General features: G+C 43.7%; 1 protein-coding gene across 1 annotated transcript; it reads right to left on the bottom strand.

Moving 5' to 3' along the window:
- Positions 1-3331: 3331 nt before the first annotated feature.
- On the bottom strand, positions 3332-20484 carry sox10 (SRY-box transcription factor 10). The gene is made up of 3 exons (XM_059953563.1): positions 20093-20484; positions 8539-8795; positions 3332-4038 (listed from the first exon to the last, which is right to left on the bottom strand). The coding sequence occupies exons 1-3, from the start codon at positions 20482-20484 to the stop codon at positions 3332-3334; spliced, it is 1356 nt and encodes a 451-aa protein (XP_059809546.1).
- Between the last annotated feature and the right edge of the window lie 36979 nt (positions 20485-57463).

The following is a 57463-nucleotide window of genomic DNA, read 5'->3' as shown; positions in this document are numbered from 1 at the left end:
GCAGGGTAAATGCAAGCAGGCGGTTTCCACTGAGGTCAGGTGAGACCAGAACTAGACTTCATGGGTTAAGGATGAAAGGTGAAATGTCTTAAGGGGAGCCTGACAGGGTGCTCTTCTTCACCATCGGGTGGTAAGAGCGTGGAACAAGCTGCCAGCAGAAGTGGTGTATGTGGGTTCAATCTCAACATTTAAGAAACATTTGTGTAAGTATATGGATAGGAGGGGTAAGGAAGGCTATGTTCTGGGTGCAAGTTGATGGGACTAGGGACAATAATAGTTCAGGATGGATTAGATTGGGCAAAGGGCCTGCTCCTGTGCTGTGCTATGACTCCATGCCTTTGATTATGAGAGAATCCAGGGGAAAAATAAAGTTGTTCGCCTCAAAGCAGAGAAGGTTAAGAGGAGATTTGAAAGAGGCACTCAGAATTGAGTTTCTTCCACAGGCAGGAATATCATGAACGAGAGGACACAAGTTCAAGTTGACTGGTAGAATCACTGAAGGTAATTTCCTCTCCCTACTTCCAATTCAACAAGTTTATTTATTTATTATTCATTGAGATACAGTGCAGAATAGACCCTTCGAGCAATTTAACCCTAGCCTAATCATAGAACAACTTACAATGACCAATTAACCTACCAATTGGTAAGTCTTTGGACTGTGGGAGGAAACCCATGTGGTTACAGGGAGAACGTACAAACTCCTTACAGGCAGCGACGGGAAACAAACCTGGATTGCCTGTACTGTAAAGAGTTGTGCTAACCAGTTGTAACCTGAAGCTGTCTGAAAAATCAGTTTCAATCAGGCCTTCCAAAAGTGAATTGATACTTGCAAAAGGAGACACTTGAATGTTCACACTCCAACGTGTGGGACTAATTGAAGGCTTCTTTTAAAGGGCTTTGCACACTGAATAGGCTTCTCCTGTAGTTAGAGGATCTACTGGATATCAGCCTGAGGGACTTGGATGTGTGTCCAATTGAATTCCCCCAACTCAATGCCAGAGCAAAAACTGGGATTAGGAAAGGCTCTGGTCCGGTTAATGGTTATCAATGATAAACCCTAACTTCACAGAGAACTACCCCAGTGAGGGGTAGTTCACAAAATAATCCCTTAGTAGACCTTCAGCAAAACACAATATCTACCTCTGCTACAGGTTCAAAATTGCTGCCAAAGAACAGGGATTGGGGGCAATGAGAATCCTGCCATTAAAATTAGGATTATTAAATATATTCAACAAAACAAGCAACAGTGTTCCTTTAATGTTACACCCTTACTACAACTGGTAAGAATTCCAACCATTGGGCTATAGAAGCAAACAACAGTCCCCATAGCAACGGTGATCTGGTCTCAAACTTGTATACTTATATAGTGGGTGAAGTTTAATCTTATTTCTCCCACTTCTTGAAAGATAGGGCCCCTATTTTGAGGAACTGGTGATGGTTTCTCCTTATGACACTTGGAATAGGGATACAGGGCCAACTCTAATAAGCCTCAAGGGAATTTAAGGAGGAGGACACTTCTGGGAAGGCTAATTGGAAAACTGACCAATGAAATTATAGCCCTAGCAACCTTGAGCGGGGAATTCATTGTATGGGAGGCAGAAACTTCTGCCAAGGCTGATGTTTATTTCCCATCCCAATGATGGCTTTCTCAGAACTACAATTTCATTGATAGTTGGTGTAGAGATGGAGTCATCCATCTTCCAAATCGGGGGAGCCCAGGAGATTTCTTGTCCTAAAAGATACAAGTAATTCTTGGTTCATGGTCACTATTACTGAGACAAACATTGTATTTCTGTTTCCCAAAACTGTCATGGCAGGATTGAACTCTGTCTGGATCATTAATCCAAAATTACCACACTACCTTGTATATCTTTATATACTGTATATAAAAGACTGTTTAATAAATTAAGTACTTTGCTCAACTTTTAATGGTCCTACATACTCCCTGTACTTATCTGTTGAAGGAAATCTGTGATCCAGTGTTTGCAACTGGATGAGGACTCCGAACGTTTTCATTTCCTTCTCCCCAGTCATCACAATGCAAACTGGGTCTAAAAGAGATTCAAGAGACCCAAGCAGTCCAATACCATAGTGTTTGTGGCACATTCCCAGGCCCAACTGGAAAACTCTTCATACTGATCAAACGATTCTTGAATGTCAAAGAGGATTCTTCCTCCATTCCACACCCTTTCTCCAACCACAACTAACAAAACGCCTACGGACAGAAATATCCATATTGCTGTTGAAACATCCCTGTAATGTTTCTCCCAGAACTGCTGAAAGCACCTGGAATCTTTAGTCCCTGGGTTTACCAGGAAGGCTTGCCCAACCCTAGATTACCCTCCTGCAAGTCTAATGTAGCCAACACTCCATCAATGGAGTAAACTCTCAAGGAGGCGAATTAAAATGGCTCCTTGTCAGTCCAGATAAATTGGACAGGGCCAAAACTCTGCCCGCTCCACAACAGATGGGACTTTAAAAAGAAAAGGAGGAATCTTGCCCCCAATGCATTTTACATTGGGGATTTTATTTTTTGCTGCACCTCTGGAAACTCAAAAAAAGAGGGTCGAAAGACTCTTAAAGCCTTTGAAATATGTACAGGTTCTCCACGCTACCGGGTCGCCAAGGCGATCACACACACACACACACACACACACACACACACTTGCACAACGTTAGCAATGGTAAAAAGTCCCCCCTCCCTACCCCCCCCAGGTTAAACCAAACGGCAGCCTGTGAGAGCTAAGCGGGTTAAAACAAACTAAAACGACATTTACTCGCGTGTTGAAGCAAAGCAGGCTGAAGGCTTCCCCTCGGTTCCTCACTCAGGCGGAGGAGTTGAGGGGGTGGTGGGTAACATCTTGAGCAAGTCCACAAGTTTGGTCACACCTCACATACCTGGTCGGTGTGTGGGGGTGGGTGGGGAGGAGGAGGGCTTCCACACTTTCGATCGTAGCCCGAGAGGTTTTTTTTTTGGGTGGGGGAGGAGGGTTTGGAGTTGTTAAAAAAAAGGGAGAGGGGATGACTATTGGAGAGGCGCCATGAGTCAACATCTCCCCTCAACTGACCGCGGTCACACATGGCGCCGGCTTGGCGTCAACCCTCTTGTCCATGGGCGCGAAAACCTGCAGCTCCGTCCGGACACGCGGAGAAAATTGCGAGCCGCTCGTCAGCGGGAGGGGGTCAATCTTCGGAACTGTACGTTTTAAATTGTTTTTTTTTTAAAGCCGTGGTATTTCATGTTTTTATTTCTCCTTCAGTCAGGTGCAAAGAAAACAAAAAAGGCGGGTGGCCATTGGTAGGAGATAAAAGGGGGGTGGTGGGGTGATTATTATGGGCGGGTGAGCGTCGTGTAGACAGGCTGCTCCCAGTGGGTTGGGCTGCGGGACTGGGGCACCGACTGCGGGTCGCTGATGGAGGTGTAGAGCGGGCGCTGCGAGGCGCCCATGTAAGAGAAGGCGGTGTAGAGTCCAGAGGTCTGGGCGGACGGGCTGTAGTAAGGCCCGGTGGCCTGGTGCTCGGGGTAGTCAAACTGGGACCTGGTGATGCTGGGGAAGGCTGTGCCGTAGTGTGGGAGGCTGAGGGAGGTGTAAGTGATCTGCGCTGAGGAGTGCTGCTGTTCCGAGTAGTGGCTCGGGTGGGACTGCTCAGTCTTGATCTGGGTCTTGGACTCGGCCGAGGCGGTGGCTGGGCCTGACGGGGCAGAGCCACTGGCGTGTTGCTTGGAGATCCAGGCGGAATGTCCACCAGCCAGTGTCCCTCCGAGCCCGTAGTTTGCACCGTAGGCCCCGGCGCCCAGGGCTTGCCCGTGGCTGGGATGCCCGTTGGGTGGCAGGTACTGGTCAAATTCATGGACATCGAAGGTCTCCATGTTGGACATAACGTCGTGGCTGAGGTCCCCGATGTCCATGTTGCTGAAATCGATGTGCGGCTTGCCTCCTTCGACCAGTGGGCGTCCTTCCCGTTTCCCCTCCGCTTTTCCAGGCTGCATCTCTGTCTTTGGGGTGGTGGGGGGAGTTGGGGGGCCATGGCTCTGCCCTGTGGAAAAGAAGCAAATGAACAAAAAAAACCTTCAGTCTCTCTCACAGGAGAAACAACGGCACAAAATACAGGCAAAACAAAGTACAGATGGAGAGGTTGAACAAAAAAGCATCGGCAAATCCACAGATGCTTTCGACCTGCCTTCCTTTAGCAGATTGCTTGCTGGTAGGTACACATGACTGGAATCTGGACAGACATGCAGCAACACAATGGGTGAGGCACAATATATATGAGAAATGGACAGTTGATTTTTTGGGTCCAGAACCTTCAAATGCCAAGATGAAGGATATCTGCCCAAAACATCAACCGTCCATTTTCCTCGATAGATGCTACCAGACCTACTGAGCTCCATCATTTTGTGTGTTGAACAGAAAAAACCAAGCTGGGTGTTGAGCGAGATTGGAGGAAATCCTGCTACATCAGTGCAAAGTTCCCATTGTACAAGAAGTCTGTCCTTGGGAAGAATTGGAGGGAGGATACTTGGATCCCAGATGTTAAATTGGAAAGAGAAGCTAGAAATTTTGAATTGTATTATCTGGAATTTGGAAGGTTAATGGATGGTTTGATCAAACTCCTACAGATATTACAGGATACTGATGAAGATTGTAGAATCTGACAGTTAGAGTTGGACATTACAGAAGGAAAAAAAAGTAATAAACAATTTTAATCAAAACAAATTTGGACCTCTTCCATGAAGGGCATTAATTTCCTTATTGAGATACAGCATGGAATAGGCCCTTCTGGAACGTACCCATCCAGCAGTCCCTGATCCTAGTCAACAATTTACAACATCCAATTAACCTACCAACCAGTACGTCTGTGGACAACAATCGTTGAATTAACCCTAGCCTAATCATGGGTCAATTTACAGTGACCAATTAACCTACCAACTGGTACCTCTTTGGACTGTGGAAGGAAACCGGAGGATCTGCAGGAAACCCAGGTGGTGACAAAGAGAATGTACAAACTCCTTACAGGCAGCGACGGGAATTGAACCTGAGCACTGGCGCAGTAAAGTGTTGTGCTAACCACAATGCTACGGTGCCACCTCAAGAGTGTTGGATGAATTGTTAGTTTTAAATGGCACTGTTTTTAACCAAATATATTAAGGAAATAGGGTGAAGGTGGGTCCATGAAGTGCAATCACAGATCTGCCTTGATTTTACTGAATGAGAAAACAAGGTTATGTAGCTCAGTAACTTTTTCATAAGTGTGAAGAATAGGTAAATGTGTCACAAATGTAGTTCACTCCCATCTACATAAGTCACCTTTTATGTGGAACACCAACTGCATATTTAAGGACGTAGGCATTTTTTTAAAACAGCCTAGTCTAATGCATCCTTGGGAAAGACAGTAATAGGTATTTCATATTTCAGAGAGATCTAAGGAGCAAAGTTCTTGCTTTGATAGATACAAGCGTTAAAGCAATATCCAACGCACTAGCAAAAGGTCGCTATTGACAACAGCAGTGTGGTCAACCCATACTGGGTGGTGGGGTGGAGATCTGTCTCTAGCAAAGGAGGTGTAAGGGTCTCTTTCTCTCTGCTAGCCTTCAGGAAACCATTGGGCGAGGTGTAGTACTTGCTTAGCCTCCCTGATCAGGGTCACGTGAAGTCATGGGAGCAGGTGGTGGATATCTCAAGTATTGATTATGCGACTACCGACACCAGGCAGACAATCTCTGAAGAATATTGATAATGGCTGGGGTCACCTGTCTTTATAAAGACACTGCCCAGAGGAAGGCAATGGCAAACCACTTCTGTAGAAAAATTTTGCCAAGAACGATCATAGTTAAAGAAAGACCAATGATCACTCACATCGTACAACACGGCACATAATGATGATGATGATTAACTCATCTAGGAATAACAAAACAGTGTAAAACAAGTACTTTAGATTCACCAAGGATGGAAAGGTTCATTTATTGGGGCCTCAACTATTTCGGTTATATTTCAGTTCAGAGGAAGGGTACCATGTGATAATGGTTCTTGTCAAAATCTTTTCATAAGTTAGAAGGAACACGCAATACTCTCCGCTCACTTGGTTGAATGCAGCTCCAAAAACACTGAAGGAACTTAGTGCCATTCAAGACAATTCACTCTTGATTTTTATCCCACCTACCTCCCTAATCATTCGTACCTTCCACCATGATATAATGTGGGCTACCCACAAAGCGAACTGCAGTTATTCTGGTAGATGCTCCAACAACACCTCCCAAAATACTGACCTTCATTGCCAAGAACCCCGTCTCTCAATATTACTCTCAGTATCTCATGTTTTCAGTATTATTTACCATTATTTCTAGTTGCATAGTTTGCTTTTTTGCACATTGGTTGTTTATCAGTCTTTGTGTAGTTTTTCATTAATTCTATTGTACTTCTTTGTTCTACTGTGAATGCCTGCAAGAAAATGAATCTCAAGGTAGCATATGGTGATATATACATACTTTGATAATAAATTTACTTTGAATTTTGATCCTGACTTGGAACATTATTACTACTGGGTCTAAATCCTGGTATCCCCCTACCCAGCTGCCCTCTGAACTGGAGCAGTGCAAGGCTCACCGATACTTTAAGGGGCAATTAGGAATGGGTAACAAACGATGGCCTTGCCGGCGATACCTACATTCCATAAGTAAATAAAAAATTGCCATCGAGTGGGATTCAAACTGTAAAAATACTTAAACACAAGAGATTCCTCGGATGCTGGAAAATCAAATCAACACACGCAAAATGCTGGAGGAACTCAAACACAAAGTACACTGCAGATGCTGGGGTCAAAGCAACGCGTACAACAAGCTGGAGGAACTCAGCAGGTCGGGCAGCATCTGCGGAAATGAGCAGTCAACGTTTTGGGCAGCGTCCTGACGAAGGGAACTCAGCAGGCCAAGCAACAGCTATGAAGTCGCAATTCTACTTCCCATTCCCATTCCAACATGTCAGCCAATGGACTCCCCTACTGCCATGATGAGGTGACACTAAGCAACACCTCATATTCTGTCTGGGTAGCCTCCAACCTGATGACATGAACTTCAGTTTCTCAAACATCTGATGAAGGTGACCCCCCCCCACCAACAATCATTCCCCATCTTTTGTTTTCTTGTCTTATATTATCTCCTTACCTGCCCATCATCTCTCTCTAATGCTCCTCCCATTCCCTTTCTTCCATGCTCTTCTATCCCCTGCTATCAGATTTCCCCTTCTCTAGCCCTTTATCTCTCACCAATCAACTTCCCAGCTCTTTACTTCACCTCCTCCCCCTCTCCTGGTTTCACCTATCGCCTGCCACCTTGAACTTCTTCCTCCCCTCCTCCTACCTACTTACTCTGACTTCTCAACTTTCTCTCCAATCCTGGTGAAGGGTCTCAGCCCAAGACTTTTCCATAGATGCTGCCCGATCTGCTGAGTTCCTTCAGCATTTTGTGCGTTGTCTATGAAGTAGCAAATAGTTTTTAAGATCTGACTACAAAGTAACAAGGAGAGGAAACTCGAAAATAAAAAAAGGCTGACAGAGATTAATTAATGTTTTAATGCAAAGTGCTGTTGGCAAGTGAGCTTTATCTACACACAAAGTGTCTGCAGCAGAGCTTATCACATTTAAAGAGGGAATTTGATGATTGTCATTGGGTACAGGATTAAGTAGAAAATGGAGATTCAGAAACAGCACCATGAGCTGAATGCTCTACTTGTATGATTGACTAAATTGCAAGTAATTTGGAAAATGTGTAGCTCGGGTAGTTGATGGTTGGGTTGAGTCATTCTCCGATCCTGCCGATTCATTGACAAACATTTCTTCAGCCATGAAGATCGAGAGAGGCACAAATTCGACGAGTCATCAGGGAAAGTCATGGTGCAAGCAAATACGTGGCATTCAAAAGAATTCTTAGAACTGTGGTTTTCCGCAAACAATTCTGCAAACAGATATGTAGACTTCAATCCTTTATGAGCTGATGTGGGCAAAATTCCAGACCACAGTACATAGAGTTTGCCATGCGATGAGATCCCCTCCCTACATCACGATTGAGTTTCTATCATAACGACCAATCAGTTGATTGATAAGAATATAAAGGCCAAGCATTCGGAGGACACACCCCAAATTAACAGCGCACTGATGATGTATCCTTGTACGGTAATGAAACGTTTGCAAATGAATTGCCAAATCAGAGAGCAACACAACCCAAACATTGACTAATTTCATAAAGGAAATAATTTTATTGATGTTAGTCTCTTAACTCTGCTACCAATGAAGTATAGTACCACCTTTCATGATGACATAAATATTAGGAGGTTGGATGGCCTAATAACCTTCATGGTTGGGCAAGCAATGAGAGGAAATTAAATGTTGGATACATATTGTTGAGGGGGATCAGAAACTCCAGGAGGAGAATGATGTTCCTACCCTCAAGACCTTCCCTGCTGTTAATAATTTTGCCCATTCAAGACCACTGCAAGTGTAGAAAGAGTCAGACTGAGATAATGCCGAAAGAAAATGCGTCACCTGTGTGCTCACCATGACCCTCTGCAAGCGGAGAGCTCCCAGTTGTGCGCCCACGATCCTGAGGCACAGCCTTGTAGTGGGGCTGGACAGAGGAGATGTGGCCATCCTCTGGGTGGGCGTCGGCATCACCTTGCCCAGGCTTCATGTTTTTCCGCCGGCGGGGCTGGTACTTGTAGTCAGGGTGGTCCTTCTTGTGCTGCGATCGCAGTCTCTCAGCCTCTTCCACAAAGGGCCTCTTGTCATTCTCGTTGAGTAACCTGTGGCGAACAGGGACGAAAAGCAGTCCTGTAATTCTTCAATTTGAATTCATGCAACTGAAGAAAAATAATTTTATTATTTATCAATTTACACATTTTGGAGAATGCCATTCAACCCATTGTGTACTAGCAACATTGTGTTGGTGCGTGGCCAAGTGATTAAGGCGTTCGTCTAGTGATCTGAAGGTCGCTGGTTCGAGCCTTGGCTGAGGCTGTGTGTGTGTCCTTCAGCAAGACACTTAACCACACATTGCTCTGTGACGACACCGGTGCCAAGCTGCTTGGGTCCTAATGCCCTTCCCTTGGTCAACATCGGTGGCATGGAGAGGGGAGACTTGCAGCAGGGGCAACTGCCGGTCTTCCATAAAAAAAACCCTGCCCAGGCCTACGCCCTGGAAGTTTTCCAAGGTGCAAATCCATGGTCTCAAGACTAACAGAGCAACATGATAGGATTGCCCTATTTCTCCCTCGTGATCCTGTTCTTTTTCATTAGCATTGAGATTGCCTCCTCCAAGAACTTATCAATGTTTAAATCATAGACGGCATGGTAGCATAGCGGTTAGCACAACACTTTGCAGTGCCAGTGACCTGGGTTCAATTCCCACCACTGTCTGTAAGGAGGTTGTATGTTCTCCCTGTAACTGCATGGGTTTCCTCCAAGTGCTCTGGTTTCCTTCCACATTGCAAAGAAATACAGATTAGTAGGTTAATTAGTCACTTAAGTGTATTTAGATGGTATGGGCTCATTGGACTGGGAAGGCCTGTTACCGTGCTGAATCTCTAAATAAAAATACACTTGCTTTTTTAAAAAGATGCTCAAGTCTAAAAATTCAGGGGTTGAGCCCACTCCTGAGACTCAAGCACATAATCTAGGCTGATAGTTCCAGTGCAGTGTTGAGGGAGCATGGTTGGATATTAAAACGGAGTCCTTGCCTACCCTCTCAGATGGCTATTAAAATCCCATGGCTACTTTAAAAGGAACAAGTTTTCCCCAACAAGCTCTTGGACCAATATTTATTCCTAGCCCATGGTTATACTAATGATCAAACTTCATTGGGTGTAAAGTGATTTGAGATATGTTGATCATGATGCAGAAATGCAAATCTTTTGTTCCATTTTCTCCCATTGGCTTTTCAGCTAGTTAGCTTGTAATACCATCGCCTTCTGCTAACACCAAGTTCTCATCTACCTCCATCTCTCACTGGGAGCAGGACAAATTCAGAATCAAATTTAATATCACTGACACGCGTCTTGAAATTTGTTGTTTTTTAGCATCAGTACAAGGCAAATTATAAATTATAAAATAATATAAAATAAAATAAAAAAATATAAAATATAAAATAAAAAATAAATTATAAATTACAATAAGAAATACGTAAAAAATAATTAAGTAATGCAAAGAGAGAGCAAAAATAGTGAGGTGGTGTTCATGGGATGGTTTGTTGTCCATTCGGCTACCTGATGGCAGAGGGGGAGAAAGGTGTGTGTCTTCAGGCTCCTGTACCTCCTCCCTACTGGTGTGGATGGGAGGACATGTCCTAGGTCATGGGGGTCCTTAATGGTGGATGCTGCCCTTTTGAGGCATTGCCTTTTGAAGCCGTCCTCAATGCTGGGGAGGCTAGTGCCAAGATTGAACTGACAGAGTTTACAGCTCTCTGCAGCTCTTTCCCATCCTGATCAGTGGCCTCTCCATACCAAACTGTGATGCAACCAGTTAGAATGCTCTCCCCAATACAGCATAGGACTCCAAGTACTTCCCTTGGGTCAAAATCATGAATGGGATTGATGTGATGAATAAGGAAAAAATGGGGAGCCCTCAACCAGGAGAGCTGAGGGGCTGAATAATCTCCTGTGATCCCACATATAGCATGCCTCAGTTCTCTTTCTACAATCAGTGAGAAAGCTGCCTCAATTAAAAAACAGCCCTGAGACAAGTATTCTCATCAGAAATCAAGAAACAATTTTTCTAGATCCCACTGTTATTATTGAATATGGTCGTAACTAGGATACAAGGCCAGTAGGCCTTTAAGTTGTGGCTCAGTAGGTACTGAGGTTCCCCCCTGCCCCCCAAGGTCAAGGTTGCACGTTTAATCCCCACACCAGAGACGTGAGCACATTACGCCAACAGTATTCTGCTGTGGCATTGAGGGATTGCTGCACTGTCAGAGATGTCCTATGGAGGAGACTCTAAATGAAACCTTAGTTTGGCTTTATGTTAAAAATTCTAGAATGCCCTTTAAACAGCAGGGCAGTTCTCACTATCCTGGCCAGCTTTTATTCTTTGGCCAACAGCACTAAAGGGGATGAAGTGTCTCGGCCCGAAACGTAGACTATTCCTTTGTATAGTTGCTCCCTGACCTGCTGAGTTCCTTCAGAATTTTGTGTTTACTAAAAGGGGTTATCCAGTCATCATGGTATTACTGTTGTGGGATCTTGCTGAGCATCTGATTACAGTTTAAAAACTTGTACTGTTTATAGTCAGAAGTTATTTACTTAAACCTGTACTCAGGCTAGGCCCAGGACCCAAAACCATAGGCCCCAATTCAGACCAGGATCTCGGCCAGTGAGCTGTTCAAAGTGTCCTTTCACACTGGAATCAAGTATTATAAAAGTGATGACGTTACCGAACTTCCTGAAACAGGGTTTGGTCAGGTCAGCCCAGCGTTGCCTGGCAGACAAAATAAACCATTAGCTACACAGAGAGCTCCTGTTATCCAGATGGGTGGATGTGTCAAGGACCATGTTCACTTGGGACATTTCACTAAACTGTTAACAGGAAAGATTCTGTGGATGCTGGAAATCCAGAGTAACGCATACAAAATGCTGGAGGGACCCAGGTCAGGCAGCACCATGGAGAGGGAGAGATTCAGGCCGAGACCCTTCATTAGGACTCACTGAACTATCTCTGTGCACCCAAGAGAAAAGAGACACCTCCACATTCAGTCTCTCAGATCCTCTCCTTGAGGGAGGTGCCAACTTAATTGCTAGAGTTCCTCAATTCCCATTCCTTCAGAGACATACTGATACAGTGAATGGTGTCTCCCACATCTTCCTCAGAAATATGTACGATTGCTCTTGCTCTTTTGGAACTACCATGGTGTCTTTTACTTTCTCGGGGAGATACGCAGACAGTGGTATTTCCCTTTAACCTCTCCCAGAGATCTTTTTATCGACTAGTATCTTATGGAAATAACTGTGCAATCACAGCATCTCTCAGGGAAGTTGCCTCCCTCTACCAGTATGCATCCTTCCCATTTCCCTCTCTGCTTTTCCAGACCGCATCTCCACCTTTGGGTTGGTCAGGGGAAGCTAAACTGTAACCTGGCTGATGTAGCAAATGGACATTGTGTGGGTCACATTATTGCCAATCTGACTGTGCATTCATATCAATATGGCAAGGATACAGAGACGATTCACAAAAGGATACAACTCGGGTGAGCAAAGGCAGGGTTGATGGGTATGACCATGCAGAAACATTGGAAGTTTTGGAAAAGTTTGTGAAGTTCTAAGGAACTGTGGATTAGACAAGGTGCAGAGTGCGTGAGTTGAAGAATCTGTCCATCGAAACAGAGGAGGGTAGCAGGATATGAAAATCAGAAATGTAGCTGCATATATAACAGAAAACTAATTCTGGGGCTTGTTCTTACTGGAGCTTAGAAGAATGAGAGGTGAATCTCATTGAAACCTATTGAATATTGTAAGGACTATAAGTGGGGTGGACATGGAGGGAATGTTTCCAATAGTGGGGGAATCTAGGGCCAGAGAGCACAGCCTCTTAAGAGCAGAGAAGATGAATTTTAGCCAGAGGGTGGTAAATCTGCTAAATTAATTGCCCTTGACAGTTGTGGAGGCCAAGTCATTGGGTATATTAAAGGCAGAGGTTAATAGGTCCTGGGGTTAAGAGGGATAACAAATCTTCTGCAATAGAATGGCAGAGCAGACAATGGGCCAAATAGGCTAATTCTGTTACTGTGCCTTACAGCTTTTTCACTTATAAATGTGCTTAGAATGCTTTGGGAAATAAAGATTACTATAGTACTTTTCAGTCAGGTTGTGCAGTTACATTTCAATGGGATTGAGGCACACAGCAAGACCCCAGAAGCTGCAAATTGACAATCTGTTTCAATGATCATAGCTACATAAATATTGGCCAAGGACACAAGGGAGATTTATTGTAAGAAATATGCTGAGTCAATGGTTTCCTGATTTAACACTGCATCTAACAGTCCCAAACTTTATCAGTAAAGGCTCTGAAAAAATCAGCTTGGGCTATAGACAGGAGTAATTGAAGGATCTCACTAATATCTCTGGATGTGGAGGGGGAGTGGTGGTCACTGAGCAATTATCCCAACTCAGTGCTGGAGATCTCAGAATTTTCATGCTTTGGAGCTAGGGAAAAAGGGACATGCAAGGGAGATAAATCATAGTCATGTGTCAACTAGTATTCCTCATATTAACCCATCGACCGAATGCCCTTTGCTGGATAGGATCAGCAAAAGGTAAATGAAGATATTACATTTGAACATCTGTCATTCTTGTATGATCTTAGGCCTGTGGCTACTCTCCCATTCTACCACGAGAAAGCAGCACCCATCATCAAGGATACCCACTATCCAGACCATGCCCTTTGCTCAGTAATACGATTGGGAAGGAGGTACAGGAGCCTTAGGTTCCAAACCATCAGGTTCAGGAACAGTTATTACCCATCAATCATCAGGATCCTGAACCAGCGTGGATAACATCACTCACCCAACACTGATTCCTCAACCTACAGACTCACTTTCGAGGACTCTACAACTCATGCTCTCAGTATTATTTTGTATTTGCACAGTTTGCCTTCTTTAGCTCATTGGTTATTTGTCAGTCTTTATGTAGAGCTTTTCAGTGATACTATTCTATTTTTGTTCTACCATGAATGCCTGCAAAAAATTGTATCTCAGAGTAGTACAAGGTAACCTATGAACTTTGATAATAAATTTACATTGATCTTTTTTGTCATCTTAAATGGCCTTCATTTACATTAATGCCCAACAGTTCCAAAGAACAGTTCATGGCAACTGCAGAGATTGCCTAGGACTTTTTGCTCCACTTGTTAGGAACATCCTTCACCCTAATAGCTGGCTTACATTATTTCCAACACAGTAAACTGTCCCATAGGTTGTCCCAGAAGTTACAGTTAAAGTTACTCAGTGGGATCATAAGCACAGGTGACAAAAATTTATTTGAGAGCTTGCTTCTGGGATTTCTAAGGGGAAGAGGGACAGCTGGAGAGGTTTTGAGGGGTATTTTAGAAATCAGGGCTCTGCCACCTAAAGGCACAGTCATCAGTGGTCCTGACGAAGGGTCTTGGCCCGAAACGTCAATAGCGCTTCTCCCTATAGATGCTGACTGGCCTGCTGCGTTCCACCAGCATTGTGTGTGTGTTGCTAGTCGTCAGTGGTGGAATGTTTTAAATCAGAGGCTGGATTTAGAGGACTGCAAGGATTTCAAGGTTTTAAATCAAAGAAGCCAGTGTAATCCAACAGGTTGCTGTTAAATTGGGTCATACAAGTTAACAAATCACATGCAAGAAAAACATTTTTTTCCCCTCCAGAGACTTTTCCCTGGCCATTTTACTTTATGCTGTACTCTATTCAAATACTATGTTAAAGAGAAATCCCGCAAGGGAATCACTCTCCATATGGTCTAAGCTAACAGCAATGTAGCAATTAGGGCATGCGATGGAGAGTGAGAGCTCGCGTACGGGGTGTATCCGCAGGTCAGTGAGCAAGACCACGACCGTGCACGGTGTGTATTTTATTACAGGTAGTGCTGCTTCACTTTGCTGGACTCTGCTTTGAACTCACCCCCATTCCACTCACGATGTCGGAGGGAGAAAAGAAAGAGGTTTTATTTGAATGATGTTCTTGCAAGGAGGTCCGTGACCCTGAACTGGCGCCAGAGGCGGCCGAGAATTCCTGTCCCATCACTCCTACACTCCTTTTCTCTGTAAATTAATCTCAGAAAAAGTAGCCAGTTCATGGCATATCCCAAATCTTTGAGAATATGACCAATAAAAACTATGCACTGACCTTTAACCCTTTCCTGCCTTCTGAAAGTCAAAGTTAGGCTACCTCAATATTCCTCTCAGACTCAATTAAATTTGAAAATGTAAGTACTAGAATCAGTAAACTGTGACTCAAATTTTTGCCTTTGATTTACTGGCATCTTGGGGAAGGGAATCAATCATCACTTTTTAGTTTGGGCCTTCATGCGACTCCTGCCCTGCACCTGCTGCTTTCTGAAATGGCCTGAATTTGGGGCGGCACAGTAACCCAGCGGTTAGCCTGCCGATTTTACAGTGGCAGCGACCCAGGCTCAATTCTGCCACTGTTTGCGCCTTCTCCCCATGACCTGTGTGGGTTTCCTCTGGGTGGTCCCATTTCCTCCCACATTCCAAAGACATGCAGGTTAATAGGTTTATTGGCCACATGGGTGTTATTGGGCAGTACAGGCTCGTTGAGCTGGAAGGGCTTGTTACAGTACTGTACATCTAAACTAAAAATAACATTATGCCATTAAAATATAAAATACCATGACCACTTGGCTTCAATTTAGGAACCTGTGGAGACCCATGCAATAGGATTGAAGCAGTTGAAGGGAGCTGATCAGTTTTAAGGGACGGCTAAGACGGGCAATAAATGCTGGTCTTGCCAGAGTAGCTTACACCCCCGAGATAAAGAAAAGTAAATTATAACCCATTAAACTGTGGATTCTTTGAATGTGTGCTTAAGAATGGAGGATTCGTTCAGTGCTCAAGCAGCACTCCTGCGCATACTGTTAGATGCCATTAAAGGCAAAGGTGTTTTTAAAGCTCCGTGTTACATCATACCAACGCCTGCAAATTTATTGTCCTGGAGAGCCACAACTGTCTCACTTCCCACTACCAAATCCACCTGACCAATAGCTCTAACCGGTACCAAACTGAGCCTGCAAAGTTGTCAGATGCTCTTTTGATCTCTGGAAGAAACGGAACCCATATCATGGACACAGCCAGCAGAGGGTCCATGGGGGTTTTTACCGCTGACTGCGGTATTAAAATGTTTCACGTTCACGGGTACATGTGCATCAAACACCCACCAACACCTCAACAATAACAGCATGCATTTACAGTTACATCCTTAGGCAAAATGACACCAAACCACTTAATATCAAGCATGTGAACAAAAGCTTGGTCTTAAGAGAAAAAAAATGAGAGGTGAAGAAAAGCTTCTAAGACCAGAAGACACAAGTACCAATTGAAAAGTTTGGGGCAAATCAAGAATTAAGAACTTGAATAGCTCAAAGATCTTAGAGTTGGATGAGATTAATTTTATGGAGGTTGGAATGTGGGATGACAGCCTGGAGTGTTTGGGAATAGTCACATCTGAAAGTAACAAAGGCCTTCTAATTCACTAGGAACTGAGAGAGAATTTGAGCAGTGAGGGAATAAATATTTTATATTGATGGACAAACTTGGATTGCCTATAGATAACATGAAGAATCCTTGTCAAAATTGACGTTGGAGAGAATTAATCAGCCTTTTCACTTTCACAGTCTGGTACACCATAAGACATAGGAGCAGAATTAGACAATTCGGCCCATCAAGCTCTGCCATTTTAACATGACTAATCTATTATCCCTCTTGACTCCATTTTCCTGCCTTCTCTCTGTAACCTTTAATCAATAACCTATCAACCTCCGCTTTAAATATACCCAATGATTTGACCTCCATAGCCATCCCTGGCAATGAATTCCACAGATTCACCACCCTCTGGCTAAATTTACTCTCACTTGCCCATTCAGTTATGGTCTGTTTGGTTCATCCTCATCTCCAATCCAGTATAAAACTCTGAGAAGAGGATGGGGATGAAATATGACATCTGCATTAGTGCAGCTGGACTCTTTCCTTGCCCCAGCACCCTCCCTCTTCCTGTGTACCTTTCCTGGCCACACCTATCTCGCCACATGTACTTGGCCCTCTCCCGCCAAGGAGCACAAGGCAGCAATTCAATCCCTGACGACATCATCAACCACGAGAGGTTTCAGGAATTGTCAGCACGAGCCAGGGATCGGATTTCTGTCTCCAGCTCACTGCCAGACGCCAGTTACACTTTCCCCGATTATAAATAGATTCAAGTTTATTTTTCAAAAGCTAGGCTTAATTTCACTGGTGAGCAGTTTGGATCCCACCTCAAAATCCCCTAGTTTTATTTTTTACATCCCCCTCCTGTGGTTTTCTCCCTCAAATCAGAAAGCTGGGTGGCCATCCTGCTCTCGGGGCCTCCGTGGAGACCAACTCCCTGCTTAAGCCCGGGAGGTTGATTGGAGAGGGGGGATAGGGAAGAGGGTGGCAGGAGGATCGAAAGCTGGTCAGAGTGGGTCAACTCTAACTGCGTTCCTTTTCTCGGGGATGTAGCTCTGCACTGCTCACACATCACTGCCCCCAACTTGCCATCTCAGAAGAACCATGCCACAGGCAATTCAGTAATAGCAGGATGTGCTAATATGTTGTATTGTTCCACCACACTAGTGTGTCCATGAGACATAGAAGCAGAACTAGGCCATTCGGTCCATCAGGTCTGTTCTACCATTCCATCATGGCTGATTTATCACCCCCCCTCAACTGCACCTTCTCCCCTTAACCTTTGACACCTTAACCATGGACTTATCAGCCTCAGCTTTAAATGTAGCCAATGGCATGGTCTCCACTGCATCTATAGCAATGAATTCCACAGATTCACCACCTTCTGGCTAAAAAAATAAAGTCCTTCTGTCTGTTCTTAAAGGATGCCACTCCATTCTGAGGCAGCGCCCTCTGGTCCTAGACTCCCCACATTTGCAGTGGTACTGAAAGTGGGCACTGGGTGACACAGCCTGCATTTTTATAGCATCTACTGTTGTAATTTATTCCCAGGGACATCAAAGGATAAAAACTAAAGTCACCATCATTAGGAGATAGAGTAAAGGCAAAAGATCGAAAGCCTAATCAAAGAATTAGTTGTTGATGGCTGCAGTCACAAGGGTTTTGGGGAGAGAATGCTAAAGCTTGGCGTGGCCATCAATGAAAGACCGATTATATTTTAAAACGATCAAGAGACTGGAATTCTAGCGGAGATCTCAGAGGACTGAAGGGGGTACAAGACGGTGAAAACAAGGGTAAAAAAAAACTTTACATTGGCTCGGTGCAAGTTAGGGCAAGGGCAGCAATTTTGAGTTTATGGAGGGGGATTTGGGGGGGCCAGGTGGGAGTGCATTGGAACTGTTGACTGGGATAGACACTGAAGATCGCTTATGATCAGAAAAAAAACCCCAAGCTTTAGATCAAGCATGCAGCCAGCTTACTTGACAAGCGTGCCATCTCACTTACGAATTTCGTGACACAAGTTTTCGTAACTCCAAAGAGTTTTACAGCTAACGAAGTTCTTTCTAAGTGTCCGCATTGATGTAATGTTGGAAGCAACGGCAAATTTGTACACGGAAGCCAGCAATGCGCTTTTCGGAAGTCTGCTTGATGGCCAAATATTGACAAGGACAGTATCGATCCCTTTTCTTCTGATTAATACAGTCAGATGCTTTACCTCTACTGAAAGCAACACCTGGACTACTTGTCTGAAAGACAGCACCTCCAACAATGCAGCAGTCCCTCGGTACTACACTGGTAAAGTCAGCCTAGCTGGATCTTGCGGTGTAAGCTTAGTCGAGTCCACCAAGGGAACGAGCTCATAAACCCTGCCTGACATCTTGTAGACAGCAGCGCGTGTGGGGAATCAAGAGGAGTGAACAGTAATTGGTGACTAAAGTTTGGTTCACCTCGCTATTAGAATAGCAAAAACAAAGCAGCAAGCACCAAGGGACATTCCGATTGAAGACCGAGACCCGGTCTCTGCATTGACAGGACTGCCATCTCCTCCGAGGGTCGTCAACGTGCGCCGCTGTGACTTGGGTCGAGAGGGCCAGAGCTAGCAAGCCGAGTTCGTGACTACCAGCCCAAACCCCGTGAAACCAGCCCCCTCACAGGTTCCCAGTGCCTAAGCAACTGCTATCCGCCCCGCGGAGCTGGGATCTTCTCCGTGCGCAGTCATCTGCTTCTGCTGAACAGTATCCGGACGGTTTGGCATTTACACCTCCAAGGTCGCCAGTGAATTTATCAACAATTCACGCAAAGCGATGACCTCGAGGCGTGATTTCCTCCAGGCCTGGCAATGTTCCTGCTATCTCTTTATTCTGCTAGTATGGTGGTTAGGGAGTCTGATTTCCCCTTAATGGTTCTTTCTCTCCATCCAATTCTTACCTCCATCTAACACTCCCATTGCAGCTCATTTGAACATTTTTGACTAATTTGTCCCTGTCTCATTTTTCATTACCCGCTCTCCCTCCCCCCCACCGTCTTGTTCTCGTCTTCTTTCTCGGCGTCAGTGTTGTTAAACTCCTTATTCTCTCACCCATTTCGTCTTCCGTACATTGCCTGCAACCGCTCTGTCCGTTTATTGAACATCCTCTCCCAGTTCTCGCCTCATCTCCTCAACGTCTTGCCCTTTCCCTCGCTTTCTCCCCAATACACAGAAATCCAAGTGTTGAAACCCAGCAATCTCGCCAGATCTTCCCCCCCCCCGACATTCAGCCCCATTTCCCCGCGGTTCTTCCAACGAAAAACGTGGGAGGGGTGGTGCGGAGCGGAGGAGTAGACTCTTCACGGGTTGAAAAAGAGAAAACCTTTCGACCGAACGTCTTACCTGCCAAATACGTTACCACCCGGTGGCTCAAACTAACCTGCAACTATTTTGCCCAACTTATTTATTACGAAGTAACTTTTCGACCAATTAGTCAAAAGTTTTAAAACAGCAGGTCCGCAGCTCTCGAAAAACGAATTAGCACACGCAGATACGCGAGGAAGAACAGGAAATGCTGGAGACGTTTCTTTGTGGTTCAGATTTCCATCATTTGCCACTTGTACATCAACGTACGGGAGTTAGTAGGGACCCAATGAATCTATAGAGAAAGCTAGGAGGAATATTTAACCCTCTACTCTCCTTCAGTCATACTTTACCCCACATACTTTACTCGTCTTAACAACGTCTTTCTGAAAATCTTACACTAGGTTCAGGATTAAGGAGAAGGAAATTTATTTATTCTTATAACAGTGCAATAAGTGCGTAACAGCGCATGGTTTCTAGTTGAGAGTTTGTTAAAGAAGGCGGGTAGGTGTGTTAAATACATTGATATTCTCGGGGGGGGGGGGAACTGAGGGTTTTCTTTATATGCGCTCAAGGACTCACCTCCAGAGTTTGCCTAGTGTTTTGCTGAGCTCTGCATTGTGCAGATGTGGGTACTGGTCTGCCAACTTTCTCCGTGCTGCCTGAGCCCATACCATGAAGGCATTCATGGGTCTCTTCACGTGAGGTTTGCTCTTGGAGGATCCGTTGACTCTGACAGGCATGGGAACCAGAGTCCAGTCGTAGCCTTCCAAGACTTGGCTCACAGCCTCTCTGATGCACAGGGGGAACTTGTCTTCCTCACTCTCTCGCTTCCCACTCCCTTCCTCGTTGCAAGCCTGATACTGTGACTTCTCTTCCCCATCGGCAGCAAAGGATGAGCTGGGAGACAGAACCGAGTCACTCTCAGACCCTCTCGGGCTAGCCACGTCTGACACACTGCGATCATCCGTCATCCTCTTTTCCAATTGTCCCTCTTTCTTTCAAAAACACCCCGGATTTTGTAATTACTAATGGCGAACAAGAAGAAAAAAAATGATTTTTCGCTTTTCCACGTTCACACACACTCAAAAGAAAAAGTCTGCAGGCACGGAGGACGGGGGCGGGGGAAAGAAGTTCTTCTTTCCTGAAGTTGTCAAACTTGTTTTTTGCAAGTTAAGATTTGTCAAAGTTAGATCGTAAAGTATCCACAGAGTCTTCGACAAAAAACTTAGATTATTTAAAAGTTCCCCCCCCTCCCCCCCGCTGATTTACATCGAACCTCTTATTTCAGGTTTTGTTTAATTTAAAAAAAAAGCCGGGCAAATGAGCCTGCAGCAGCAACTCTCCGCACAGTGCAGACCTATGATGCTTGCGCAACCATACAACAAGCGAAGAGAGAAGAAAAAAAAATCTGCTCTGCTCTCCGAAACACACGTGAAATTTGACCAAAAGAAACTTTGGGGCTCTCTGCTCCCTTCCTTTAAATATAATGCTCGACCCCACGGCCCAAACTCTCATTGCCATTGGCTAAACTGGCTGACAGACCTGCACGCCCATTGGCTTCTTTCCCCCCATAGCGGGTGGGGTCTATTTCTGACTCCTCCCATGAAAGGCGGTGACCTGGAGGAATTAGCCAAATTATCAGAGAAAAATTTAAGGAAGCTTTTGAGATTTAGAGAGAAAAAGAGAGACATAGATAAATACCCACAGCATATTATGCATTCCTTGGCGACTTTGATATTTTGAAACTTAGAAAGAATTCTTTCTATAAGTTTTAGAACTATAAAGTCAACAGGTGAGCCTGGCAATTGGACTTGAATTAATGCGATGAAGGGTTTCGCGGAAACATCCACTATTTCCCTTTCCATAGATACGCCCTTACCTGCTGAGTTCCTCCAGCATTTTGCGTGTGTTACCCTGGATTTCCAGCATCTGCAGAATATCTGTATTTATGAATTCATCCATTGGACTAGTGCCCCTGGTCCTTGTGTTTTCTGGGGCTCTTGGATTCTCAAGGCTTGATGCAATCACAGAATGGTCTTCCTTCCTGCTCTCTGAAATGTAAGGTTGTTTGAAGGAAGCTTTAGGAGATCCAACTTAAAGTTTGATATTTGCAGCACACTGTGGATGACAGGACAAGGTTGGTGGGCAAGATGTTAATACAGACTAACTGGTTGCATCACCGTCTGGTCTGGAGGGAACAGGAGAGTTCACAGGATGGGAAAAAAGTTGCAGAGGATTTTAAACTGAATCAGGTCCATCAACAGCACTAGCCTCCCCAGCACTGAGAACATCCTTAAAAGGTGATGTCTCAAAAAGGCAGCATCAATTATTAAAGACTCCCAACACCCAAGACATGTTCTCTTCTTATTACTACCATCGTTTTAGGAACGACTTCTTTCTTATTATTATTTATAGTATTTCTGCGCAAAACAACTAAAATTTCAACATAATGTACGTCTGTGATAATAAACCTGATTCTGGTTCAAACTCATAAAGAAGTCATAAAGAGTTATACAATATAAATACTAATATTTGACCAACTTAGTCTGTGTCTGCCATCAAACATCCATTTAGATGAACAACATTTTTAATCTCATATTCCCACCAACACCCCACAACACTCTACCATTCACTTGGACTCAGTGGCAAATTAACCTACCATCCTGCACCACTGCGGGTTGTGGGAGGAACGTGGATCACCAGGGAAAGCATAACCATGGGGGGAATATGTCAAGTCCACACAAGACAAGATTGAACCTGGGACACAGGAGCTGTCAGCGAACAGCTTTTCTCAAAAAAAAATAAATCTGGGCAGCTTACCAAGAGCCAAAGCCCTGACTCCAGCCAACGTAACTCTCCGGATCATTGAGGCACGCAAGCCCTCAAACCCTACCATTGGGTTATGGTCCTCTTGAAGAAAAAATGTTATCTTTAAAAAGTTATGTAAGGGGTGCGAAAAGAAAGCAGAAATAGTGAGGTGGTGATAATGGGGTGGTTCATTGCCTGTTCAGGAGGGGAAGTAACTGTTCATAAAACTTTGATTATGTGTCCACTGCTCCTGTACATCCTCATCTAAGAGACTACTAAATAGGAATATGGAGAAATTTAAGATGGGGGTTATATGGGAAGCAGGGTTTGAGGGTCAGCACAACATTGTGGGCCGAAGGGCCTGTAATGTGCTGTACTATTCTATGTTCTATGTTCTCTCTGATGGTAGCAATGAGAAGAGAGCAAGACCTGTGTGATGGGGGATCTTAATGATGGAAGCTGCCTTTCTGAGGCATCACCTTTTGAAGATGTCCTCACTGCCGGGAAGGCTAATACCAGCGAAGGAGCTGGCAGAACTTGCAACCACCCAACAGCTTTTGAAAAGTGATAGTGATGTGTTTCTTTGTACTGACTGTGAATGCCCGCAAGAAAACAAATCTCAGGGTGGTATATATTAACATACATGTACCTTGATATTAAATTTACTTTGAACTTTATGGTTTTGCTGCCACACAGCTTCAGCCACCCAGGTTTAAACTTGGACTTCGGTGCTGTCTCTGAGGAGTTTGCATGCTCTCTCTATATCAGTTTGCCAAAGATATGCTCTTTGCCAGGTTAAGTGGCTACTGTAAATCACCTCTCAGGTAGGTGGTGGCAGGAGAGTTAGGAATATGAATGTAAGAGGAATAATTGCCTCTAGTGTAGAAGGGTTCAAAATTCAAGATTCAAATTTATTTGTCATATGTACATGGGCACCTGCACCACCCAGGTCATGCTCTCTTCTCATTACTGCCATCAAGGAGAAGGTACAAAAGCCTCATGACACACACTACCAGATTCAGAAACAGTTATTACCCCTCAACCATCAGGCTCTTGAACCAAAGGGGTAACTTCACCCAGCTTCACTTGCCCCACCATTGGGATGTTCCCACAACCTATAGACTCACTTTCAAGATCTCTTCATCTCATGTTCTCGATATTTATTGCTTATTAATTTATTATCATTATTTCTTCTTTTTACATTTGCACAGTTTGTTGTCTTCTGCACTCTGGTTGAATACCCAAGCTGGGCAGTCTCTCGTTAATTCTGTCATAGCTATTACTCTATAGATTTATTAAGAATGCCCACCAGAAAATGAATCTCAAGGTTGTACATGGTGACATATATGTACTTTGAAAATAATATTCACTTTGAACTTTGAAGCATACAGTAAGATATGACATTTGATGGTTGACATAGATGAAGTGGGTTGAGGCACCTGTTTCTGAGCTCTGCTAATTTGAAGAAAAGCAGGAATGTTCTTAGTGTCGCATCTAATAGCCATTCATTGACCAATATCTCTTTAAAACAGTTACCATGTTCCTGTTTGTGGAAACTTGCTGTGTATAAATCTATTGTCTCATTTGCTACAGCATACTGCACTTCAGAAAGTCAATGTTCGTGAACTGTTTCCTGAGACCGTGACAGTTGCTGCAGGAATGCAAGTTTTCTTTTCTGCTTAGAACTGTCGCAAGCTATATGTGTGCCAGTCCTAATCTGCTTTCCACCATTGTTACAACACAGAAGGAAGCCACCTGCCCCATTGAGTCTGTTTTAAACAACCAATCCCTCTTTTTGCATTATCTCATAAACTATAATTTCAAAATTTATTCAAATCCCTTCTTGAATCTGTTTTCCTCAACTCTTTACTACATAAAAAAAATCTTGCAGTCATCACCTATGTTTTAACCAACGCTTTAAATGTTTGTCTTTTGGTTCTTGAACCATCTTTTAATGGGGGCTTCTTTCTTACCCAGTCATGATTTGTCCAAGTCATGGCATCAGCTCCATGGCTGGGAGGAAGCTGACAGATCATTAAGGGTTCTAATGATAGGTCGTTGATCTGAAATATTTACTGGTTTTCACTTTTCACAGATGCTGCCTGACTTGCTGGTTTTCTTCTTTAGTTATGTTGTTTTTTTTTCATTTTTGTGAAATCTCTCTTTGTATTTTTTTGCTCCAAAGGTTACAATTTGGGCTCTTCCTATGTACCCTCATGCCCTCATCCCATTCTAATCCATTTCTTCTGTACTCATCCTGGAGTTTCCATATCCTTCCTAAACCATGCAGACTAGAATTGGAAGCAGTTCTCCCATTGTAACCTAGTGATTCTTTTTGTACGTCCTTGCATATTATAATAACATTGCTACCATCAAGAAGGAGGTTCAGGAGCCTGAAGGCACACACTCAATGATTCAGGAACAGCTTCTTCCCCTCTGCCATGTGATTTCTGAATGGACATTGAACCCATAAACACTACCTCACAATTTTTTGAACTTTTATTTTTGTGCTAACTTAATTTAGCTATTATATATATCTTACTATAATTCACATTTTTTCTCCATTATTATATATCACATTATATTGCTGCTGCAAAGACAACACATTTCACTTCATATGCCAGTAATACTAAACCTGATTCTGATTCTGAAATCTTGTGTCACATGTTGTTTTCTGACAGGTCTCTTAATATTTCTTTTAAACATTTAGCACAAATACATCCAGATCCCTCTGATTCTGTGCACCCTTCAGAACTGTGTTACTTCATCTCTTTTGTCTCATAATTATTGTCTTATTACTTTTGTCAAAGTTTATTATTTCATACTTCTTTGTATTAAGCTTCATCTGCCACTTGTCTGCTCTGCCAGTTTATCTATACCTTCTTCCAGTCTATTAATATTCTCTTTACTATTTGCCTTATCTCCAAGTTTGAAATCACCAACAGAGTTTGAAACAGAGACGAAGAGGAATTTTTTCAGCTAGGGAGTGGTGAATCTGTGGAACTCCATGCCATATGCAACTGTGGAGACCAAGTCATTGGGTATATTTAAGACAGAGGTTGATAGGTTCTGGATCAGTCAGGGCATGAGCAGATATGGTGAGGAGCAGGAGATTGGGGCTGAGAGGAAACTTGAAATGGCAGTGTAGGCTCGATGGGCCAAATGGCTCCTATATCTTACAGTCTTATATTAGACTCCAAGCCCCTAGTCAAGTCAACTACATCAAAGAAAATCAATAATCTTAGGATCCACCTCTGTGGGACATCAACTCGCTATTTTCAATCCCTAAACAAATGTTTCCTTTCTAATGTATGACCAAGGACAAGACTATTCTGGATGTGGTGTTATGTAATGAACAGGATTTACTAAGCGATCTTGCAGTAAGGGACCCATTAGGAGGTAGTGATCATAGTATGATAAGCTTTTATTTGCAATTTGAGAAGGATAAGGGCAGATCAGAGGTGTCAGTTTTGCAGTTGAACAGGGGTAACTATGGAGCCATGAGGGAGGAGCTGGCCAAAGTTGACTGGAGAGATAGCCTAGCAGAAAAGACAGTGGAACTGCAATAGCAGGTATTCTTGGGAATAATGCACAAGGTGTAAAATCAGTTCATCCCCCAGAGAAGGAAGGATTCAAAGGGGGGAAAGGGGCCACAGTGGTTGACAAAGGTAGTCAGAGATTGCATAGCATTAAAAAAAAGGAAGTATGACAGAGCTAAGGTGAGTGGGAGGACAGATGATTGGGAAGTTTTTAAGGAACAACAGAACTTAACTAAAACACAATATGGGGAGAAAAAATGAGGTACGAATGCAAGCTAGCCAGGAATATAAAGGAAGATAGCAAAAGCTTTTTTAGGTATGTGAAGAGAAAGAAGATAGTTAAGAACAATGTTGGGCCCTTGAAGAATGAATTGGGTGAAATTATTATGGGAAACAGAGAAATGGCAGAAGAATTTAATGAGTACTTTAGATCTGTTTTCACTAAGGAAGACACAAGCAATCTCCCAGATGTATGGATGGGCCAAGGACATAGGATAACAGAGGAAATGAAACAGATTGACATTAGGAAGGAAACGGTGATGAGAAGACTGATGGGACTGAAGGCTGACAAATCCCCAGGTCCACATGGTCTGCATCCTAGGGTACTAAAGGAGGTGGCCCTGGAAATTGCGGATGCATTGGTCTACATTTTCCAATGTTCCTTAGATTCAAGATCAGTTCTTGAGGATTGGAGAATGGCTAATGTTATCCCACTTCTTAAGAAAGGAGGGAGGGAGAAAACAATCGACCTTTCAGCCTGACATCGGTGGTGGGGAAGATGCTAGAGTCCATTATCAAGGATGAAATAGTGGCATATCTAGATAGCAGTGATAGGATTGGGCCAAGCCAGCATGGATTTACCAAGGGTAAATCATGCTTGACTAATCTGTTGGAGCTTTTCAAGGATGTAACCAGGAAGTTAGACGGGGGAGATCCAGTGGATGTAGTGTACCTCGATTTTCAGAAGGCATTTGATAAGGTCCCACATAGGAGATCGGTGGGTAAAATCAAAGCTCAGGGCATCGGGGGGAAGACATTGACATGGATAGAAAACTGGTTGGCAGATAGAAAGCAAAGGGTAGCGGTGAATGGCAGGTAGTGACTAGTGGGGTGCCACAGGGCTCAGTATTGGGACCACAGCTGTTTACAATTTACGTCAACGATTTGGATGAAGACACTGAAAATAACATCAGCAAATTTGCTGATGATACTAAGCTGGGTGGCAGTGTGACATGTGATGAGGATGTTGGGAAAATTCAAGGTGACTTGGATAGGCTGGGTGAGTGGGCAGATACTTGGCAGATGACGTTTAATGTGAATAAGTGTGAAGTTATCCACTTTGGGAGTAAGAACAGGAAGGCAGATTATTATCTGAGCGGTGTAGAGTTAGGTAAGGGAGAAATACAAAGAGATCTAGGAGTCCTTGTTCATCAGTCACTGAAGGTGAATGAGCAAGTGCAGCAGGCAGTGAAGAAGGCTAATGGAATGTTGGCCTTTATTACAAAGGGAATTGAGTACAAGAGCAAGGAAATCCTCTTGCATTTGTACAGAGACCTGGTGAGACCACACCTGAAGTATTGTGTACAGTTTTGGTCTCCAGGGTTAAGGAAGGACATCCTGGCTGTAAAGGAAGTGCAGCATAGATTCACAAGGTTAATTCCTGGGATGTCCGGACTATCTTACGCAGAGAGGTTAGAGAGACTGGACTTGTACACGCTGGAATTAAGGAGATTGAGAGGGGATCTGATTGCAACATATAAGATTATTAAGGGATTGGACAAGATAGAGGCAGGAAATATGTTCCAGATGCTGGGAGAGTCCAGTACCAGAAGACATGGTTTGAGAATAAGGGGTAGGTCATTTAGGACAGAGTTAAGGAAAAACTTCTTCTCCCAGAGAGTTGTGGGGGTCTGGAATGCACTGCCTCAGAAGGTAGTGGAGCCTAATTCTCTGGATGCTTTCAAGAAGGAGCTAGATAGGTATCTTATGGATAGGGGAATCAAGGGATATGGGGACAAGGCAGGAACCGGGTATTAATAGTAGTTGATCGGCCATGATCTCAAAATGGCGGTGCAGGCTCGAAGGGCTGAATGGTCTACTTCTGCACCTATTGTCTATTGTCTGTTGTCTATTGCATCTCTGACCCTTTTCTTTATTTTTTATTTAGCGATACAGTGCTGAATAGACCCTACCAGCTTTTTGAGACGTGTTGCCCCAGCAACCCGAATTTAGTACTGACCTAATTACAGGACAGTTTACAATTAATCTACCCAGAACGTCTTTGGAGTGTGGGAGGAAACTGCAGCACCCATGGAAAACCCATACATTCCAGGGAAGGATGTACAGAGACTCCCTCATCTGAATTCCAATGCCCATTGCTGTAATAGTGCCCAACTAACCGCTACATAACTCTGGCACCTGCTTAACAGCTTCTACGTCAATGACTAGGCAGAAAAAATGGTTCGGCACAGCCAAGAAGGGCCAAAAGGCCTGTTTCTGTGCAGTAATGTTCTATGGACTTCTGAAAATACACATGAATGATATTCGTTGCATTCCCTTCACTGCTGTAGTCTGTTCCCTCATCAAAAGGTTTAAATAAATATGATTTATTTTTAACAAATCAATTATTAACTGAAAATATTCCCAAGGACTTCATAACTTTTCCATCAGTTATTGTCCTGTAAGCTTCTTCACCATTGATGTTAAATTGACAGACCTGCAGTTACCAGGAACGTTTCTGCACCCCTTTTGAACAAGGTTGCCACATTTGACGCTTTCCTGAAACACATTGCTCCACATTGGTTGGGCTGCACTTGGAGCAGGGAGCAGTTTTGGGCCCATTATCTAAGAAAGGATGTGCTGACATTGGAGAGGGTTAAGAGGAGGTTTACTGGAATGATCCCAGAAATGAGAATGGACCTATACTCACTGGAGTTTAGAAGAATGAGGTAGGACCTCATTGGAACCTATTGAATATTGGAAGGCCCAGGTACAGTGGATGTGGAGAGGATGTCTCCTAGTCCAGGACCAGAGGGCACATCCTTAGAAGATGTCCTTTTTAAGCAGAGATGAGGAGGAATTTCTTTAGCCAGAGGGTGGTGTATCAATGGAATTCATTACCACATGGCTGTGGAGGCCAAGTCATTGGGTATATTTAAAGCAGAGGTTGATAAGGTTAGTAAAGGCCTCAAAGGTTGTGGAGAGAAGGCAGGAGAGTGGAGTTGAGAGGGATAATAAATCAGCCACGATGGAATGGCAGAGATGACTCAATGAGCCGAATAGCTGAATGGGACCTATGTTCTTATGGTCACATTCCTCAGATTCCTAACTGAGAATGGAAAACACCAATGCACTCTCAAAATCCACAGCTTTTTTGTTTAGCGGGGCGAGAGTTCTACATGTAATCCACAGATAGGCATAAGAATTAGCTCAGCAATAGGTCACTTGGTCTTTCCAATCTGCCTTGCTTGTTTAGAATCTAGCCACCTCTGCCATAAACACATTCAAACACTTTGTAATTGTCATTGCTGAGGACAATGAGACTGCAGAACTACTCCATTCAGCGCAAAACAGCATATGGGCAACTCAATTACTAGAATGACTGAATGTAAAAATAACTTCTGAGTTATTTAGAATGATATCTAGGATACAACTGGATTAAAAACAAACAATTAAAATTCATTGATTTTAATTAATTGGGGGGACAATATATAAGAGCATTCTAACTGGCTCTGTCACCATCTGGTATGGGGGTTGCAGGGGGCTACCACACAAGATCAAAGTAAGCTGCAGAGAGCTGTAAACGTAGTCAGCTCCATCATGGGCACTACCCTCCGCTGTATCCAGGACACTTCAGGGAGCGATGCCTCAAAAAGGGGGCGCCCATCATTAAGAACCCTCACCACCCAGGTCAAGCCCTCTTCTCATTGCTGTCATCAGGGAGGAGGTACAGGAGCCTGAAGACACACACTCAATGTTTCAGGAACAGCTTCTTCCCCTCTGTCATCCGATTTCTGAATGGACATTGAACCCCTGAACACTGCCTCACTTCTTTTTTTCCTATTTTTGCACTACTTATTTAATTATTTAATATTAAATATATATGTGTGTGTGAGTGTGTGTGTGTGTGCGTGTGCGTGTGCGTGCGTGTGTGTGTGTGTGTGTGCGTGTGCGTGCGTGTGTGTGTGTGCGTGTGTGTGTGTGTGTGTGTGTGTGTGTGTGTGTGTGCGTGTGTGTGCGTGTGCGTGCGTGTGTGTGTGTGCGTGTGTGTGTGTGTGTGTGTGCGAGCGCGCTTATCAGTAAGGTGACAATTCTCAGAGAAGACACTTCATTAGTTGTATAATCAATAAAGGGTTTTCAACAGCTAAAAGGGGAACGTCAATCCACTAATTTGGTTTGTTTGTAAATAATGATTGAGCTTTATTCTTTTTCCCGTCCATGCTGTTGCTACCACAGAATTGTTTAATTGGAGAGTGTAGAGTGAGCATTTCTCTGTGTCTAACCTATGGAGCATCCTCCCTGGGAGTGTTTAGTTAGACAATACAACATAAGTCTCCTCTCAAAGAGTTTGCTGAGATTCTCTTACCAACCTGTGTTATATCTTCCCCTGGAATGTATGGGAGTTAGAACAATGAATTTAACATGGATAGCATTCTGATTTAGTTGCATCGCCATCTGGTAGGGACCCTCCAATGCACAGGATCGAAATAGGCTGAAGAATGGTGGACTTAGACAGCTCCATCATGCGCACAAGCCTCCCCACCACCGAGGACATCTTCAAAAGGACAGCACACCAAGAAGATAGGATCCATCGTTAAGGACCCTCACCATCCAGGACATGCCCTCTTCTTATTACTACCTTCAGGCAGAAGGTACAGGAACCTGAGGACGAATGCTCAATATTTTAGGAACAGCTTCTTTCCCCTCTGCCATCAGACTTCTGAATGGACCATGAACCCATGAACTCTACCTCACTATTTTGCTCTCTTTTTACTATTCTTGTACTATTTATATTTTTATATATATTTCATGTTGTAATTTATAGTAATATTTTAGTAATGCAGATGCTCCATATTTTCTGGCCAAGAAGGATCTCCAACCACGCCCTACTCCTTCAGAGTCACCAAGAGGACATGGCCTCAATCATCACGTTGGAGATGTGTTGGGCACGTGATGAGAAGAGAGGTCAACTCCATCGTCAAAACAGCTCTTCATTGGACCCCTGAAGGCAGGAAATGCAGGAGAACAAAGACAACTTGGTGCTGTACCGTAGAGGCAGAAATGAGGACCCCGAACCCCACCTGGGTTACAATAGAGAAGATGGCCAAGGATAGACAGAGATGGAGGTCCTTCCTTGTTGTCCTAAATGCCAATGGTGTAATGGGCAGTGACTAACTAATTAATTTTAGTATTGCATTGTATTGCAGCCAAAAAGAACAAATTTCATGACATCTGTTGGTGATAATAAACCTAATTCTGATTCTGAATTGGAAGATCAGTAGTGTCAGGCATTAATAGCTGAAACTAGGGAAAGATAACATCTATCTTTGTGGTTAAATTAAGACGGACCAAATGTTGTTCATTGTTAAATAAATCATCATTTTTTTGTCTTCCCTGCTAACTTGAGGTTCACCCCCTCTTGCTCTAGTCACTTCTCCCTCACTCTACAGTATATAGCAATTTAGCAAGAACAGTCACCCATTTAGTGGAGCTAAAAGTTCTTCAGACATGAAGCATTCATGAGCGGGTGGGCTCCAAAATGCTTTGACAATTTTTAAATCAGTCTTGCCCCCAACATTCCTGGACAAAATGGTCCAATCCTAGGAAGGTGAAGTTTCCCTTTAATAAGTAAGGGAAACGTGATAATGCCAGCGGGGGCAGCTTGCTCCCAACACAGTAAAGTCAATTGTGTACCAGGTCCGTGGCACCCTCCCCACCCCCCCTCACCACCACTCGGCGTGTCGATGAAAAGGGGTCATTAGACTGGCTGCCCCTGCAGTGGGAGGATCAGTGGGAAGGATACAATAAAGAGCTACAGTCTAGTTCTTTGTTCACCCCTCATTCCCACAATCAGCAGGGTAATGGCCGAATTATGGCTGGAGCACTCATAGGCCGCAGTCTGTCAGAGATTAAGAGATGAATTGTGTGGCCGCCCCCAATTCCAGCTTCACCCCCCCCCCCCCCCCGTACCTCTAGGCCAAAAACACCCCACAGGTGCCTTATTTTCCTGGGAGCAGCAGAAAACTATTTATTTTCTCTTTTAACCTCTGCGATCAATTGAGAATACTCACAATTTGTCCATATTGGAATGTTACTTTGTAACTGCAGTGTGGAAACTCCATTGAAATTTTACTTTCAATTTGAAAAACGAAGCAAGGTTTTCATAGACTGAAAAGATATATCAAAATAAATCCGGTGTAAAGCTGCCTCTGAGCCTCACTACATTTCAGATACCATTTATTTCAGTGTTCAGGTTTTCTTCTCCAACCAGGGCAGCAAAACCTGCTGACAAATTGCGCACCATTGTCCAAAGTAAATTTATGCTTGTGAATTTATCTTATAACCGTCATAGCTAATAAATACAGACCATTATATCAGTGGCAGGGTACTTGGAGCTGTGAGAGGGCTGAGAGATTTTGGGGTCTGCGACAGAGAGGGCTGAGATGACAAATATGAAGTGATACTGGAATGTTGGGTATTATCTCACGGAGCTGGAATGTAAAGTGCTGGGAATGATCATTTTCTCATTCGATTTTGATATCTGATATCGCTGGTAAGAGCAAATTGTCCTTTAAACATTTGGAAGTCGCCTTCGTGAACTCCTGCACTTTGGTGAAGGTGCTCTTGCAGTTGCCAATTCCAGGATTTAAACTCAGTGGCAATGAAGGACTGGCATTGTATTTCCAAATGTGTAATCTGCAGGTCGTGGCTCTCCCATGCCCCTGATGTCTTTGTCCTTTTTTGGATGGCAAAATTGGTTGGTTCTGGGAGGTGCTGTCAGAAAAGCCAGAGGCAGATTTATCCTGAATTACTTTAGTGTATTTTTTTTCTGTTTGTGAAACATCTTTTAGAGTAGGGATGAACATAAAATTTCAATCAGTGAAGGAGATTCTGCAGTGACTTTACATAATAGCATCCCACTGTACCCAAATTATGAATATTCTTGATCAAAAGACCATAAGGTCATAAGGCATAAGAGCAGAATAGGCCATTTGGCCCATCAAGTCTGCTCCACCATTCTATCATGGCTGATTTATTTTCCTTCTCAACCCCATTCTCCTGCCTTCTCTTTGTACCTTTTGATGCCCTTTCTAATTAAGAATCTATCACCTCCACTTTAAATGTACCTAATGACTTGGTCTCCACACCTTCTGTTGAAATGAATTCCACAGCTTCATCGTCCTCTGGCTAAAGAAATCCCTCCTTTGTTCTGAAGGGATGTCCTTGTATTCTGAATCTGCCCTCTGGTCTTAGACTCCTTCACTGTAGGAAACATCCTCTCCATGTCCACTCTTTCAATATCCGATAGATTTCAATGAGAACCCTCTTCATTCTTCTAAAAATGCATAGCCAGAGACTTTTTCCCAGAGTAGAAATAGCTAAAATGAGGGAGACATAATTTCAAACTGATTGGAGGAAAGGATGGTGGGGTGGGGGGGATATCAGAGGTAAGTTTTTTTACACAGAGAATGGTGGGTGCATGGAACATTCTAGCAGGGCTAGTGGTAGAGGCAGAGATATTAGGAGCATTTAATAACTTAGATGGGTACATGGATGATAGAAAAATGAACAATTATGTAGGAGGGAAGGGTTAGATTGATTTTAGAGTAGGCTAAAAGGTTGGCACACCATTATGGGCTGAAACGCCTGTAATGTGCTGAAATGTACTATATTTAATTAGAGACTAAAATTAGAAAAGAAGTCTGATTTTGTAAAAAAAAGGCATCTGTAAAGTTTACTTGGCCCACTGATGCATGGTGTATTAAACAGAAAAAGATCTGCACTGACTTCCTATGAGTAATGGTGGTACCATAATTAAACCCTCCGGACAAAGTGACCTATACTAGTAATCCAAAGTTGTGAGATCCTATCTCACCATGGTGATTTTTAAAATTCAGTTAATCTGGGACTGAAAAGTAAATCAGCTGGTATTGGTAATAATATTCACCAAGACGGCAGATTATAAAGTACTATCTCATTCACTAATGCTCTTCAGGGTGAGAAATCTGTGGTTCTTGCCTACCATGGACCTGTAGGACAGATGCACGTGTTGCTGAAGAATTGGTGGATGAGGGCAGTGTTTCAGATTTGTTGATCATAGATAGGTATATGGATGATAGAAAATGGAGGGCTATGTGGGAGGGAAGTGTTGGATGAGTAGGTTAAAAGGGCAGTACAATATTGAGGGCCGAAGGGCCTCTATTGTGCTGTGCTGTTTTATATTCTATATGCGACTGTAAATTGGCATCAATGCGGTTGACTCTTGACTGTCTCTGAAATGGCCTAATGTGTACTCAGTTCAGGAATGCCACATTCTTTGCTTGTTGTTCATAATTGCTCGTTGATAGGGATAAGCACATTGCTGCATTTCTTGGCCTCCTTTCAGAACAAGATGACGATGCGCGTCCGCTATGCCTCGGGGGTAGGGTTTTGTGGGCAGCAGGCACCGTTGGCTGAACTTTGGACAATCCTGCCCATTTAGTGGTGATTTAATTTAAAATGATGAAATGATTGGTGGGGGAGTGAAAGGGGGGGGGCAGAGGGAGGAGGGTGAGATGAAGAGAGAAGGAGGAAGGAGGACGAGTTAAAGAGAGAAGGAGAGAGGGGGAAAGAGGGGCGCAGAGAGAGAAAGAGAGCGAGAGGGAAATAAGTAAGAGAGGAGGAGGGAGGGGGAGCGAGAGATGGAGCTATAGTTTGTGCTATAACTCCACAAAATCCTGGTTAAAGCAGTATTGTGAACATTCTGGGCACCAGGGAACCATACACATACCAGAACTACACTCAGTGGCCACTTTATTAGGTACCCCCTGTATCTAAAGTGGCCACTTGCAGGTATGTTTACGGCCTTCAGCTGCTGTAGCTCATCCACTTTAAGGTTCGACTTACGCATTTAGAGATGCTTTTCTGCACGCCACTGTTGTAACGTCTAGTTATTTGAGTTACAGTCACCTTCCTCTCAGCTTGAACCAGTCTGGCTATTCTTCTCTGACCTTCTCTGACCAAGGCATTTTCACCCACGGAACTAGTTTCTGTTTTCTTGCACCAGTCTCTGTAAACTTTAGAGGCTTTTGTGCATGAAAATCACAGGAGATCAGCAGTTTTTAAGATACTCAAACCACCTCATCAGGCACCAACAATCATTCTGTGCTCAAAGTCACTTTGATCACATTTCTTGCCCCATTCTCCTGTTTGGTCTGAACAATAAGTGAATCTTGAACATGACTTCCCAACCTGGGATCTGTGGACCCCTTACTCAATGGTATTGGTCCATGGCATAAGAAAGAGGTTGTAAGCTCTAGCTCTAGACCGTGTCTGCATGCCTTTATGCATTGAGTTGCTGCCACATGATTGGCAGATTAGATATTTGCATTAGTGAGTGGGTGTACAGGTGTACTTAATAAAATGACCACAGTGTGTGCATTCAAGAGTTAAAACTATGAATGAGATTAAACAACCTGCAGTTAAGTTTCTTGGAATGTAAAATTAATTCAATCGGGGTACATGGGGGAACTAATTGAGTGCCAATCTGGCACAGATTGGGAGTATAGGACTTGAGGTTTTCAGGAAGTTGAAGGCGTTTGTACATGCAGTTGCACGGTTGAAATTTGGAATTCTCTGGCTTATGAAGCTACTAATGTGAATCTGTTAACTTGAAATCGGAGGTTGATGAATATTTGTTGGAATCAAAATTGACAGAAGTTATTAGGGGACATGGAATTTGATGACACAACAGCCAAGTAGTCTCATTAAACAGGTAAGAGACTGAGCTTCTCTTGTCTACCTTTTCTTATTCTTTAATTTTCTTCGGGTGTCGGTAAATTTTCATCATTTATTAGACAGTCTTGGCCCTGATCCCAGACCCTTCAGTAACACCTTGTCTCTTTAACTCAAGAAGGTAGCTGCAACCTAGGGGTTAATGGCATAAATAAATAGAAGGAAGTGCTTATGATATGTTTATATTTCTGCTTTAGACACCTGCCCTTGATACAGAGAGATTTTGGTATCTATCAGACAATTGCTGAGGGTCCAGGACTTGCCAAAAGAGGCAGTGGAATGGTTCGGGTAATAAAACGGCCTCCGAGTACCTGGGGTAGCCCCGGCACACCAATTGCTCACACAGGGTGGCCTTTATACATGGCCTGTGGTCTGATATAAAACTGGTATTGTGCTGGTCTGGCTTGGTTTTCGACCCAGGGCTGCAACAATGAATTTAATTTACAGTGAGGTCTTTTAGAAGCGACAGAGGCCTAGAACAATCCGACTTGTGTTTCCAATTTTGCAGTATGAATGGTAAGTTAGATAAGACATTGGGGCCTGGTTGTGTGTCCCCTTTGTTCAGGCCCAGGTGAACTGGAATCATGTGATCAAATGTAAAAACTTGTTAAACTGAAAAGCTGCTGGGACAGAGTCACAGAGCGACAACATGTTTCCAGTCTTGTTGCTGTCCGTCTCTCTTTGATTGCAGCGAATATGCCAGAATCGAGCACGTTTGCTTTTTTGTAGTAGTTGGAGTTTAGGCCCTAAGCAACATCCAGTCAAGTGGAGTCCACCACAGAGGTGGGAAAGTGATTATTCCTCATTTCTGGAAACAAAAGGTATGTAGAAATGTCTCATATATTTGGCAACAGAGAAAGTAGTTTTTCCTTCTTTAAAAACAGCATTAAGATGGAATATAGCTTGGCTGATGAACTTTGGTTCTTGTAGTATAAGTAAGGCCTAGTTTGTCACTCAGCACTAGAGTTAACTGCAGTTTGGATGAGAGTGAAGTCAGATTCCCACCAGCAGGTCAAATCCAAGAGGCGAACAAGACATGAACATGGGTGATGATATAAAGATTATATCTTACTGTGGAAAACACCCTCATCTGGCGGTCAACGAATTTCTCATAATATTGGCTGAGGAAACTTTCTGTATTCCTCACCATCATATTGGAGAATATTCTGTGATGTCTTAAGAAGCCAAACATGGCGATTGAAGTTAATGAGATGTGGATGTTGATGTTCTTGTTAGAGGAGCTCTGAACGTAACTTTGAGCAACAATTTCAGTGACTAGTCGTCTCACCTCCAGGTCATAAGATCGAGACATGGTCCAGAAACTTGAGTACATAATCCAGACCGATAATCTCGGTGCAGTACTGAGAGAGGGCAGGTTCCATAGACACGTGTAACAGACTGCGAATAAGTGGGACAGTTCTCCCATTGTCCTGGCCAATATTAAACAATATTCTTAAAAGAAATAGATTGCCTGGTAATTTTTGCATTGCTTTTTGTAGGTCCTCCCTGTGCACAAGTTGTTTGTTGCATTCCCTATTTTACAATCATAAATGCTTTTAAATATCTTAATTATCTGTGAGACATTTTGGGATTTCCCAAGGTTGTAAGAAAAAAAGGGCGTTTTGAAATGATCTTACAAATGTTGGGACTTGAAGACCGCTTGATTGGCTGCTTATGTCAATGAGTTTTGATTGGAAGTGGGCGGGAGGCTAGAGTGCAGGATATCAGATGGAAGAAAGGTGTTCTGATGTCAGGAAGTCATTATGGCAGTGTGGGGGAAGAAGGGGAAAGGAGATTTGGGGCCATATTTATCTGTGGAGGAGGCTGAGGAGTTGAAAACACAAGCTAACCTTTGAAAGCTTGCAACATTTTGTTTGCAGAAGAGTGACATGCTCTAAATTCTGAATGTTGCGCTTTAATCAGAGAGTTTAGCAGAATGGTTCGACTGTGTGCCTCACAGCCACAGTTCCAGGTAATCAGCTGCCTTCTGTTACTCGATGTGCTTCCCTGCTCGCAGCAGAGTTATCACTGTTCCCACACACCACTAGTTGAGAGCTCAAAAGCGTACTCACTGCGGCAAATTGACAGAAAGCTTCATGAGAAATCTCAGAGCCACTGAAGTAATTAAAAAAGCTGTTCAGAAGCTCACCTGAAATCCCAGGCTTTACCTTATTCCCAGGCACCTATTATTCCCATATATTCCACACCCAAAAGCCTTGAAATCATTCCAGACAATCTCTTGATTAGATTCCAGACTGTAACTTGTTCTCAGGCACCTGTTACTTTATGTATTATCCCCTCCTTAATCTCTTGATTACATCCCAGCCTGTAACTCACTCCAGATTACTCTATATAAACTCCATAAAACCCTCAATTGAATTCCAATGTAACCCATTCCCAGGCTCCTGTTAGTCCTCATAAAGACTCTCCCAAGCTTCTTGGATGTAACGACCCCTGTTTTGTAGTTCATTCCTTAGCATCCGTACTTCTGAATATAACCCCCTGAAACCCATGATTTGAATCTAGCCTGTAATTCCTTTTGTCTGTCTGTCTATCTGTCTGCCTGCCTATCTATCTGTTTATCTGTCTACCTATCTATCATTCTATCTATACACCAAATATTCAGCTTCCAGCCTGCAACATTATCCTACTATTCTCTGAATAAGCTCCTTTATTTGGATGTCAGGCAGGATCAACATTATTCGCCATACACATTTGCATGTATTAGGAGTTTGCTGTGGTGTGTTTTGGGTGAAATATAACAAAACGACCCACAATGATAAAGAATTACATAAAAATTAAAGTTAGAGGTTAAGGGTACAGATACAGAATAAAATACATAAATGCATAAATACAAGCGTGCATATACAATGTAAGCAGCTTTATAAAAAGTGGTTTAAGGTGTTTACAGCAATGACAGGGTAGTAGACAGAGGGGGTGGAGGAGGTTAAGTTGAATGGTTATTTATTTTAATAGTCCTATGGCACTTTCCAGTTAGTCTTTGTTTATGTATTTTTTCATAAATTCTATTACATTTCTTTATTGTCCTGTAAATGTCTGCAAAAATTCTGGGTACCTATTGTTCTGCATACATACCCCAAAACTTTTGACTTGATTACAGCCTATGTATGTCATTCAGTGTAGTCATAGTGTGATCACTCAAGTTAAGTATGATGTTCTTCCAAGGGTGGATTTGGCTTACTGGAGAACACCTGTGCGTAACTTTGTTTAGCGTGGGGAGGCTGATGCGTGGGCAGCCACCACGAGGTCCTTGGCAGATCGGGCTCAAGGTCCAGTGGCAAGGAATGCAAGATTCTGTGAAATGCTATCATCTTCTGCCAGCTCCATTACTGAAGTCAATAGACAATAGGCAATCAACAACAGGTGCAGAAGTAGACCATTCGGCCCTTCGAGCCTGCACTGCCATTCTGAGATCATGGCTGATCACCTACTATCAATACCCGGTTCCAGCCTTGTCCCCATATCCCTTGATTCCCCTATCCATAAGATACCTATCTAGCTCCTTCTTGAAAGCATCCAGAGAATTGGCCTCCACTGCCTTCTGAGGCAGTGCATTCCAGACCCCCACAACTCTCTTGGAGAAGAAATTTTTCCTTAACTCTGTCCTAAATGACCTACCCCTTATTCTCAAACCATGCCCCCTAGTACTGGACTCTCCCAGCATCTGGAACATATTTCCTGCCTCTATCTTGTCCAGTCCCTTAATAATCTTATATGTTGCAATCAGATCCCCTCTCAATCTCCTTAATTCCAGCGTGTACAAGCCCAGTCTCTCTAACCTCTCTGCGTAAGACAGTCTGGACATCCCAGGAATTAACCTTGTGAATCTATGCTGCACTTCCTCTACAGCCAGGATGTCCTTCCTTAACCCTGGAGACCAAAACTGTACACAATACTTCAGGTGTGGTCTCACCAGGGTTCTGTACAAATGCAAGAGGATTTCCTTGCTCTTGTACTCAATTCCCTTTGTAATAAAGGCCAACATTTCATTAGCCTTCTTCACTGCCTGCTGCACTTGCTCATTCACCTTCAGTGACTGATGAACAAGGACTCCTAGATCTCTTTGTATTTCTCCCTTACCTAACTACACCATTCAGACAATAATCTGCCTTCCTGTTCTTAAGTGGATAACCTCACACTTATTCACATTAAACGCCATCTGCCAAGTATCTGCCCACTCACTCAGCCTATCCAAGTCACCCTGAATTCTCCTAACACCCTCATCACATGTCACACTGCCACCCAGCTTAGTATCATCAGCAAACTTGCTGATGTTATTTTCAATGCCTTCATCTAGATCGTTGATGTAAATCATAAACAGCTGTGGTCCCAATACCGAGCCCTGTGGCACCCCACTAGTCACCACCTGCCATTCCGAGAAACACCCATTCACCGCTACCCTTTGCTTTCTATCTGCCAACCAGTTTTCTATCCATGTCAATGTCATGTCAATGCCACGAGCTCTGATTTTACCCACCAATCTCCTATGTGGGACCTATGTTTGAGCCTTACTGCCATGGATGTCCCTACCTGGAGCTAAACTCCAGAAGATATTGTTCTTAGGATCTTAGGAACTCAGAAACCTCTCCACCATGACAAGGTGACAATCGTCGGAGAATGTATAAAATACCCCAAAGCTCTCAATTAGATTTCATCCTCCATCCCCGAGTGGACGCATTTCTGAGAACCACCTTAAATATTTTGGAAAGCTCTGGGAAAGGAGTGAGGATTACTCCAGCATTGCAAGAAGGAAAGGAATGAGGAATGAGATACAGTATTTAATAAAGCATTATTCATTGGGTGTAACAGTTCCGTATACATTGCAGGGAATGAAAGATTATAAATTATTTATGGATTTAGCTCACACTTCACAATTGCTCCCCCTTGTCAACCTGACATCTCCACAGACATTTTGCAGCCAGGTGGCTTCAAGCAAACCCGAGACCTTTCCTCTGCTACTGCTCTGCAAAGTGCCTTGGCGTTGCACTTCAGCTAAGCCTCGTGCTATAGATCCTGATCTTCTGATAGTTTTATTTATTTATTGAGATACAGGGCAGAATGGACCCTCCTTCAGGCCCTTGGCGTTGTGTCACCCAACACCGCCAACCCCCCCCCCCCCCCCCCCGTGATTTAACCCAAGCCTAATCACAGGACAATATACAATGACCTACTACCCGCCTTTGGACTGTGGGAGGAAACTGGAGCACCCAGAGGAAATCCACATAGTTGTGGGGCTACATACTCACTCCTTACAGGCGGCAGGCAGCGACAGTTGTACCTGGGTCCTGGGTTGCTGGTGTTATGGTACCGTAGCACCCCGTGTGGCATACATATTTAATGTAATTAATAAATTCAAATTATCACACCGTGTTACTGAATAGAAGTCTCTAATACGTACTAGATATTAACCATACATCAATGGGAATAATGCATATAGGTATATACTGTATATTACATAATAACACACCATGCATGACTGAATATAATACTTCTGTATGTCTTGCAGATTAATAATGTGTTCTTGAGTGTAATATCCCTCTGTATGTTACACCTAACACACTGTGAATTACTGGATGTGGCACATCAAATGGTTCAAATAGCTCAATTTAGCATCAGAGAATGTAGACAGTATACAGCCTGAAATTCTTACTCTTCACAGACATCCACGAAACGGGAAAAAAATCCCCTGAGAATGAATGACAGAAATGTTAGAATCCTAAAGCCCCCCACTGAATAAACTGGGCTAACATTCCTGTTCATATTACAAAGCATACTGTGCAATACTAGGCATAACATTACCGTTTATGACAAGTTATTGTGCGTTACTGGGTACAATATTCCTGTATACATTACATAATAACTAACGTTGCATTACTGAGTGTAACATGCTACAGTTTTTTGAAAATAGCATACCTATATATATTTAGAGTAACACATTGGATGGTACTGATTATTGTACATATTTTGTGGTAACACTGTAAACATTACTTGATATAATACTACTGCACACACAAGCCTGTAAGATATAGGAACCATTTAGCCTATCGAGTATGCTCACCATTACATCATGGCTGATCCATTTCCCTCTCAGCCTCAATCTCCTGCCTACTCCCACTATTCCTTCATGCCCTGACCGATCAAGAATCTATCAACCTCTGATTTGGCCTCCACGGCTATCTGTGGCAACAATTTCCACAGGTTCACCACTCATAGGCAAAAGAAATTACTTCTCATCTCTATTCTAAAAGGCCACCCCTCTATTCTGAAATTGTGTCCTCTGGTCTTAGACTCTCCCACCATAGGAAACACCCTCTCCACGTCTGCTCTATCGATACTTTTCAACGTTTGGTAGGTTTCAAGGAGGTCACGCAGAGCCAACAGACACTCTTCATGTGCCAAGCTGAGTCTTACTGGGTGTGATGCTCAGCATAACATCACTTTACTGGGTAACACACACACACACAAAATGCTGGTGGAACTCAGCAAATCAGGTGCCATTTATGGAAACAAATGAAAAGAAAGGAGGGAAGATGCCAGGATAAGAAGGCAGGGGAGGAGAAGGAGATTAGCTGGCAAATGATAAGTGAAGCCAGGTGGGTGGGAAAGGTCAAAGGCTGGAGAAGAAGGAACGGGATAGGAGAGTGGACCTTAGGAGAAAGGGAGGGAGGAGGGGATGCAGGGGAAGTAATATGCAGGGGAAGTAATAAGCAGGTGAGAAGAGGTAAGAAGGTTAGAGTGGGGAATAGAGGACCACCAAGAGGACCACAACCTTGTCATAGAGTTTTGAGGCTTGTGTGCCTCAATGACCCAGAGAGCTATGTTGGCTGGAGTCGGCACTTTATGCTTTGGCTCTTGGTAGGGTCACCCACGCCAAACAGGTCAAAGGGTAGAGGTCAGACTAAGAGTGGTCCACCAGTCCCCAGGTTTGGAGGTTCAGCTCAGGGCTAACAACCCTGACTGGTAAAAAAAGCACTTGTTGCAGAAACAGCAATGAAGAATCCTTCTACACAGACAGAGATGGGGGACTTTCATTGCTGCCCCAATCACCAGTGGCGCAATGGGCACTAAATAAATAAAGGGAGAAGAGAAAGGAGGGAAATTTGTTTACCGGAAGGAGTAGTGTTGTATTTGTGTGTATATTATTTACTAACACTATGGGTACTGTGTATACCTCTTTATGTATTGAATAACAATGGAAAATGAGCTATTGGGTATTATACTCCTGCAAGACCATGGCTATATTTCATTAGGAGTTTGAGAAGATTTGGTGTGCTACCTAAAACACTTGCAAATTTCTACAGATTTATCATGGAGAACATTCTAACTGGCATCACCGTCTGGTATGGGGAGGGGAGGGTGGTAGGCACAGGATCGAAGTAACCAGCAGATTCACCATGGGCATTAGCCTCTTCAAGGAGCGGTGCCTCAAAAAGGTGGCGTCCTTCATTAAGGATCTCCACCAACCAGGTCATGCCCTCGTCTCACTGCTACCATCAGGAAGGAGGTTCAGAAGCCTGAAGGCACCCACTTAGCAATTTCAGAGACAGCTTCTTTCCCTCTGCCATCAGATTTCTGAATGGACATTGAACTCATGAACACCACCTCACTCCTTTTTTTTATTCCCTATTTTTTGCACCGCTTAATGTTTTTAATTTAACAATTTTATTTTTTTAAAAATATGATTCACAGTTCTTTTTCTATATTATCAAGTATTGCATTGTATTGTTGTGGCAAAGTTAAATTTCACGACAAATGTTGATATTAAAACCGATTCTGATATATTGAGTATGCAGCACTCTACTGTGTACCACTGTGCATAAAGCAGTACGTATTATGTACACATCCACTTTACAGGTTTTAGCACTCCAATTACTCAATCTAATTTGACATAATGGATATACCAATAGAATGCTGTTCTGTTGTTTGGTCAATTCAAACACCAGTTTAGATAGATCTGAGTCGAGAGCCAACTTTGCTCCATGACAGTCACTCCTTCCTCCATGACACTGAGGCTATGAATACTGCCCTGGCTGCTGTGCTCTATACCTACTAATATGATGAATTTATAAATGAGGCTTTGGGCCTACTCCAGGCTTCGGATCTAAGGACTCAAATTGGTTCGGAACGTTGTTGTTTGCATGATTTGTGTTTTTTTTTTAATCTTTCCCCTGTGGGTTGGTTGGTCTTTTTTTTCATTAATTAGGTTCTTTCAGGTTTCTTGCTTTGTGGCTATCTGTAAGCAAACAAATCTCGAGATTGTATAATTTATATATTCCCTGATAATAAATGAACTTCAATCTTTGAATCTTGAATTGCAGTATAATGTGATTTGAATAATATAAGGTGATGAATATAATAATATAGTGAATTATATCATATAATGACCATTAAAATACAATATGACCCAATGTGCTACTAAGATAGTATAGATCTGTGCAGACAGGGAAGTGGGTAATGAGGTACCTGTTACTTTGACCAGTGGTGTGAGCAATGGATATGTGTGGAATCAGCGACTCTGTCATTGCCAAGCCCTGCATCCTCTGTGCTTGGCTCAGTGTGATGTGATAATGGGACTGTCATTTATGTAATTCCATAACTGGCTTTATTTGAGTAGGAGGCAGCACACAAGGCGGCTTTATTCAGAAAGTGTCTCACTATTCATGAGCAATAAGACAGGGCTGACTGTGGTGGCTGTCCTCTTGTACTGCTTTGTACGTTCCTTTCTTCATTTTGTAAGGAAATAACCTTTTAAACATGCTGACCTATGACCTTTCTGAATTGCAGAGCGTTTGAGTGTGGTTCAGCAGCTGCGCGACCTTGACAGCCTTCCCAGTGTTGAGTCGAATGAATCCCATCTTTGTGTTCCCACTTGTTTTGGTTCCTGCGTCAGGATGGCAGGTTGCTGGCATAGACTGAGATGTGTTTGAGGCGCCTGAAAGGGAATTCCTTGTTTAACAAGTGTTAAGAGGGGAGAAAAATGGTAGGGAAGGCAGATTTTTTTTTCTATTTAACCTTAAGGGTGTTGTTGAAGGTTTACTATTAGCCATGGCTTTGATCGCAACCATCTCAGGCCAGAAGAACCTTTGCTGACCCCCTTAGCACGAGAAAATGAGGATTAAAATGAGAAGTCATCTTTTTCCAAGGGTCTGAATCTTTAGAATGACCTACTTCAGAGGTTGTGGGCTTATTGAAGACTGGGGCTGACAGCATCTTGGATGCTAAGAAACCATAAGGATTGGAATAAGTAAAAGAATATTTGCAGATGCTGGAAATCCAAGCAACAGACACAAAATGCTGGAGGAACTCAGCAGACCAGGCAGCATCTTTAGTAGTCCAATAACAAGCAAAAGAAAATCTGCAGATAGTAGTCCAATCACAAGCTAGATGCTGCCTGGCCTGCTGAGTTCCTCCAGCATTTTGTGTGGGGATTAGGATAAGATTTGGATGTTTGAACTTAAGAGACCATACTGATTTAGTGAGCAGCCTAAAAAGGCTGAAGGGCTTCTTTCTGATCCAGTCCCCATGAAGGATCTTGACCCAAGATGTCAACTATTTACTCTTTTCCATCGATGCCACCTAGCCTCCAGCATTTATCCTGAGTTGCTTTGAATTTCCAGCGCCTACAGATTTTCTCATGTTTGTTCCTTTCTGATCCTGTTCCTCAAGTTCTTCTGTGCGGCTGGAAGTTACTGGGATACATCAATAAACCAGCCATACCCAATCCTTTACCTGTTAGAGATCTGGACTACAATGAGAGGTTACCTGCAAAAACTTCACATACTACTAATGAGCAAGACCATCCACTCTCCCCCAATATCTCCCAGCCTCTAACGGAAATCTATTCTTCGCATCATTGTTATTGTAGTCACAGATCATGGGAGCAGGCTTTTTTGGCCCATCTTCCCTGTGTCATTGGGCCTTCTCCCAATCTCTCCTCTCCCCATTACTTTCTCCTTCCATTCCTTTCCTCCTGAATGTTCATCCAGCTTCCCCTTAACCAGGCCTTTTCCTGCACACATGGCCACCCGGAGCACAGTGGCTCTGCACAGCTCCAGTCCTGACCTCCAGCGCTGTCCATGTGGAGTTTGCACGTTCACGCCGTGACTGCCTGGGTTTCTCCCAAGTGCTTCAGTTTCCTCTCACATCCCAGAAAAATGAGGATTGGTAGGTTAAACAGCAAACACGAGGAAATCTGCAGATGCTGGAAATTCAAACAACAACACACACAAAATGCTGGTGGAACAGAGCAGGCCAGGCAGCATCTACAGGGAGAAGCGCTGTCCACGTTTCAGGCCGAGACCCTTCATCAGGACTAAGGTTAGATTAGTTAGTCGATGGAGTTTGCCCCTAATACAGGGGTTCCCAAACTTTTTTGATGCTATGCTCTCCTACCATTAACTGGACCCCTGGTTAGGAAGCCCTACCTTACTGTCTAGATGAGCTGTAGAACTCATGAGGAGTTGAGAAGGAATTGAAACAGGTTTAAGATTTCTTTGATATGTCTGATATTTGTCTTTGTGGCAGCAATACATAATAAAAGAGAAAAAAAGACCATGAATTACAGTAAGTAGTTAAATAAATAGTAATAGTAAACAGTAAAATAGTTAAATAAGTCATGCAAGAATAAAGTATTTTAAAAAGTTGTGAGGTAGTGTTCATGGGTTCAATGTCCATTCAGAAATTGGATGGCATTGGGAAAGAAGCTGTTCGCGAAATCATTGAGTGTATGCATTCAGGCTTCTGTACCTCCTTCCTGGTGGTAAGAATGAGAAGAGGGCCTGTTCTGGGTGTGGGTCCTTAATGATGGATGTTGCCTTTTCGAGGTATCACTCCTTGAAGATGTCTTGGATACTACAGAGGCTAGTGCCCACGATGGAGCTGACTAAGTTTATATATCTCCGCGGATTATTTCGATCCTGTGCAGTAGCCCCATTCCCCCACCCCCATACCAAATCGTGGTGTAGCCAGTTAGAATGCTCTCCACGGTACACATGTAGAAGTTTGCAAGCATCTTCGGTGACAGACCAAATCTTCTTGAGCTCTAAATGAGACATAGCCGCTGCTGTGTCTTCTTTGTAGCTGCATCGATATTCTGGCCCAAGGTAGATCCTTAGAGATGTTGACACCAGGATCTTGACATTGTTCACTCTTTCCACTTCTGATCCCTCGATGGGGACTGGTGAGTGTTCCCTTGTTTTACCTTTTCTGAAGACCACAATCAGTTCTTTGAGAATAGATGGTGAAAATTAATGGGGAATGGGAATATCAGCATGGACTCAATGGGCTGAAATGGCCTCTTTCTACATTGTAAGGAGATATGGAAGGAAAACAAACCCCGTGGGAGTAAATGTTCCTTACTGGAATTATTAGTGACTATTTTATATTTAACCCCACCCTTTCTGATGTTGTCCATGCAAAATTATCCTGCTTAATTACTTTGTGATCTTAAAGATATCTGGCCATATATCAAAGACAGAAGAGATTCTGCAGGTCCTGGAAATCTTGAGCAACACATACAAATGAAGGCTGAGGGAACTCAGCAAGTCAGTGGGCATTTCTGAAGGGAAATAAATAGTCAATCACGTTGGCCAAGGTCCTTCATCAGGACTGGGGTAGAAGCCAAAATAAGAAGGTAGGAAGGGGGAAATTGAGTAAGGGAAGGAGGACTGATGTGAGAAGTGAGAGATGAAAGAGGTAAAGAGCTGAAGAAGAAGGAATCTAATAGAAGGGAGTGGATCATGGGAGAAAGGGGAGGGGGGAACCAGAGGGAGGTGATGGGCAGACATTGAGGGTGGAAAGAAAAGGGATGAGAGGGCCCCAGGCTGAGAGAAAACATGTAAGAGTAGCTAAGATTTGGGGTGAGACTAAGACTTTCTTATTTAGAAATAACTTATGCTACTTTAGTTTACATTATCCGTGGCCTTACTTCAAATGTTTGATGTATCTTTTCCCCTTCGTTCATTTGCTCATCAACTCCATTAACATTCTTAAAAAGCACTGGTGAGGCCTCACTTGGAGTATTGTGAGGAGTTTTGGGCCCCCTATCTTAGAAAAGATGTGCTGAAAAGGAGATACATAAAAATGATTCCAGGATTTAAGAGCTTGTCATATGAAGAGCATTTGATGGTTCTGGGCCTGTATTCTGAAGAATGAGGGGTGACCTAATTGAAATTTATCAAATGGTGAATGGCCTTGATAGGGTGGATGTGGAGAGGATGTTTCCTGTGGTGGGAGTGTCTTAAGACCAGAGGACACAGCCTCAGAATAGAGTAGCAACCATTTAGAACAGAGATGAGGAGACATTTCTTAAACCAGAGAGTAGTGAATCTGTGGAATTTTTTCTACAGGCAGCTGTGGAAGTTAAGTCTTTAGGTATATTTAAGTCAGAGATTGATAAATTCTTGATTGGTCAGGGCATGAAGACATACTAGGAGAAGGCAGGAGATTGGGACTGAGGAAAAATAGATCAGCCATGATGAAATTGTGGATCAGACTTGATGGACCAGATGGCCTAATTCTACTCCAATATTTTATGGTCTTTTGGAATAGGAATGGGGATAGGAATTAATATGGTTGGCCCACAGGAAATCCTAGTTGTTGCAGACTGAGCAAAGGTGCTTGACAAAGCAGACCCCTTCACCGATGGAGAGGTGGCCACATCTGGAGCACCGGCTGCAATTCATCCAGTCTTCCTTCTCCTGGTTCTATCCCTGCAAAATATTTTGGAAAGTATATCTTCAAGGCCATGATCTATCTCACCGGCTAGTTGAATGTTCAGTCCAAGTTGGCTACATCAGTTCTTAGTCAAACACTAAACACTTGACAAGTGATTTTGGAGCCACCAAGAATGGTGAGCTCCTCAGGAATAGACACATTTTAGCACAACAAGAAAAATGACCATCGTTTACATCTTCAGTCACTTTAGATCAGTAAGAGTTTGAATTTCTGAATCACTGAAGTGGAAGTGATCAGTATTCACATTTCCACATGTAAGGGGGTTTATCTCCCATTCTAGATTAAGGCATTAGATTGACAACATTCAACACCACTTGCATTAACACTCCACATCCGACACATTATCCTCCACAACTTCCGCCATCTCCAAAGGAATCCCACCACTGAACATATCTTCACCACCCCACCTCTTCCACTCTCTCCACTTTCTGCAGGGATTGCCCCCTTCATGGCCCCCTTCTCCATTTGTCCCATCCACTAATCTCCCTCCCGGCACTTATCCCTGCAAGTGGCCCAAGAGCCACAGCTGCCCACCCACCTCCTCCCTCACCTCTGTTCAGGGCCTCGAACAGCACTTCCAGTTGAGGCAACACTTCACCGGTGAACCCGCCGGGGTCGCCTATTATGTCCGGTGCTCGCGACGCGGCCTCCTCGACATCGGTGCGACCCACTGTAAATCGGGGGTCCGCTTCGTCGAGCACCTCCGCTCCATCTGCCGAAAGCAAAACTTCCCAGTGGCCAGACGTTTTCATTCCCATTCCAGTTCCCGTTCTGACATGTTGATACAATGCCTCCTCTTGTGCCAAGATGAGGGCACCCCCAGGGTGGAGGAGCAACTCCTTGTATTCAACCTGGCCTTCAACCTGATGGCACGAATATCAATTTCTTCTTCCAGTAAAAAAAAATACCCTCCTCTTTCTTTTCTATTCCAAATTTTGGCCTCTTACCTCTTCTCACCTGCCTATCACCACCGCAGAGTCTCCCTCCCTTTCTCCTATCATCCATTCTCCTCTCCTATTAGGTTCCTTCCTCTACAGCCCTTACATTTTTTACCCACCTGGCTTCACCTATCAGTTTCTAGTTATCCACCTTTCCCTCCCTCACCTGCCATCTTTCCCCTTCCTTTCCAGTCCTGAAGAAGGGTATCAGTCCAAAAGGTTGACGGTTTATTAATTTCCATAAATTCTACTTGACCTGCTGAGTTCCTCCAGCATCTTGTGTGTCTTTCTTTGGATTTCCAGCATCTGCAGACTGTCTCGACATTTTCACTAACAGTTCTACCTTAGAGGGTTGAGTTCACATCCCAGGCTGGCAGACCCATAGTAGTCAGAAGGGAGACGAACAGATTTCAGAAAGATATCAGTGAAATTGCGCTGCACTATCTAATCTAAAAGATATTACAATCGTGGAGGGGTAGTACCGAAGACAGCTCTATTGGAAGAGCATTTCTAAGGGACTTCTATATTCAGAGGGACAGTACTGAGGGAGCGCCTCGCCGTCAGAGGGACAGTACTGAGGGAGAGTCACACCGTCAGAGGGTCAGTACTGAGGGAGTGTCTCACCGTCAGAGGGACAGTACTGAGGGAGTGTCTCACCGTCAGAGGGACAGTACTGAGGGAGTGTCTCACTGTCAGAGGGGCAGTACTGAGGGAGTGTCTCATCGTCAGAGGGATAGTACTGAGGGAGCGCCTCGTAGTCAGAGGGACTGCACTGAGGGAGCGCCTCACAGTCAGAGAGACAGTACTGAGGGAGCGCCTCACAGTCAGAGGGACGGTACTGAGGGAGCGCCTCGCTGTCAGAGGGACGGTACTGAGGGAGAGTCACACCGTCAGAGGGACAGTACTGAGGGAGAGTCACACCGTCAGAGGGACAGTACTGAGGGAGAGTCACACTGTCAGAAGGACAGTACTGAGGGAGTGTCTCACCGTCAGAGGGACAGTACTGAGGGAGAGTCACACCGTCAGAGGGACAGTACTGAGGGAGAGTCACACCGTCAGAGGGACAGTACTGAGGGAGTGCCGCACTGTCAGAGGAACAGTACTGAGGGAGTGCCGCACTGTCAGAGGGACAGTACTGAGGGAGTGCCGCACTGTCAGAGGGACAGTACTGAGGGAGTGTCTCACCGTCAGAGGGACAGTACTGAGGGAGTGTCTCACTGTCAGAGGGACAGTACTGAGGGAGTGTCTCATCGTCAGAGGGATAGTACTGAGAGAGTGTCTCACCGTCAGAGGGACGGTACTGAGGGAGTGTCTCATCGTCAGAGGGACAGTACTGAGGGAGTGCCACACTGTCAGAGGGACAGTACTGAGGGAGTGCCACACTGTCAGAGGGACGGTACTGAGGGAGTGTCAGAGGGACAGTACTGAGGGAGTGCCTCACTGTCAGAGGGACAGTACTGAGGGAGTGCCACACTGTCAGAGGGACAGTACTGAGGGAGTGCCACACTGTCAGAGGGACGGTACTGAGGGAGTGTCAGAGGGACAGTACTGAGGGAGTGCCTCACTGTCAGAGGGACAGTACTGAGGGAGTGCCACACTGTCAGAGGGACAGTACTGAGGGAGTGCCACACTGTCAGAGGGACAGTACTGAGGGAGTGCCACTCTGTCAGAGGGACGGTACTGAGGGAGTGTCACACTGTCAGAGGGACAGTACTGAGGGAGTGCCTCACTGTCAGAGGGACAGTACTGAGGGAGTGCCTCACTGTCAGAGGGACGGTACTGAGGGAGTGCCACACTGTCAGAGGGACAGTACTGAGGGAGTGCCACACTGTCAGAGGGACGGTACTGAGGGAGTGTCAGAGGGACAGTACTGAGGGAGTGCCTCACTGTCAGAGGGACAGTACTGAGGGAGTGCCTCACTGTCAGAGGGACAGTACTGAGGGAGTGTCACACTGTCAGAGGGACAGTACCGAGGGAGTGTCTCACCGTCAGAGGGACAGTACTGAGGGAGTGTCAGAGGGACAGTACTGAGGGAGTGTCACAGTGTCAGAGGGACAGTACTGAGGGAGTGCCTCACTGTCAGAGGGACAGTACTGAGGGAGTGCCTCACTGTCAGAGGGACAGTACTGAGGGAGTGTCACACTGTCAGAGGGACAGTACCGAGGGAGTGTCTCACTGTCAGAGGGACAGTACCGAGGGAGTGTCTCCCTGTCAGAGGGACAGTACCGAGGGAGTGTCTCCCTGTCAGAGGGACAGTACCGAGGGAGTGTCTCCCTGTCAGAGGGACAGTACCGAGGGAGTGTCTCCCTGTCAGAGGGACAGTACCGAGGGAGTGTCTCCCTGTCAGAGGGACAGTACCGAGGGAGTGTTGCATGTCCTGATGAAGGGTCACAGCCCCAAAACATCGACTCTTTATTCCTTTCCATAGATGCTGCCTGATTTGTTGAGTTCTTCCAGCACTTTGTGTATATTTGAGTGGCGATGAGGAAGTTTGGGATATCCTGAGGTTATGAGAGGGACTATAGGAACTTCTTTTTTCTCTTCCAAGTTATAGGTGTTAACTGAACAGAAGAATGCTAGTGGATTGACTCTCATTGAGAAATTAAGTCTGCTATGAGGGGTGGAGCAGCATCCTTAAATTATTTAATAGGTACTATTTAAAATTGCAAGAGATTTTGATAGAATACACAGGCAGTGTCCAGGAGTTGGTAGGTCAGTAACCAGGCAACACGGAATTATGATAATTGAAGTCTTAGATTTTATACCTCCTATGGTATCCCTTTTAGAACTTTCCACAGTGGTTTGCAGTCAATGAATGCTGGAGTTTAGAAGAATTGGGGGTGCGGGATATCATTGAAAGCTATTGAATATTGTAAGGCTCAGGTAGGGTGGACATGGAGAGGATGTTTCCTATAATGGAGGAGTCTAGGACCAGCCGACAGTCTCAGAACACAAGGGTGTTCCTTCAGAACAGAGATGAGGAGGAATATCTTTAGCCGGAGGGTAGTGAATCTGTGGAATTCATTGTCACAGACAGCCGTGGACTCCAAGTCATTGAGTATACTTAAAGCAGAAGCTGATAGGTTCTTGATTAGTAATGGTGTCAGAGGTTATGTGGAGAAGGCAGGAGAATGTGATTGAAGTGGATAATATATCAGCCATGATGGAATGGTGGAGCAGAGTCAATGGGATGAATGGCCTAATTTTGCTCCAATGTCGTATGTTCCTTGAGCATCACTGTGTTGCTGACCAAATGACCTGTTTTAGAAATGTGGGTTGAAGGTTAATTATTAACCTCTATGCAGTAGGAGAAATTCCCCATTCGTATTCAAAATTAAAGCCATCCTGAATTCCTCCAGGGAGACAAGATCTCTACCTAATATTACAGCTGAGAGTTAAATTAATTTTTTTATGAAAGCAATAAGTCATCATGATGTGAAATGCAAAGTCCAAAAATGTCAAGGTTTCATACTCCCTAGGATCTTCTAAAAACCATTGGGTAAATGCATTAACCAGAGATTGGGCAATGGGTCTAACCGAATATTTAAAAAAATATTTCCAAATGTGATGGGCTGAATGGCTTCCCCTTTGCATAATTCAATGCTGCTGCTACTAGCAGATAGCCAGTCCTGGATAATAACACAAAATTAACAATTGTGAGCTGCCTGCCAGACCTACAATATGATGAAGCCCAAAGCATCAACTGTTTATTCCCGCCATATATGCTACCTGACCTGCTGTGTTCAACACGTATTTTGCACGCGTTGATCAAGGTTTCCTGCATCCGCAGAATCTCTTGTGCTTACGAGCCAAATTTACACGTGTTCTAAATATGACTTTTGAATTTGAAGAAGCCACGGAGATTTTTTTCAGGGTGACTGCTAATTGCTTGCGGTGCCTTGCTGTACTCAAATTGGCACATTTTCCTGCAGTTCCAACAGAGTGCCTCCCCAAAGACGTATTAGATGGTCATTTTCAAAGCATCTCTGAAGAAGTTTGAATGGGCACTGAAAGTTTGAGGAGGTCTGGCAATGAGGGAACCACACCGTGTCAACATCTAAATGAGCGAGCCTTTCACTTCAAAGATATTTGCATCTCTCAGCCAGCAGAAAAAAAGAGAAGAGAAAGCAAAGAGAGAGAAAACAGTGATAAACAGATACAGGTCTTCTTCCCTTGACCACTGTGGAGTAACATCTGCATGAAGATTTGCCTCAGAAGCTTCCATAGAGACCACAACCATCAGGCTCCTGAACCAGTGTGGATAACTTCACTCACCTCAACACTGAACTGACTACTGAACACACTTTCAAAGACTCTATAAGTCATATTCTCAGTATTGTTTGTTTGTTTGTTTGTCTATTAGTTAATTCATTTTGCTTGCTTTTGCACACTGGTTCTCTGTTAGTCTTTGTGTGCAGTTTTTCATTAATTCTATTGTATTTCTTTGTTCTACTGTGAATGCTGCAAGAAAATAAACCCCAAGATGACATATACGTACTTTGATAATAAATTTACTTTGAACTTTGAACTTGGAACGAGCTAGCCAGAAACTGGAGAAAGATGATATTCCTTATCTCTGAGAGTTCAGCTAGAATAAGACACTTTGTAAGGAATTTATTGGCTCTAATATGCTTTGGGATGTCTTGGAGTTATGAAAGGCAATTCTTGTAGTACTTCATTCTTTCTTACTTTTTCATGTTTAGCCCTTTACTGTGTGACTGAACTCCCTTATTGGTTCCCTTTAGTTATAAAGGGAAATGTCATCATCTTGAAGTCCTATCTCTGAAAAGAATAAATGAAGCTCCCTTAACCTTTCTTTCCACCTGAACTTTAAGAGCTTCATGACACCAAGATTGGGAGCATAGTGGATGTCGAGGTAAGGTATCAATACTTACAGCAGGATCTGGACCATCTTGAAAAATGGGATGAAAAACGGCAGATGGAATTTAATGCAGACATGGGTGAGGTGTTGTACTTTGGGAGAACAAAGTAGGGTAAGACTTATACAATTAGCAGTAGGGCACTGAGGAGTGCCGTAGAACAGAGGGATCTGGGAATACAGATCCATAATTCTTTGAAAGTAGTGTCATAGGTAGATAGGGTTGGAAAGAGCTTTCAGCACATTGGTCTTCATATACAGAGTACAGGAGTTGGGATGTTGAAGTTGTATAAAACATCAGTGAGGCCAAATTTGAGGTATTTCCTGCAATTTTGGTCAGTTACCTGTGGGGAAGATGTCAATAAGATTGAAAGAGTACGGAGAAAATTTACAAGGATGTTGCTGGGACTCAAGGACCTGAGTTGCAGGGAAAGGTGAATAGTTTAGGACTTTATTCCCTGGAGTGTGGGAGAATGAGGGGATAGAAGAGCAGTATAAAAAATTATGGATGGTATGGACAGGGTAAATGCAAGCAGGCTTTTTCCACTGAAGTTGGGTGGGACCAGAACTCGATGCCATGGGTTAAGGGTGAAAGGTGAAATGTTTAAGGGGAACATGAGGGGGATCTTCTTCACTCAGAGTGTGGAACAAACTGCTAGTGGAAGTGGTGGAAACAGGCTCAATTTCAACATTTAAGGGATATTTGGATAGATACATAAATGGGAAGGGTATGGAGGGCTCGGAACAGGTGCAGGCTGATGGAATTGGGTAAATTAATAGTTTGGCAATGAACTAGATGTACTGCAATGCTCCGTGGCTTTATGACACTAATTTAGCCTGCTGGCTCTTTAAACATCCTCTCCAATTAGAACCAATTCCATGAAGCTCTGAGCTTTCTGAATGGAAATAGATTCACTGTTCAGCCTACTTCCACTAGCCTCTCAGGAACTGTACTCAATGCAGCACTCACCGCACAAAGAGAAACAATCCACTCATATCCCGCACCCCCCAGTTCCTTTATAAATTATGTTAAATCCTCTATTTTCCTTCATTGGATGCAGTCACCTCTTAGTTACGCTACCAAACCCTTTATGACTCTGAACAGCTCTATTAAATCTTCCTTAACCTTATAAGCCAAACGACCAAGATCTTCCAGTCATGTCTTGGTGGATAGAATGGCATAGTATAGATCTTAACTGAGCATTATCCAGTGAAAGTCAACTGTCAGGGATTCTCTTTGTTTTGTGGCTGCCTGCAAGAGGATAAATCCCCAGGTTGTGTATGATATACATACTTAGAAAGTAAATGTACTTCAAACTTTGAGATGTTGGCTGAGCCTGTCTCTTTTCATAAAAACAAGAGATTCTGCAGAAGCTGGAAATCCAGAGCAACACACACCTATAGTTTCCTATAGTGGGGAGTCTAAAACCAGAGAGCACAGCCTCAAAATACAAGGACTTTCTATTAGAACCGAGATGAGGAGGAATTTCTTTAGCCTGGGAGTACTGAATCTGTGGAGGCCAAGTCATTGGGTATACTTAAAGCGGAGATGATGGGATCTTGATTAGCAAGGGCGTCAAAGGTTACAGGAAGAATGCAAGAGAATGGGGTTGAGGGGGTTAATAAATCAGCAATGATGGAATGGCAGAGCAGACTTGATGGGCGAATGGGCTAATTCTGCTCCTATGTCTTGTGATCTTAGCATTTAAAATGTTGGAGGAACTCAGCAATTGACATTTCAAGTTGTGACCCCTCAGCAGGATTAAAGCCTTCCATTCCCTCCACATTCTTTTTCTGGTTTCTTTACCATTTCTTTCCAGTCCTGATGAAGGGTCTTGATCCGAAACATTGACTGTTTATTCCTCTCCATAGATCCTACCTCATCTTCTATAATAGACTCTGAAATCTTACCAACCACTAAAGTCAGGCTAACTGTCATATAATTTCCTGTCTTTTGCTTCCCTCCTTTCCTAAAGAGTGGAGTAACATTTGCAAAAAGTGCTCTGGAACCATTCGTGGCCCTAGTGATCCTTGAAAGGCGAATAACTCTACAATCTCTTCAACTACCTCTTTCAGAACTCAGGGGTGTGTAGTTCATCTAGTCTAAGTGACTGATCCACCTTCAGACCATTTAGCTTCCCAAGCACCTTCTACTTAGCAATACCAACTACACTCACTTCTGCCCTCTGCCTCTCTCAAAGTCCTGCCATGCTTCTGGTGCCTTCCACAGTGAAATTCTCTGATGGGAGTCGGGTCATGTCTGTGAGAAGAGGAAAAGAGTCAACACTTCAGGTTGAGGACCACCTGACAAAGGGGTTTGAAGGGCCCAAAGTCCTCCAGTCTGAACCGTTTCTCTTCCTGCAGGTGTGGCACGGCCTGCTGACTATTTCAAGCATTTTCTGTTTTTTGTTTTGGATTTCCAGCATCTGGAGTTATTTTGATATTCTCCCGAAGAAGTATTCAAAATCATGAAGTGTTCACTGTGTCACTGCAGTTGGCAAAAGGGGAAAGAAACATAAGGAGTTTAACCAAAAAAAGAGGAGGTTGATAAGGCATCTTGTCGTGTACAGCAAGGTTTGAAGGATACTGCCTAAAAGAGCAGTGGAAGTAGATTTAATAAAAATCCACTCACCACCATCAAATACTTGTTACATCACCAGCATTCAGGGCAGTAATGAAGGGGAAAATACATAGGATTCCGGTTAATTGGGACAGATCGGGAGCAGTACTTTTTGGCCCAATTAAGCAGCTGCTCCCATTAGCTGAAGTTTTATGGAAATAGATAAAAAAGTATAAAAACATAAACTAATTGAGTAGCTAATTATATATTTAAATGAAATACAGAACAAGTTAGAACACTACCAATACCACGGCACCACTGTAAAACTGTGTATTGGTTCCTAATAGTTATCGGCAGAGGAACTGTATGCTGCTGTGTTCTTTTGATTGACTATAAATGAGTAAAACCAGCATAGACACCTAATGCAGGTAATGGACTTTGAGTTGTCCCAAATAAGAGGCTTCCCTGAATAACTGA

Source organism: Hypanus sabinus, chromosome 29 (genome assembly GCF_030144855.1).
Source record: "Hypanus sabinus isolate sHypSab1 chromosome 29, sHypSab1.hap1, whole genome shotgun sequence".
In the NCBI taxonomy this organism is placed as follows: domain Eukaryota; kingdom Metazoa; phylum Chordata; class Chondrichthyes; order Myliobatiformes; family Dasyatidae; genus Hypanus; species Hypanus sabinus.
The sequence above is the reverse complement of the archived record's forward strand: the minus strand, read 5'-3'. Positions and strand labels throughout refer to the sequence as shown.

Coding starts and splice junctions, on each gene's coding strand:
- sox10 (XM_059953563.1), bottom strand. CDS start 20,484: ATGACGGATGATCGCAGTGTGTCAGACGTGGCTAGCCCGAGAGGGTCT. Junction 8,796..20,092: donor ACACTAGGCAAACTCTGGAG/GTGAGTCCTTGA, acceptor TGTTCGCCACAG/GTTACTCAACGAGAATGACA. Junction 4,039..8,538: donor GGGTCATGGTGAGCACACAG/GTGACGCATTTT, acceptor TCTTTTCCACAG/GGCAGAGCCATGGCCCCCCA.